The 52,569-nt window shown below is 36.1% G+C and overlaps 2 protein-coding genes across 4 annotated transcripts; both read left to right on the top strand.

The window, feature by feature from the left end:
• Window positions 1-8,833: 8,833 nt before the first annotated feature.
• On the top strand, window positions 8,834-37,187 carry NUA (nuclear pore anchor). Its single transcript, XM_020666121.2, has 6 exons — window positions 8,834-8,955; window positions 17,927-19,398; window positions 27,145-27,459; window positions 28,716-34,594; window positions 35,729-35,786; window positions 36,902-37,187. Exons 1-4 carry the CDS (start codon window positions 8,844-8,846, stop codon window positions 34,548-34,550), a joined length of 7,734 nt encoding a protein of 2,577 aa, XP_020521780.2. The 5' UTR covers window positions 8,834-8,843; the 3' UTR covers window positions 34,551-34,594; window positions 35,729-35,786; window positions 36,902-37,187.
• Window positions 37,188-41,828: 4,641 nt separating this feature from the next.
• Window positions 41,829-48,608, top strand: LOC18432363 (large ribosomal subunit protein eL42). 3 transcript variants are annotated; one of them, XR_016060850.1, is made up of 7 exons: window positions 41,944-42,070; window positions 42,310-42,371; window positions 46,470-46,581; window positions 46,696-46,763; window positions 46,847-46,921; window positions 47,885-47,945; window positions 48,142-48,608. XR_016060850.1 is itself a non-coding variant. In XM_088873977.1 (7 exons), exons 2-6 carry the CDS (start codon window positions 42,369-42,371, stop codon window positions 47,942-47,944), a joined length of 318 nt encoding a protein of 105 aa, XP_088730103.1. In that variant the 5' UTR covers window positions 42,041-42,212; window positions 42,310-42,368; the 3' UTR covers window position 47,945; window positions 48,142-48,608. The 3 variants fall into 3 exon arrangements, 2 of the variants coding, with proteins under 2 accessions (XP_020521800.2, XP_088730103.1); XM_088873977.1 differs by having other exon boundaries at window positions 42,041-42,212; XM_020666141.2 differs by having other exon boundaries at window positions 41,829-42,070; window positions 47,885-48,179.
• The last annotated feature ends 3,961 nt before the right edge of the window (window positions 48,609-52,569 follow it).

Raw genomic sequence — 52,569 nt, 5'->3', positions numbered from 1 at the left:
TCCATATACTTATTCTCTTGGTCCATAACCTAATTGTGTGGATTATTTCGATCTTAAATTCTAGAATCCACCTAAGCAGTGTTAAAAAGTGCGACTCGGGCTGGGGGCTTGGCCCAAGCCTGAGCCAAGTACGCATTTGAGTAAGTCGGCTCGAGTTGGGCCGTGAACGGTGGCAACAAAAAAGTGTTTAAATCTTAAATTTTGGAATCCACCTGAGCAGTGTTAAAAAGTGCGACTCGGGCTGGGGGCTTGGCCCAAGCCCGAACCAAGTATTCAGTTGAGTAAGATGGCCCGAGTTGGGCCGTGAACGGTGGCAACAAAACAATGTTTAAAGAATAAAAAAAATTAAAAAATCCTAAAAAAAGAAAAATATTTAAAGTAAAATTAAACAAAAAATATCCAAACGTGGTTAAAAAAGTAATTAAAAAAGTATTTTGGAAAAACAATTTGTGACTGGGGGTACGTTAGGAATAATCCAAATATAAGGGAAAAATGTAACCGTAAGTATTGGCCAAAACATTTTTCAATCTTTGCCAAAATGATAGAAAACATAAAGGAAAAAGTTTATATAGAGTCGAGGCTGTAAACAATCAAATTAGAGCCCACCTCAAAAATTTCACTAGAAGAGGTTGTTTTGATGTCCAAATATCATCAAATTGATCATCTCGACATCAAGATGCATGGCCATGAAAAAAAAAATGGATTTCAAGATTTGGAAATAGTATATTTTGTAATGTATTTTGGATTGTCAATTTTCAAGAATTTCAAGTTTTCATAGATCTATCGATCTACGCTATTTTTAAAGCTTTAAATTTTATAAATAATTATGAAAATATATTTTAAGGCTATCACAAAGATTTTCAGCATTAAAACTACATTTATCGACACTATTTTGAATGTAGGCTCTAATTTGATTCTTTAGAGCTTAGGTTCTATACGAAACGCACCCAAACATAAAAGGGCATGTTACAAATAAGTGTTTATTTTTTAAATTTTTATAAAAAAAGATATGTTTTTTAAGATCTTCGAGTTGGAAACCCAACCCGGAGATACTCCGACTCACCCGGGTGGTGAACACTACACCTAAGATTCACTCGATGATTTTTTTTTTAAAAAAAATTAATTAGATTTTGGGTTCTTCAACCGGATCTCGCTTTCCAAAGAAATGGACACTCTTACGTTTAATTTTGGACATGATTTTTTTCAAGCACATAAAAGTGAGACTTGAGAAAATACTTTTTGAGGTTAGTCCTAGGTTAAAGAGGTTGCATCAAATGCCCTTGGATTGTTAGACTCGAGAGTCGAGGGGATAAAAAAACAGTATACTCCAAGGGGCGCACTAAATCTTTTGGCAAATTCAAAATGGCTTATAATATATCTCAATCTCTTCCTTCCCTCTCTCATTAAATGGCTACATGGAAGAGTGACTAATTCATGCATATTAAAAAGAAAAACCATACTCAAATAAAAAGACTAATAAATAACTTGTGACCTATTTATAAATAAAAAACAAAAATAATAAAAACCTGTCTAATCTCATAGAAAAAACAGCCAAAGTTTCAATATCTTCATGGATAGCCTGACTCATCATAATTTATGAATATTTCCAATCCCGAGGAAGAAAAATAAATATCCAATTTTATGTTCATTTTTTGAAACGGCCTCCAATTTTAGGTTCATTGCATTGAGATCTCCCAATATTACATAAGTTCATAGAATTTGATTTGGAATCACCGTGACTTTTATATGCATCAATGGCATTGAGATCCAATTTTACATTTCTAAGTAAGTGAATATTGGCCCTTTAAGATTTAGCCAAATAAGAATCACCGAAGCCAGCTTAAAAGTGATGGTTCATGCTTCCCACCATTTTTAACACTTTTTTTTCAATTTAAATATAAAAACACTGCAGAAAACTGGCAAGCTGGTTCTAGTAGTTTCAATCAACGTTTTAAAACCTAGTGATTCTCAATCTGGATTGTTGATCTGGATAGATTTTAGTTGAGATTGAACTATTTTTGAAATGATTGGGTCCCGGTTGGTTCTCTCCTCAAATCCACTTTAGATTTTTTTAAAAAATTTATTTAATATTTTTTTAGATCCCCTTCTAAATCCCCATTTCATAAATTTTTATTTTAATTTTTGAATTTTATTTATTTTTTATGTTCTATAGATCACATATATCCTTACTCCATTTGAATCACCAATCGAACAATGACGACATGGACACGACCCAAGGGATTGACCTGAATTTCGGGCTTAAATCCCGAAATTTGGACTCCCGCCAGTAATGCCCTGGTTAGGGGTATAATTGTCATTAGTGTTGCCAAGGAGTGGCTTTTTTGTCAATTGGGTGGAGAAAGAGGCATTTTTAGCACCATCGTGAATAGTGGGTGTTATGCTTAAAATCCTTTCTCTCTCTCTATTGTCCTCTCACTCTCTCTCTCTCTCTCTTCAGTCCACATTAGCCTGCTTCTTCCCTGACACTGCATCCGTTTTATCTCTGAACTCTGAAGAGAGAAGAGAGATGGATTAATCCAAGGGTCGCTTCAAATAGGTACTCTCTCTCTCTCTCTCTCTCTACTCGGTCGCCTCAAATAGGTATTCTCTCTCTCTCTCTCTCTCTCTCTCTCTGGTTTGAGTCCACATTTGCCTGATGCTTCAGTAAAAATCCTGCCTCCTACTCGCAGGAACCAGAAGAGATCTGTTTGTTCGATGGCTTCTATCTGAACACCGTCTTAAATCGGTATGCTCTCGGTCCCTCTTCCTCTTCGTCTCTCTCTCTCAAGATTGACTGGATATTTACTTGATTTCGCCCCTGTAATAGATCTCATCATCTCTGGAATCGCTAAGTCCTGTGCAAGCACCTTGGGCCTCTCTCTCTTTCTGCAATCTAAACTTTGTATAAAAGATTTAAAACAGCTCTCTCTCCTCTCTCTCCGCATCATTTGAAGCCTCTGCGTTTCTTGCTTTCTCCAAGCATGGCCTGAAACCAATACTTATATCTCTCTCTTGTACTGCATGAATCTCTCTCTCTTCGATTTCCTCTCTCTGTGACTGCCTGAAAATCAATGTCTCTCTGCCTGAAAGTCTCCCTACTAGAGTGCCTAAAAGTTTTACATCATTAGATTAATGAGATGCCCTTCTCTCAGTGAGTACCTGAAAATCAATCTCTTGTTCTCTCTCTTGTTTTATACTTAAAATTCTCTCTCTCTCTGACTGCCTGGAAATCAATCTCGTGTTCTCTCTTGTTTTATACTTAAAATTCTCTCTCTCTCTCTCTCTGACTGCCTGAAGATTTTTACATCATTGATTGTGAAATGCCCTGGTGTGGAAGCAGTGTTTTCCCTTTAAAATTTGAATTATGGAAATATCGAAAATGACTTCTTAGGAAACGACGATACCAACCCCATCATTTTTCCCTTCCTTTTTAAAAGTGCATTTCCTTTGAGAATATCGTGGCGCCTCTTTTCTATTTCTTCATTGCTTAATGACCTAAAGACCCTTAATTGTACCAATGAATAACAATATACTTCCTAATCTACTGGAAGAACAAGATTATCCGGACTGAACATGGTTGCCAGGACTGGACTGGTTAGGTGACTGGTGCGGTGCTTTGGCCTGTTTGGTTTATATTAAAAATTGGGTTTATTAGAGACAATTAAAATTAGTATTTGACCAATTTTGGCAGCGTCCACCAGTCGGTATCGAGTTTGGACAGGCTTGATTGGCTAACATTGATTAGTTGGCCAATTTGGTCTATAGCAATTGGATGAATTTTTTTGTTTTTTTGGGTAATTCGGCAGAGAAGACAGCCCCTATACGATTTTCAATAGATCAAGGAGTTACATTTTGAAGGTGTTATAGTTGGGGGTATCACATGTGGAAATGGATACCACTGAAATTGGGTGTGGGGATGCTACCATAATGACCTTGGCCCTTTTCTTAAAAACAAGAAAATTTGATATTTGACTAGTGCCAATCTGGCCTGTTAATTTGGAGGTCATACCAATTAGAGTGGCCAACTAAGCTTAGACAATTTTTTTTTCGCAATATATTTTATATTTTTCGATAATAATTTTTATATTCTTTTGAAATCGTCCGGACCTAATAAACATATTAGTTTTGACTAGACCAAATCTCTTATCGATATAACTTGTTAAAAGGACAATTGGGCTGATTAACATTACTATGAATATTGCATAATTTAGGGGGTTTCCCAAAATTATGGTCTGAAATATACTTGAATTTATTCGAACAAATTATTTGAGAAATTTTGGGTAGATTTTTTAGCTTAAGTTTTCAAATTTTTTAAGACTTTCCTGCATTCAACAAAATTTGGTGGAAACTCGAACAAATTCCAAACTTAATGTTAGATTGATCTTGGACAAATATCAATAAAAATTAGCCAAAATTTCGTGATTGTGTCATTGGGGTGGTGCGGTTGACTCTTGAAGCTAAATGCATGTCTTGCAACCAAATTTCAATTAAATTTGATGAAATTTCAGTCGAACTTCGCGATTGATTTCGGCTCTCACTAACTTGCAGCGAAATTTCAGTTGTTATTGGGTCATTTGTATTAAGTATTTGGGCTGATACATTTCTTGAAATTTGGATGAAATGCCCTAAAATTCAGTGGAAATATAATGGGTTGCTTGTATTCAAAACAATTTAATTTTAATAAAAAATAATGGGTAGGTAGCTGTCATATTAAATGACTATCTAAATGAGTATGTTGGTTTAGATGTTTTATTGGAGAAGATGTGTATTTCTTTTTTCTTTTTACCTAAAAACTGATGACTTGTTTATTATTATTTTTTTTCCAGGTCTTGTTTCTTGCTGAATTAGTGTAGAAATAATTCATCTTAAAGCAGCCTCATCAGGTACATATAATCTTGTAAAAACTGCTTCTTTTTGCCATATTACTATTTTTTGAGGAAATAATTTCACAAATTACGGTTTAAATGCAAATTTAGTAAGTCTTGGAGAATCTGGACCGTCAAGATTAAAGCTCATTGCTTTTAAATAGCTGGTCCAACGTTCAATGACATCAGAATTTTTTTCCTTTTTATTCTTTATTGAGGAAAAATATCAATTAAGGGGGTCAGAATCCAAAATTATCAAGGCACTCAAGAGATCTCAATTAACATTTAATAGTTTACGTTTTAATTTTATTTCGCCCACATACCTTTCCAAATTTTTTTTGAAAATGTCCAGATTGGTTAAGGGTGGAGAACGGTGAACAAGACGAGCATTTCAGTAATCTGAAATTCTGAATCACTTAAAATGGCAAACCTAATGGCAAAGTTTCAAAGTACTTTCGAAATTATTGAAATTCTTTGCTTTTTAAAGGTTCCAACTCTGTACAGGGATAATTTGAGTATTTTTAAGATATTATACTGAAGTACACGAGTGAAATGACAATTAAAAGGTAAACCTCTAATGAATGTTTTAGAAAATGGATGAGTGGGGTGGATCGTCCACCCTCAATCCCCATCTCGATTGGCTGGATCCGTGATTCAGATCGTTCTCAAATTGTCCAGATCGGTGATCCAAAAAAAAATAAAAAAAATAAAAAATTAATAGTAAAATTTATGGGGCAGGGATGTAGGGTGACCAAGTACCACATTAGATATGCTGAAAAAGAAGAAAGAAAATGAAAAGGGGGATTTTAGGGGGAACTGGGTCTGGACCCATATCATTTCAGAAGCGGTTTGGTCTGTATTGATTTTGCATCCTGATTGACGATCCATATCAGAAATTGCCGGGTTCTAAAACATTGCTCTAATGTAAATTAGGATTGTTTGACGTCTTAATGATTGTATATGGAATGTTGACCCGTTAAATGATATTATTTATTTATCTTTAAATTTCAAATAAGTGGTGTGCAACAAGCACAAATTTTTTAAGTTTACACTTGATTACTTGCATTTCCTATGGAATTAGAATTAACGGATAATAAATTAGGCATATATACGATATATTCACCATTTAAAACTGGATAAGTAGAAGTAGATCAAGGGATTGGGTTGTTGGAATGTGTCTCCTGACATATTCAAAATCCATTTATTTCAGCTGTTGTCCATTTTCAACTTTCTAAATAGTTCAACTGTTACAGATATTTTCATAATTTTTTCTAAAAATTAGGGAGGGAAATTGAAAACTGCCCTTTCAACAAATTCTGAACGATTATAGAGAGGGCTTTTTGAAATTAGGACTAATAAAATGGGTGAAATGTATAGAGTGCGTCTCTCCTAATATTTTGATAAATTTTCAACGATGAATTATATCATATATTTGAAGCTTAGCTTAGGAAATCCATGTGAACTTTAGATATCTTGGACTTTCACTGTGTATTGCCATGTTGAGAATACATGTTAGTCAACTTAACCTGTACATATATGGCCCATGGTGCGATTTCCAAGAGAGAGAGAGACGAATTATTAGGTGGGCCAAAGTTTATTCAATTCTGCTTTCAATACAGAGACAGGGAGAGAGAGCAAACACCCATTTAGAGAGAGAGAGGGATCATTAGATCAAACACACGGAGAGATATGGACCAAGTTTGGGTACTGGCCTTGCTAGAGAGAGGAATTACTATTACATGGGGCCAAGGTTTGGGTATTTCAGGGCGCAAGGGGTCCGGATCGGGTCAACCCAAATATTATTCGGGTCCAAAATACCCGTCAGGCCTGGGTTTACTCGTCGGGTCGTGGGTCCATTACCACCCTCTGACTGAATTTTTTATTTTTATTTTTATTTGTATTTTTTTTACCATCATATACCCTATGACGGTAAGCTTTTTTTTTTTTTGCCATTCATTTGGCTCTCCTAAGCTTGCTGCATTTATTCCGGATCTAGCAGGCATGTGGAGAAAGCGTTTCTCTCATCAATAAACTGATAAGGTGCTCTCTCTCTCCTTGAGATTTGGTGAACTATCCTGCCTACCGCCTGGTTTAGATCCATTTCCAGTTGTGATGATTCATGATTTGAGTCATGTGGCCATTCCTCAAAAAACTTATTTTTATTCGTTTTCAGTTTGACTTCAACCATTATAAAAATAAAGTTGAGAGAGAGAGAGAGAACAAACGCATATTCTAATTCCTAATTCTAGATTTTCATGTACTCCTTTACGTGTGTATTAATTGGAGAGAGGGAGAGCAAACATTATTTGATACATTGCAAACATCCATTTTATGACTGACAGAGCACACATTCATTTCAAATTTGAGAGAGAGATCATTAGATCAAACAGAGCGAGAGCGAGAGCGAGAGCGTGAGCGAGAGAGAGAGAGCAAACACCCATTTAGAGAGAGAGAGAGAGAGAGAGAGAGAGAGAGAGAGAGAGAGGAATCATTAGATCAAACACATAGAGAGACAGCGAGATCAAATACTCATTTTAAACTTGCTTAAGTATGCGCGTAGAGAGAGACCCATTTTAAATTTGCTGAAGTATACGCGTGATGCTCGCTCTTTGCATGATACATTTGAGTGTGCCAAGTGTCCTTAGAACAGGATTAAAATAGGGCGCTCAACTCCGTCATCATGCATTGGCGTTACAATGCCCTTTGCCTTTAAGGGTCTTTCAATCTCAAGAGTCTCCCCCTCTTCTAAATCTACCTGACACACACAATTAAGAAAAGCACCATTTTTTAGACTGAAATCAATGTTGAGTTGTTATATATATTTTTAATATGAGATAAAGAAAAAGGCGCTTTCATATTCCTCTGAACCTCTTGAAACTCTACTCCCAAGAAAACCCATCCCTTCTCTCTTGGGGTACAGCTTGATTTGCACATTGCACAAGATTTGAGCTCCTCCCCCTGTATAAAGTGAACCCCATCTGTTCTCTTGGGGTATTGCTTGATTTTCACATTGCACAAAAATTAAGTTCTTCCCTTTGTATAAAGTGAACCCATCTCTTCACTCTTGGGGCATTGCTTGGTTTTCACATTGCACGAAAGTTAAGTTTTTTCCCCATGTATAAGGTGAACCCATCTCTTCTCTCTCGGGGTATAGCTTGCTGACTTGCACACCTCACAAAAGTTGAGCTCCTCCCCTTGTATAAAGTGAACCATCTCCTCTCTGTTGAGTTATAGCTTGATTTTACCATTGCTCAAAAATTGAGTTCTTCCCCTTGTATAAAGTGAACCTCATCTCTTCTCTCCTGGGGTATAGCTTGATTTGCACACTGCACAAATTTTTGAGCTCTTCCTCTTCCAAGGTGAGTTTCATCCGCAACTGTGGGTGTTTGTGATTTCATCTTAAATTTGTTTCTCTCTTTTTTTGTTGTATTGGTCACTTTCAATGCTTCAGCTGGATTATACACTAGTTGCAAAAGACGTGCTTGGATTCAGCTTGGGATGTCCAAAACTTCTAGCACTATGCATCACATAATTGACTTGAACAACTTACTGAATCAGTGTTTACAAAATTGGATTCGGTCTTCAACTTTCGATGGGTCTGAACCTGAGCCCCCAATTGGACTTGACCAAGTTGGAGTTAAAGCGGGTTATTTTTAGTAAGAAACATTGAAGCGATATAAAAAAATTCAGGGAGTCAGAGCGATTCTTGGGTTTCCAACGTAGAATCACTTGGCTCCCGATCCCGAGTGGGCTTGGACGATTTCAAATGGTCCGTGATTTTTAAATCACTGATTGTGCACTTGGAACTTATAATGTTGCATGATTCCTTTTCCTTTCCTCATCATAAGGTTTTTACCATTCTTTGAGTTTGACATTCCATTGTTTAAAAGATCATAAGTAGTTTTGAATTTCAGAGAGAGTGAGAGAGAGAAATTTATGTGACCCATTTATATCAATTGTTGCAGTGCCCTCTTGAAAATGGCCTCGACCAAACACATGAAGAAGACAACATCCATGCGCTCCCACTCATGGTGGTGGGACAGCCATATTAGCCCCAAGAACTCAAAATGGCTCTCTGAAAATCTTGAAGGTACCACATCTCTCTCGATTACCATTACGTACACATAAGGTCATAGATTAACAGGATAGAGACTTAAGAGAACAATGCTAAGTTGGGGTTATCTACATTGAGGGAGATGATTTTATAAGCTAACAGCACGTTATAGGCTGGACAGCTGAGATCGTAGCTGAAGATAGACTTAATTTACGTCAATAGTTTTCCGTGGATTCAATTTTTTTTGTTTGGAGCACATAGATAATATGTTAATCATCGTCGTCAAAGCCTTTTCCCAATTAACTGGAGTCGGCTACACGAATCCCGATCTGCCATTTGATCTATTAAGGTAAGCAAATAATGTAGGTTCATGATTTATGATAAGTTTTGGCAAAATTTTATGTTAGCTGCCTTCTGAACGCAACTCAGCCCTTTACCCAAGCATGGACGGGTTAAGGAAAATTTTAAGGTCCTCATCTTTCTTAGACCATGTGTGTAAATTTCAGGTCAATCAAACACCTGATTTTCTTAAAACTCTAATTTTGTTAGCACACAAATTCAAGTGGTTTTCTCTTTCTATTTAAATGTTGGTTTTTTAGCCTATAATGTTCTATAGACTGGCTGACCATTTACCGAAATCACAGTACCCTTGGATCCTATGGTGAAAGAGTGAAGTCCCCAAGTTTTGGGAGGGCGATATTTGGTCCGCCTGTAATGGATCAGCTTAACCATCTAATTGTTAGGACACTAAATGGCCATCTCTTTCTGTGAATTGGTTATTGTGGTGGGAAAATTTGGCTAGTGACCAAATGTAATGAAAGATTAGGTTAAACTAGTAGGCTATTTGTTGGATGCTGTGTTATTATAAATAATTTAGGAAAACTCTTGTTAACATTGGCCCTTGTTATCTGGCATTGACCATCAACAGAAATTTGCGAATTGCCAAATTACCTTGCAAATTACCAAATTGCATTTTGAAGTGTCTAAGTTAATGTTTAAACAAACAGACTGGTGAGTCAAACTGTTCACCCACCAGTTCCGAGTAGAACTGGCCAAGTCGGCGACTTGGCTCAGCGAATTCAGCAAAATTTAAGAAGTTTAAAATGCTTAAAATAGGTTTAGGAACTTCAAATCGTTCTGGTAACACTAGTTTTATAATAAAAAATATTTTGTTTTAGATATGATTTCTAGGTGTATTAGGCCGAGTCCCTAGTTGGGAAGAAAATCAGCTTCCTGCCAGTTTCAGTTTGACTCTGTGATTTTTTAAGTACTGGTCCAAATAAAGGAGAAGTTAATTATTGACATAAAAATCAACAGAAGTTGACAGGGTTTGCTATATTATGTTAGCAAATTCAGCTAATATTTGAAAAATTTCCAATATTAGGTCAATTAGTTGCAACACTTGTTTAGATCTTGAGATGATCCAAAACCTTGAAATAACATAAATAGTATTTGGATTCATTGCTCTTTTTAAAGTGACTATTTTTAATCCTATTTTACTCTGTCTCCCACTTGTAAATTTAGGCTCAAGTTAAAGTAGCATTTTTAAAAAATTTAACAAGTCAGCCTTGATATTTCAACTTTGGTACACTTGCTTGAACAATGCACAGTTGAAGGATTTTTAAATCCTTGGTTAATTTTAAATTGGCATAGTTTCTTTCTTTATGTTCAAAGAAGAAGTATTGTAACTTTGAAAAAATAATCAAGGATTTGAATGGGATGTGTAGCATTGGCCAAGTGCCATTGATATTGCTAGTTGGATACACATCCAACAAGACCGTAGTAAAAGTATAGTGTACTTCATATGATTGAACCTATGGTCATGAGTGTTATCACTGGTCAATCAATCAATGGATAGTTATGACATGGTGGTGAGAGGGGGTGGAACCCCCAAGAGAAGGAAATAGCCGAAATGGTATCTCCCACTCCCATTATCACCGCCTATCAATTTCTGGAGGTTGGCAGCACTAGCAACCACAGTTTTTCTATGATCCTAGGGACCATAATGTACTTGTCCCAAGATGGCTCGTTGTGTATTCATGGCCATGTTGCCTCATTTTGAACCCATAAACTTGGCCCAAAGTTCATGGTGATGTATGAAATATCACTATTGAGCAAACAATGGGTTGGACAATGATGGAGGTTTAGACATGCCAGTGGATTTATGACATGTTGGATGGGACTCACTTCCCCTCCATCATCATCCCAACCTTTCAAGGGACAGTGATGGCACCTGTGATTATACCATTTCCATGGTTACACTGCTCACGAGCATACTTCCCTCCGCCTCTGTACAGTTATTGATGGATGAGCATCCACTAGGGGAGCCTAGCGGGCGCCTAAGGCCCTTGGGGTCATCCTAGGTTCATGGCTGCCTTGGGCAGGGGCCTACTAGGTGGGCCCCAAGGTGCATTTTATCCTCCCATTGTTTCTCTCTCTACCATCAAAGCAAGGCCCTGCCATTTCCTCCTTTCCTATTCGTCCGGCAAAGATAGAAACGTGAGAGGAAGAAGGTCTTTTTTTTTCTTTTTCTTTTTGCGAATGGTGCGTGAAAGCTCTCCCCATGCATGGACAAAAAAAAAAGAAAAAAAAAAAGGTGAAGGTAGTGTTGCTGATTTTTTTCCTTTTGTGTCTTGAGCAGATTTTTTTTTTTTTTAGCAAATTTTTTTTTTTCTTCGATGAATGATTGTTATTTCTACAAACATTCATTGCGATGATCGTGGGTTGCAAATCTAACGTTGTTTTTCTTCTAATGGGTATGAGATTGTCTACTGGGATGTATTATTTATTGATGCCTTAAACCTTTAAATGAAAATCATCATTCTTTCATTTTTTCTCCCCTTTTTGAGATAATATATAGTTCCTTTGTTGTTATCATAAATCTACAATTTCATTTTATTTACTGTTGTTTAATCTATTTTAGGATTTTTCATTTTTTTATTATTACTTTTTTGTATTTTTTCTTTCCACAAATTTGGAGTGAGAAATTTTATGCTGGAAACCCTTTTACTGCTGCTTGCTTGCAATTTGGGAATCATCTATTGAGAGAGGTAGAAGAATTGTTGATAAATCTGATCCACATTGACGGTCCATATCACCAGTTGTTGCAAATTTTTATTGATCTCTTTTTTTTTTTTTAACAGACTATCGCCTAGTGAGTTCAAAACTATAAATTAGATTTATTTTATTTGATATGTATTTTTTTTTATTATTCATGGATCAAAAGTTAGAATTAAATATAGAAAGACTCAATGGACAAATTTATAATGTGTGGAAAAGAAGATTGACTTTGATCTTAGAGCATGAGAATTTATTTCATATAATTTCAACTTAAGTTCCTACTGAACCCGATGATGACAACACTAGGGTAGAAAAATCAGCATATACTAATTGAGAAAAAAAAATTAAGAAGAATAGGAACATAATGTTGAGAAACATGGATCGTGAATTATTATTGAGCTCAAATGAATCTTCTGATCCCAAAAATGAACTTCATATCGCTTAGCATTAAGTCTCTTGATCGAAAGCAAGTTATAAAGCATAAAAGGAGTATAAAAAGTATTAGTATACGGGCAAGAAATGCTCATTTGGGAAGGCTAATATATAAGTGTCAATACCCAATACATTAGATTTAGAATTATTGCTCATAGAGATGACATGTTCGCCGGCTTTAAGCTCCTTAAATTTTAATAAATTTTAAAAAGCCCTCTCTAGACTTTGATATGTGCTTACTGGCTCCAGAGTCCACCCACCAATTGTCAATAAGTACATTAGCTATCAAGCAATCAATCGCTACACAAAAGTAGTCATGACCTTTGTCGGTGTTTTTGGTGCTCCCTTGTTTGGGCACTGGGATTTTTAGTGTCGCACCTTCCCACAAATGAAACATGTGCCCTTGGGTCTATTGTGCATAGGCTTCTTGTCTTTATTTTCAAAGTTATGTCTTTTATTATTGTTCTAAGGTTGATAAGATATTCTTTTGTTAGAGGATTCTCCATATTGAGGGTTTTGATATGGGCCATGCGAAGTGTATCAACGCTAGCAAGATTTTGAAGCGTAAGATTCTTGCGGTTTAAAGATAATGTAGTGTAAGATCTTAGCATATTCCCAGGAACTAGACAAACTATTAAGTGTAGTCAAAACTTGTTGATCAGTCAAAAGATGACTCGTACTAATAAGTTGTTTGCCCAGCAAAATCATTTCCCTAACATGTTCAACTACAAATTCATTTTTTTTCATCATGGAAGAATAGTACTCGAGTCAGTGCTTTTAAATTACTCATTGAAGTCACCCCAAATTTGTATTTTCAATTTATCATAAATATCTTTGTATTTTTAAATTCATCGAAGCTCAATAATAATTCATCATCCATGTTTCTCAAAATCACGTTCTTTTTATTTTATTTTTTTCAATTAGCATATGTTATTTTTTCTGTCCTAGTGTTGTCATCACTGGATTTAGTAGGAAATTCTATTGAAATTATATGATTTAAATTTTCATGCTCTAAGATCAAAGCCAATCTTCTTTTCCACACGTTATAATTTTACATATTGGGTCTTTCAATCTTCAATTTTAGATTTTGATTCATGAATAATAAAATAAAATACAAACCAAGTAAAATAAATCTGAGTTCTAATTTCAATCTCATTGGGAGATAGTTTAAACTATTGAGAAAAAATACTCTAAAAAATTTGCAATAAGCGGATCATCTTAATCAACAATTCTTTTACCCTTCTCAGCAGATGAATCCCATATTAATGTAAGTAGCAGTATTGGGGTTTCCAAACAAAAAAAATTCTCTCTAAAGATTTATGGAAAGAAAAACTATAGAAAAATTATTATAATAATAAAAATAGATGATCTTAAAATGAATAATAATCAGCAATAAATAAAATAAAATTACGGATTTTTTATAACAACTCAGAAGAAAACTATATATTATCGTAGAAAGAGGAAAATCAGAATTGAAAGACTGATGATTTTCATTTAAGGGTTTAGGGTATCAATAAATAGTGTATTATAGTAGCCAAATTTTTATCCACTAAAAAAAAAAAAAAAAAGTTGATAAAAAAAAAAAAAAAAAAAAAGGGAAGGGAATCAAAGAAACTTGCCTTTCTCGCTCCTTATCCCGTTCACTATTCTCTCTATTTTGAATGCAGGAGATTTCTCTGATGATCCTTTGCGAAAAATCGCAAAAAAATTAGGAGAAAATTTCTCCTTTGCAATGAATTTAGAGAGAGAGAAGAGAGAGAGGGGAAGGGTGTAGGGGTTTAGCCCTTTTTTTTTTTTGACGGGAGTTATGGATCGGGGCATACATTACAAGTCTAAAGGTGGGTGTTCTAGAATGGATGGAAATGCCCTCGATAGACTTGGATAATTGAGCAATAAATTAGAATATAATAACTTGGGCAGGAAAGAGTGGTAAAAATACAAAAAATACCTCAAAAAATAGCCCCTATATATGTATATATATATATATATATATATTTATTTATTTATTTATTTATTTTATTTTTTATTTTTATTTTTTTTCATAAAAAAAAACAGAAATCCTATGCATATAGATATTTCTAATAAGGGATCGATAAAAAAATAGCCCCAATATTTTTTTTGTTTTTTTCATTAAGAAAATCCTATGCATATAGATCTTTCTAATAAGAGATCAATAAAAAAGGATCAGTGCCCCTGATCAGGCACTCTAAAAATCCATCTGGATCGGTGAATAGGCTATCCGGATTGAGAATCGATTGAATCCGTTTAATTAAGCTTTAAAAAAAATCTAAAAAAATTATTAAATTTCATTACACATGTTGTTTTTTAGGAATCTAGTAAACAATGGGGGTACTGTATTATTAACTTTCATTTTTTTCATCAATTTGTGAATATTGAGATGTTATTTCCCTATATGAACTTATAATAAGTATTAAATTTATATCATACAAAAGAAAAATCATAGAAATATCATGGATAAAGTATACAATCATACATGGACTACAATAAAAAGTGAATTAAATCGATGAAAAAATGGCCACTAAAATCTCGAATTGGCGGAAAACCCTAATCCGTTAAAAAAAACCCAAATTATTACAACCTAACTAACTATAATATTATATACTGAAATTGAATTGTTGGTTTATATTTTATAATTATGTACAAATAACAACAAATCCAAAAAAATAAGAAGATGTGCTATATTTTTTTTTGCTTCTTGTATTACCTTTCATTTTTTTTTTTTACAACAAATATAAGAAAATGATGCTATTAAGGTACCTTTTATTTTAGTTTTTTTATTTTTTGACAATAAATACTTGTTGTAGTTCCTTTTAATACTTGTTATATTACCTTTTGTTTTTTTGACAAGAAAATAAAAAAATATTGTATCACCTTTTTTTTTTTTTTGAAAAATCTTTTGTTTTTTTTTTTCTTTTACCTTATTTTCTTCCTTTTAGATTTATTTTTTTTCTTTTTCTCCATGTACTTTATTTTCTTCTTTTTACATTTTTTTAAAAAAAAAACCTTTTATTTTTTATTTTTTTCTTTTTACTTTATTTTCTTCCTTTTAGGCAACAAAAATAAGTTGGATAGCGCCCAAGGTGCTCGAAGTTGTGACCTTTTACTTTATTTTTTTCCTTTTAGGAAACAAAAATAAGGAAGTTGAGATCTTTTAATTTATTTTTTTCCTTTTAAGAAACAAAAATAAGTTGGAAATAAGTTGGATGGCGCCCATGGGGCTCGAAGTTGAGATGTCTAGGAAGAAATTGTGAGTCATAACCAACTGCACCACGTAATAATATTGTATTTTGAATTGCCGTCTAAATATTATAATGATTTTATGCGCACAATGTGTGAGAATTATCCCACATCGAAGCTTTAATATAAGTCTGCATGGTATAAATGCTTCTGTCAGGCCATCAATAAATGCGTCAATTATTTAGCAGGATTGAGACCCATGCACTACATGTTCCTAACATGTGGCATCAAAAATGCCTGCCCCTCAATTTTAAAAAAATTTTGGATTTTACCCTTGACCATTGAAATCGCTTGTATGACTGTAGCGACTCGCCACCCCTGTAGCAACTCGCCACCCCTGACAGTTGAAATCGCCTGTGTGATTGTAGCGACTCGTCACCCCTGATCGTTGAAATCGCTTGTGTGATTGTAATCGCCTCGCCACCGCTGAAATCGCCTATGTGACTGTAATCGCCTCGCCACCCCTGAAATCGCCCATGTGACTGTAATCGCCTCGCCACCCCTGAAATCGCCTGTGTGACTGTAATCGTCTTGCCTCCCCTGAAATCGCGTGTGTGACTGTAATCACCTCGCCACCCTTGAAATCGCTCGTGTGACTGTAATCGCCTGGCCACCCCTGACTGTTGAAATTGCCCGTGTCACTATAATTGGTCGGTGTCATTGTAGCAACTTGCCATCCTGGCCGTTGAAATCGTCGGTGTCAATGTAGCGACTCGCCACCCTTGACCGTTGAAATCGCCCGTGTGGCTGTAATCATCGGTATCATTTTAGTGACTTTCCACCCCTGACCGTTGAAATCGCCAGTGTAACTGTAGGGACTCGCGAGTTATCGCTACGAATCGCCCCTCAATTTTTTTAAAAAATTGGACTTTACCCTTGGGATTTTACGCTAACCATTGAAATTGCCCGTGTTACTATAGCAACTCGCCGAGTTATCGCTACAAATCGCCCCTCAATTTTAAAATTTTTTCGGACTTTACCCCTGACTGTTGAAATCGCCCGTGTCACTATAGCGACTCGTTGAGTTATCGCTACGAATTGCTCGATTCTCGCGATTTTGTGTAATACGGTGGAATCGGTACGGGGGTACCAATTTCTGTATCGAACCGGGCAAGTACGGTTTGACTCGACGAGTTTTCAAACGAGCTTTCAAACACTGGTTGAAACCATCCGATGACAGGCTACCTTGAGAGTCTTCTTTGGTGAATCTCATTCACCTTGCATCTTTTTTTTTCTTCTTTTTCTATCCTTTTTTTTTTTCTAACATTTGTTTAGGGGTTAACCTCTTTTTGTAGAAAACACATTTGGTTTGTAATTCTCTCATTCATAGTCTATAGGAGTAGAGATCCAAGTATCTTTAATTCCTTAAGTGCAGCTAATTAGGATTGATAAGTTGTCACCAATCTGTTAATCCTATATAATGAGCTGAGCTAAAGATGTCATTAGTTTGTTAATGACTCAAATAATAGGATGTCATCCAAGCATTCTTACAATTTGATAAAAAATATTTAGAAATTAAATAAACTTTGTATATTTATAGAAAAATAATTCTTACAAGAAATCCAAACACACCATTGGATTTTCCCTCTAGTGCAATATCCTATTAAAGCTAAAAAATGGATCCTCCTTTATGGTATTTCCTCATGTTAACTATATGGGATTTCACATATATTACAATATGGCTTTTGTACCATTATTGAAAAAAGTTCATGTGACAAGGGCATAATTGGCCACATTTCCAAAATATACATTTGACATTGTGCGCTATATGTGTGCAAGAGAGGGAGAGAGGAGCAATTTGTTGTTTTGTGTGTTTGAGAAAGAGAGAGATTATGTTATGTATGTGTGCTGTGTTGTGTCTCTTTTGTTCCCCTCTCTTTTTTCAACCATTTTCTCTATTGAACGACTCAGTATAGTTCTTTTGCTGCGTGTATGTTTTTTATTCCTCTTTCTTTTCAACCATTCTCTCAAAATTGAATCAGTCCCTATCTCTTAAAAACAGGGATTTCTGGTTGTGTTATATTCTCTCTCCTCTTGAAGCAATTCTCTCTCTATTTAACCAGTCTCTTTTTATAAATAGTCAATCTCTCTCAATTAGGTTTTATTTGCTGTCAGTGCCTTACACTTTTCAAGACCTTGATACTATTGTCATATCATATGCTTTGTAGTATACTTGCTCCATCACCATCTAACCTATTAATATGGCGGTGATGACCTCTGTTGATCATGTGAATCATAGCATGTTTTCTATTTTTAGTGCCGATGGATCTTAATCTTGCAGAGATGGATCAGAGTGTGAAGCGCATGCTGAAGCTGATTGAGGAGGAAGGTGACTCTTTTGCGAAGAAGGCTGAGATGTACTATGAGAGGCGGCCATTGCTTGTCTCCCATGTCGAGGATTTCTATCGCATGTACCGTTCCTTGGCTGAGCGATACGACCACCTGACTGTAGAGCTCAGAAAGAACATGCCTTCAGTTCTCGAAGAGTCAGGAGACTCTCCAAGCCCTGACTCTTCCTCTACCCATTCTCGGAAGTCCTCAAGGCCGAGGTCTAAGCATAGAGCTGCGGGTTTTGATGTTTTTCTGGGCTCTGATAAGAGTACCACTGACCATTCTCAAAGGGGAAGTGACTCGGGGTCCTCTTCATCAGATTCTGACTCATCGTCGTCAAATTCGGACTCTTCGAATAATAAGGAGTTTTCGGAGAATGGCTCAGATGGGGGGTTGAGGAGGAGGATTTTGGAGCTGGAGGAGGAGCTTAGAGAGGTGAGGGAGAAGCTTAGGGTGGCAGAGGAGGCAAGATTTTTGGGACCGATGGCAGGTGGTGGAGATTCAGTGGAGAGTCTGAGGGCGATTGAGAGGGCTCGGGAGTTGGAGGATAGCAATGGGAAGTTGAGGGAGGAGATTGAGAGGTTGGGGCTAGAGATTGAGAGGGCAAATGAGGAGAGAGAAAGGATTAGGATAAAGGCTCAAGAAGAGAGGGAAGAGCTCAAGGCTAGGTCTAGGTTCGAGAGAGAGGAGTTTGAGGTGAGGGCTAGGGTCGAAAGAGAGGAGCTTGAGGCAAGATCACGAGCAGAGAGAGAGGAGGTCGAGGAGAGGGCTCGGTTAGAGAGAGAAGCATTAGAAGCAAAAGCTCAAAAGGGGATGGAAGCACTGGAGGCAAAGAACCAGAAGGAAATACAAGATCTACTGGCAAAGGCTTCAATGGAGAGGGATGCAGTGGAGGCAAAGTATCAAGAAGAGAGAGATGGCCTGGTGGCAAAAGAACAAGAGGAGAGAGCGAGGCGTGAGACAAAGGCTCAGGCAGAAAGAGAAGAGATCGAGGCTCGGGCTCGGCTAGAGAGAGACGCACTAGAGGCAAAGACGAGGCAGGAGAGAGAAACCCTGTTGGCAAGAACCCAGATAGAGAAAGAAGAGTTTGAAGCAATGGCCAGGGCAGAGAGAGAAGTGCTAGAGGCGAAGGCAAAAGAGGAGAGAGAGGCGCTCGGGGAGAGCGTCAGAGAGGCCGACAAACACTTGCACGAGCTGCACCTCGATCATGCGAGGCTCATGGAAGTGGTGCAGGCAGGTGGAGCCCGTATCGTCGAGCTTGAGGCAAAGGTGATGGAGCTCAGAGAGGAAAAGAGAGAGGCAATTCGGCAGTTGTGTTTCTCTCTCAACCATTTCCGTGATGGGTACCACCAGCTCAGGCAGGTGCTCCATGGCCGGCCAGCTGGAGTCTCAGTTGTCTAGGGGTATTTTTATCTTTTATTTCTGGGTGCTGGGAGAAGTTTGAATCTCCCTTTTGGAAAAATATGAGCGTTCTTAAGAAAGCTTTGGTGAATTTGTGAACTTGGAACTCTCTTGAGTGTTTATTTCAATCCAATGGCACAATACATGGTATGATGGGAAGTGTAAATCTATTGAATACGTATGGCTTTGCTTTTCTAGTATCTGGATTTGGCCAATAATCAGCCCTATAGATCAGGATTTGAAAATGGGAATTGGGCTGACTCGAGTTGATCCAACACTCTTTGTCTAACTTGGGCGGTCCGCTTCCGATATACTTGGTCTAACTTGGGTGGTTTTGAGTCGGCTACAATTACAAAGATCATGATAAGAAACTGAGTTAGACGACATTGGGGATTTTCTATTTGGGAGTTATCCATCTCCCATTTTCGATTCGGATAATGGTCGCATTGGCAATTCATTTTTTATTTTGGGTAGTTTTGGTAAGAATCAAATTTGAGATGTAGCGTTCCTAATCATAATCATTTGTGTCACATCAACAAATTTTTTATTTTCGGTAGTTGGTAAGAATCAAATTTGAGATGTAGTGCTCTTAACTGTTGCTTAAGAATGTCTTAATGATTAGAGTGAGAGAGCTGGTTGTCTTATATATATATATATATATATAAGTATTGTATACAATGAGATCATTTACTTTTGATACAAGGTGGTCACAATTATTTACAACCATCCAATATGAAATTTGATAGCTTGGATGTGTCACAAAGTTTGAGTTTGGCTAATAGAATAATTGCAGCCACCCAATTTCATATCTAATAGTCAAGATTAATGTGACCACCTTGTATCAAAGGTAGATAGCCACATTCTATACTTTCCCTTTTATATGTACGTTGTCGTCATGCAAAGGAGCAAATGAACTTGGCTATTCAAACCATTGTTTGCAAAGTCATTGCTACTCGGTTTTGGGCTCGAGCCTGAATTATCCCGAGTTGGGTGTCCAACTCATGGGTATTAAAAATAAAAATAAATAAATCATAAAAAACCCTAAATAAATGGAAAGTGTTTTAGCCATAAATACTTATTTTTGCATTTTTCCATCTTTTTTTATTTATTTTGAAAATACCCTCTTTATAAGTTGATTTTTAAAAATCTATTTTTTATCATTTTTTTAACCTCATTTTGATGTGTTTTTTTGCCTTATCTTATTTTAAACATATATTTCTTTCTTTTTTAGATTTTTAGATTTTTAGATTTTTATATTTTAATTTTTTTACATTTTTTATCATTTTTTAATCATTTATTTTTTTGTTGCTAGAATACTCGCCATTAATCAAACTTAGTTACTAGGACTCGGTCCGAGTACTCGGTCGGGCATGGGCTGAGTACTCGTCCCAAGCAATGGTTTCCATCATTGGCCCAAATATGCACCAATATTTATCTTTTCTGAAAAAAATATCAGTTATATGCTAAAACAATCTAATCAATCAATTTAGGCATTAGAGGAGTTACTTTGTACGACTTTGGCACTCGGGCATCTCCTCGAGGCCGCTGTTTAAATTGATCACATTCCCTCATATTGATTTAAAAAAAAAAGAAAAATATCTTTTTATTTTTTATTTTTTATTTTTAATTTTTATATCTCATCAAACTCAATAATTGAAAATATTATTTGTAAAAAACAAGACTCAATCTTTTCTATCTTCCAACCCCCTAAACCCTTTTGACCATGTATTATTAACTTCAATAACTTATGAAATGACTCTATCTTTCTTTCTCTAAAACTTCATTTCTCTTTCACATCATTGTCTCTATCTAAAATTCAAACTCCATCTCTCTCTCTCACATCATCGTCTCTCTGTCAAAACTCCATCTCTCTCCCTAAGACTCAAATTTTATCTCTTTCTCTCTCTAAAACTCCTTCTCTCTTTAAAACCCAAACTCCATCTCTCTCTCTCTAAAACTCCATCTCTCTCACACATACATAACAAGGTGTGCTCGTGTTCGAGCTCAAGCTAAACCCCTTGGCTAGTAAACTCACCGAGAAACAAAGAGAGAGAGAGATGAAGTTTGAATAGCGTATCATTTTAGTGTTTATTTGGGGTAAAAAATTTATGGTCAAAAGGGTCTAGGGGATTGTAAGATAGAAAAAATAGAGACCTTTTGCTTATCAGTAACATTTTCAATTTTTGAGTCTCATGAGTTATGAAAGTTAAAAATAGGTGATAAGGAAATATTTTCCCTTAAAAAAATTGGCTCCAACTTAGGTGGACCTAATCAATTGATGCAAATACTTTGCATTAACATTTAAGATATTTTATTTTAAACTTGAATAAAATGAGTATTTATGTTACTTGACTCAAGTCAATGTGACATGAGCTAAATATAAATAAACCTTCTCATACCCAAACTTAGTAATATGAAAATTGCTTTACCATATGTTATACTCAAGATCTTAAAAAATAGATGGCTGACCTAGATTGCGCATCTAGATTTTCGATTCAGTTTAGTGGATCAGTCCAAATTGGCGATCAGGTCTATTGAACCGGTCATTAAAAAAAAAAAAGGTTAAAAAAAGTAAAAATAGGGTAGGGAATAGGGCGTGTCATGGGGGAAACATGCTGGTTCCTGACATTTCACAAGAACGGGTCCGTCCCTAATAATTCCTAATTCAGATCGGCTAGATCTGATCCAAATCGGCATTTTTAAAAAAACATTAGTTATACTTGTCATGGGTTCTTAACCTTGGAACTATTTTGCATAAGTTAAGTAAGATTGAGCAAAATGATAGTTACAATCCTGCCTCTTCAAGGTTTATAATTTCTCTTGGAAAATTCTTGTTTGATGTCCCTAACCCTAAAAATGGAGGGAAGTAATCATCATTTTGCCATAATCTAGTGTCCTGACCAAAATGCCAATTCTTTTCCATTTGTTTTGGCTTAGGAATCTAGAGCTCATTTTTCACAAGAAATCCCAGCTCAGGTTCCTAACCCTGACAAAGTTAGGTTATTTACATTATTTGGCTATGTCCGCTTGAGTGGATCCAGAAATGCCAAATATACTTGTTTGATGTTCCAAATCCAGAATGTAGGGCAACTAGTATATTTAAACATGACTTTTTAAAAATACATCTTATGGAAAATCTTAGAAATTAACTAATTTAATGCTAAACTGGTTAATTTAACCACCTTAATGATTTAAGATGGTATGACTATTTTAATGATAATTCTTGGAGAAGGTTTTTGTTTTTTTGACAAATGTTATTAATTATGATTGCAAATCAACAAAGCAACAATATCAATCGCTCATCACATCATTTAAAAATGCAAAGGACTCCATGGACACACCCCCTTTTGCAAGCCCGTCCGCCAAAACATTCGACTCCCTAAAAACATGCTGAAACGATAAGTGCAACTCTGCTTCTAACTTCACCACTTGTACTCAAACAGAATGTAACAGCCAAAGAACACACTGCTCCTAATTACAACAACTGATCACATTTAAAGAATCTCCCTCCATGATGACCGGCAGCCCCAAGTTTAGACCTTTTAAAATAATCAAACCTCTGAGTAACACACTAAACTTGACACAGTTGGCAGTAGCTACCCCGATAGGACCAACAAAGGCACATCCAATATATCCTGACGAATCACGGATCACTCGTCCAATCCCCGCAGGATCTGGGTTCCCTAAAGAACTTCCATCAAAATTAAGCTTAAGGCAGTCCAAATTCGGACGTATCCAACGACCCCTTGGTCTGCACTTGATTTTCTTGAAATACAGTAAGGATGCAAGATTATTCCGCATATCATATTGAGAAATACCTCTCCCTTCCTCTAACACAAACATCCAACACCAGCTCGTGTGCAAAATGCGTTGTAACACCCCTACCACAAGATAGACTTACACCCTCAAAAGTATGTCTATTTTGCTCTTTCCATAATACCCAGCAAATTGCTCCTTTGATAATATGCCAAAATCTAATCCCCAATTTAGGTAGTCCCAAAGAGGTAAGTTGGGAAATAACACCCAACACACTTTGTGGCATTACCATAGCCATCCCAACCGTCCCAAAAAAGTAGCTCCAAATAAGAGAGGCAAAATGGCAATGAACATGCAAATGTGAGATAGACTCTTCGTCCTCCTTACACATAAGACACACATTTGGCAAATGCTTCCCTCTCTTGATTAGGTTATCCACTATTAGGACTTTATTTTGGCCTGCCAACCACATAAAGCATTGTACTTTGTGAGGAATGGGCCACTTCCAAATTTGTGCTATCTGAGGTAAGGACCACCTAAAACGGTCATGCATTAGCAGGGAATACATGCCTTTCACCGAAAACATCCCATCTTTACTGTGCTCCCAAATAGCCTCATCTTCAATGGAATCACACAAAACCACCAACTATAACCACTGCCATAGACTTGCGATATCTGCAGCAAAACTATCAGAAGCTCTATTGTAGGGAAACTGAATACACCAAGACACCTACTCCCCCAAACTCTAATACAACTCCATTAGCAAAGCATTAGGTGAGGTAGTCTTAGCAAAGAGATTAGGGAAAGACACCTTCAAAGGGTAACCCCCAATCACTTACGGTGCCAAAAAGAAACCTTGGAACCATTCCCTACACACCATCTAATATCTCTCAAACTATAGGACTTGCACAAGAAGATATCCTTCCAAAAACTCGATCTCAAAGCGCTTCCTCGACTACCTCCAATCCATACCCCAAATCTATCACAACCATATTTAGCAATCAAAATATTACACCACAATTGATCCTTGCAAAATAAGCTCTGTCACCACCATTTTGTAATTAAAGCCTCATTCATAAGCCCAACCCTGCGTATCCCCAATCCTCCCTCATTTTTTGGGGTACACACTCTATCCCATCTCAATAAGTGATATTTCCTATTTTCTTCAAAAGAACCCCAAAACTTCTCATCATCTTCTCAACCTTCTTGCAAACTGTTGTGGGCATTTTCAACAAGGACATTTGGTAGATGGGCAAATTGGACAAACAAGATTTAACTAAGGTAACTCTTCCCCCTATAGACAAATATTTCGACTTCCACAACTCTAATTTAAACTGAGCTCTTTGGACAACCTTATCCCACACCGATATAGGCAACCTAGAATCCGAGATGAGTAATCCCAAGTAACATATTGAGAACTTTTCTACTTTGCACCCAAGTACCCTCGCTAGCTCCACCACCATCTCACTGTTACAGTTCACATCCACCATAGAAGTTTTGGTCACATTCACCGTTAAGCCTATACCTACCTCACAACACTTACGAAATCTCCCAAGGAATTCGTTATAGTCATTTTTCACCTCTGAGAAGATCAGAGTATCATTCGCATACTAAAGATGGGAAATAGAGGGACCATCACGACCAACCTGAAATCCAACAAAGTGTCCCGGTTAACCACATTAGATACCATTAAGCTGAAGCATTTCGCATAAATGGTAAATAAAAAAGGGGACAACGGATCTCCTTGATGGAGACCTCTTGACGACTTGAAAAAACCTCTGGGGCAACCATCAATAATAACCGAGAAATGTACGGAGGAAAGACAACCATAGATCCACTTGCACCAATTCACACCAAACCCATAGACAAGGTGTTTGTTCATCCGTATCCAAATCTAATCTCTTTTCAAAAAGTCCATTTAGAGATGGATTTTATTTTTAAAATAACATGTCGAAAATCTTAACTCCCACAATCATAAACACGAAAAGAAAAATTTTTTAGACCTAGAAAAAGTCCACGATTTTGAACACATTCATTGTATTTCATTTGCATGTCATCATATTTGCTCATATTTTAAGATGCAAATAAAAATTTTGTTTAAAGTGAATTTGGATGTCCTTCATGCTAAATGGTTCTTTAAAATAAAATTTGGATGGTTTGGATTTTATTTTATGCTATTTATTTTATTTTATTTTATTTTCATATCATCATATTTGCTCAATCTTTTTGGAATGGAAACACATCTTTTTCTTTCAATTTTTTTTGAGGTAGTCTCATGTGGGAGTATACATTCCATTTATTCCCTCAGGCAAAATTCAACCTAGGAGTAATTTAAAATCCTAAAAATTGGGGATTTAATCTCCTCACCCATAAACTAACTTCAATAAAGAAAAATTCCAAATTGCACTCTATAGACTTGAAAAAAAATTATGTCTCAAGATTGAACAAAGACCATTCAATTTTTTAAAAGGTGCGATCTAAGCATTCGAAAACTCAAAATTCACATTTTTTCTTTTAAAAATTATCATCTAACAATTATTAGGTAGTTCTCAAAATTTTTGAATTGAAAAAAAAAAAACCCAAGTAGAGGGAGGACATGCATAACATGCTCCCATGGGAGCATAATACGCTTGCTCTTATAAAGGCAAGTAATGGCATACGAACTCTAGCAGTGTCATTGGAACTACAATTAATCTCAACCATCTCTCATGATGTGTAGATGGTGGATTTATTATTATTATTATTATTATTATTTATATATATATATATATATATATATATATATATATATATATATATATATATATATATATATATATATATATATATATATATATATATATATATAGAAATGATCCTATAAGACCTTCTCCCACTCATGTGTGTAGGACTTCAAAAGATCACAATTGAATTTGGCACGGATCTATAGAAAAGTCAAATCCCCCATCTATAAGATAAATTTTTTAAAGATTCGTGCTAAATTTAATGGTGATCATTTGGGATCCTACATACATGAGTATAGAAGGGTCTCATAGGATCATTATTATATATATACATGAGTATAGAAGGGCTTCATAGGATCATTATTATATATATATATATATATATATATATATCACAATTATTATTGTCCATCAAATTTTAAATTAGGTGGTTGTAAAAGTGTCATTAACTAGACTCAAAGTTTCAAAAGAAATTTTTCGAATTTTATGACACATCCCAAACTATCTAATTTAAAATCTAAAGGCTAGGAAAAATTGTGACATTGTATAAAATTTTGTACATAAACGTTCGTATTATACAATGGTCTATTGTATACTTTTCCTATATTGAAAATAGTTTATGTAAGTGCGAGGCTCTAAACAATAAAATTAGGGCATATTTCAAAAATTTCATTAAAAGAAATTATTATCAAATTGCTAATGTGGACTTCAAGATACATGGATATAAAAAAAAAAATGGATTTCAAAATTTGAAAATATTACATATTGTAATATATTTTTAAATTTTAGAATTAACTATAAAAATATATTTTAAAACCATCACAAACATTTCCAGCATTGAAACCACATTCTTTTACGCTATTTGAAGGGGCATTTTACTTTGATTGTTTAGAGCCTCGGCTCTATATATTATATCGTGCACTGGTTTACCAGACGTACTGTGCGCCTGGTCCCGTTTTTCCGTTTGATTTTAAAGGGCCAGCTCCTCCGATCAATGCTCACTCTCTCTCTCTCTCTCTCTCTCTTTCCATTTGGCGTTTTTCCAAGTTTCGGCTCATGGCATCGCCTTCCCTCTCTCTGTTTTCGAGGGCTAGGGGTCCATTATCTGTCTTTGTATTCTTTTGAGGACTAGGTTTTCACTCTCTCTCTTCTATCTTTGTTTTTGAGGGCTAGGGTTTCATTGCCATTCCCCACCCATGTTCAGGCTTTGTTGATTTTGTTTGTTTTTCCCACCATTTTCAGAAGAAGTGATCAAATCCGATAAGCCGGGAAAGGAAGAAGGATGCCATTGTTCTTGTCTGATGAGGAGCTCCGCCGTTTGGCAGGTGATGGGATGGCGGTGGCGGAGAGAGCGGATGCTTTCATCCGCGAGTTGCAAGCTGGCTTCCATGCTCAGATGGATGCGGGCGCCAGCAGTGCCGAGGAGAGCTACGCCCTCGTCGAGCAGAAGTTTGTGTCTCTCTCTTCCCGCTCCTCTGAATTGGAAGCCCGCAATGCCCGCCTCACGTCCACCCTTGACGAGCGCACCGCCGAAATAGCAAAGCTTCAGGCTGAAACCCATCAGCTCCAAGTCAAGGCGGTATGCTCTCTCTCTTTCTCTCTCTCTCTCTCTCTCTCTCTCTCTCTCTCTCTCTCTCTCTCTCTCTCTCTGACACAAACACAGACGCATACCATATGTCTATTTCTTCTAGCAGTCTTGTGATTTCTCAGTCCTTCTTCTTGTAGATCTCTTCTGTTATATTTTTATGATGGATAAATGTGCTTTCTTCTTATTGTTATTGTCGTTATCATTGTAATTCATCCATCTCCCTGTACTTATCTGTTTCCATCCCTTCCCCCCTTCTTCTTATTTCTTTTTCCTTGTCCCTCTCTCCCAACTATAGCTAGCAAGTCAGGGGATAACAATATATTGTTCCAAGAAGTTGGAGGCAAAATATGGGGTAAAATAGAGATGTCAAAAATTATGTAAGTTCAAGAATCGTGAAGATTTCGGATTTGGCTCAAAAAATGGTGCAAAAAAAATCGGATATGTAAAGATACCACAAGATAAGGTTATGATTTGCAGGTATTGTATTGATACATTAAAGTAATTGAACAATAGTTTTATGTCTTTGCCTAGTTCCACCAGGGTAATACTTGCCAATTTTTGTTTGTATTTTCATTGAATACATCAATAACTCTTACTCTTCTATCACGCAACACAAACATTGAAACAATAACAACAATACTAAATAAAAGAACTACATTAGCAAATAACAAGAATTTTGACCCTCACTATATGATTGTAGTTAACTAAAACACAAAAACCCAACTAATGATTCAAAAATCTGAATCGCACCCTGAGTCAGCAGGGGTCTGATTCGAATTCCCCCAGCCCGACTTGAGTGATTCTCCAGACGGGCTGCATTTAACCAAAAAAAAAAAGGCTTTGAAAATGAAGGAAGTCGGGCAATTCTGGGTCTTTTGGCCCATAAAATGGCTTTCCTTTTGATTGTGTCCAACTCGGGTAATTCTCCTGTCCGACAGGCAATCTTTAAATCATTGATCCCAACCATCTTCTACGTTCTCGATTGCGATTCTTCTATATCGTCTCTTGTATTTTCTTCATTTGATGTTTGCTCAGTGTCCTCCAGTGTTCCTTCCTACCTTCTCCTCTTCTTCTTGTTCTTGGTCTTCCTCTATCTCTCTCTCTCTTATATTCATCTTGTCTTCGTCAATTTTCTTATGTGTCTCTTCTCTGCCATTTCTGTGTTTGATACTTTCTTATTTCCTAGGATTTGCCAGTTTGTATTTCATTTCATTTGGTTGCTATTTCTTTCTTCATGACCATTGCAGATTAGTAAAGATTCAGAAGTGGAGCGATTGAGTGTTGAAGTTTCCGAGCTTCACCAATCGAAGCGGCAGCTGTTAGAGCTTCTAGAGCAAAAGGATTCGGAGATCAATGAGAAGAATGCTGTGATTAATAGCTACCTTGACAAAATTGTCAAGTTGACGGATACTGTTAGCTTGAAAGAGGCTAAGTTACATGATGGTGAATCAGAGCTGTCACGATCTCGTGCTACTTGTGCTCGCCTTGCCCAGGAGAAAGAGCTTATTGAGAAGCATAATGCCTGGCTGAATGATGAGCTAACATCGAAAGTGAATAGTCTTCTAGAACTACGCAGGTCTCATGCTGAATATGAGGTTGACATGTCTGCTAAACTTGCCGACGTCGAGAAACAACTAAATCAATGTACTGGTTCGCTAAAATGGAACAAAGAAAGAGTGAAGGAGCTGGAAGAAAGGTTGGCAGCTGCACAGGAGGAGTTATGCTCAAGTAAAAATACGGCTGCTGCTAAGGAAGAGCAGTTCTCTGCTGAAATTGTTACTGCTACGAGGCTTGTGGAATTATATAAAGAAAGTAGTGAAGAATGGTCTAAGAAGGCAGGGGAGCTTGAAGGTGTTATAAAGGCTTTGGAGACACATTCGAACCAAGTTGAAGATGACTATAAAGAGAAGCTTGAGAGGCAAACAACTTTAAAAAATGAACTTGAGAAGGAAGCTGCTTCCCTAAAGGAGAAATTGGAGAAGTGTGAACAGGATATTGAGAATGCGAGAAAGGAAAATGAGCTAGACCTTCTTCAGCTTGTCAGTGTACCGGTTAATTCAACTGGAGAAGCAACAGTCACTAGCTTGGAAGGTAGAAAAGGAGTTGAGGGCAACAAAATGATTGTCCCGAAGATGCCATATGGTGTGTCAGGGACAGCTTTAGCGGCTTCTCTTCTCCGTGATGGTTGGAGTTTAGCCAAAATGTACACCAAGTACCAAGAAGCCGTTGATGCATTACGGCATGAGCAACTAGGTAGAAAACAATCCGAAATTATCCTAGAGCGCGTTCTATATGAAATTGAGGAGAAAGCTAAAGTTGTCATGCATGAAAGAGAGGAGAATGGAAAAATGCTTGAAGCGTATACTTCAATGAATGAAAAATTGCAGCAGGCACTTTCTGATCAGGCTGGGTTTGAAAAAACCATAAGGGAATTGAAAGCAGATTTGAAACAGCATGAGCGGGACTCCAGATTTAAAGAAAGGGAGATTGAGGACCTCAAAAGACAAGTGGTAGTTCTTTTGAAGGAATGCCGTGATATTCAGCTTCGTTATGGAGTAGGGAATGGGAATTTTCCTGATGATGCACCAAGTCATGCGGTTGCTGACTTGGAGGTTGATTCTGAAACAGATAAAGTGATTTCTGAGAACCTTTTAACATTTAAGGGTATAAATGGTTTATTGGAGCAGAATGTGAAACTTCGCAGTTTGGTCCGTTCACTTACTGCACAAGTTGAGCAAAACCAAGAAGAGTTAAAGGAGGCATTTCATTTGGAGCTTAGAAATAAAACTGAAGAAGCAGCCTCCAAGGTTGAGGCTGTTTTGAGAAGGTCTGAAGAGCAAGTGCAAATGATTGAATCACTTCATAGTGCAGTGGGAATGTATAAGAGACTATATGAAGAGGAGGTAAAAAATCGTGCTGCATATCCCCCACTTTTAGAAGCAATTCCAGATGACGGAAGAAAGGACCTTTTGCGTCTCTTTGAAGGGTCCCAGGAAGCAACAAAGAAGGCCTATGAACAAGCAGCAGAGCGTGCTAAATCTCTTGAAGAGGAAGTCGCTAAAGCACGAAGTGAGGCAACATTTCTACGTCTCGAGCGTGATAAATTAGCTATGGAAGCAAAATTTGCACGTGAACGGCTTGATAACTTCGTTAAGGACTCTGAGAATCAGAGAAATGAAGCAAATGCCATTCTTGCTAGAAATGTGGAATTCTCTCAAATGATAATTGAATATCAGCGGAAGTTGCGTGAAAGTGCTCAAATTGTACAAGCCTCTGACGAGCTCTCACAGAAGTTGTCAGTGGAGCTGTCTCTTCTGAAGCATGAAAAAGATATTTTGGTGAATGCGGAGAAGCGAGCATCTGAGGAAGTTGTGAGTTTGACCAGGAGGGTGCACCGCTTACAGGCTAGCTTGGACACATTTCAAAGTGCAGAGGAAGTTCGTGAAGAGGCGAGAACCACTGGGAAAAGGAAACTAGAGGAAGAACTGCAACGTGTTCAAAGGGAGTGGGCTGAAGCTAAGCGAGAGCTTCAGGAAGAAAGGGAACATGTTCGGCATCTTACCAATGATCGGGAACGAACACTAAAAGATGCTATGCGACAAGTGGAAGACATGGGTAACAAGTTGACTAATGCATTGCAGAGTGTAGCCGCTGCAGAGGCTAGGGCAGCTGTATCTGAGGCTCGTTGCATTGATCTGCAGGCGAAACTCAAGCATTCTGAAGATAAATTTGCTGTAAAGGGCCCTGGTACAGCATCAGCTGTCTCTCTAACCAATGAGGCATTCACAGATCTGCAAAAAGCAAAAGAAGAAATTCAAAACTTGAAAGATGAAGCAAGATCGTACAAGGATCACATGTTGCAGTTTAAGCACATAGCACAAGTGAATGAAGATGCTTTGAAACAGATAGAAGTTGCTCATCATGAGTACAGTACAGAGGCAGAAAAAATGAAGAGATCATTAGAAGCTGAAATTGGATCTCTGAGAAGAAGGATTTCTGAACTCGAAAGCGATCTTTTATCAAAGGACAGAGATACTGCATTGGTCATTGCTGAAAAAGAGGCATCACTGTCTTCTGCTTTGGCGGAGATTGTGCGACTTAATGAGATGCACTCTGCTAAAATATCTCAAAGTGAGGAACTGGAAATTCGGATATCTTCGCTGAAGGAAGATCTGGAGAAGGAGCATATGCGCTGGCGTACTGCCCAAAACAATTATGAGAGACAGGTTATCCTACAATCTGAGACAATTCAGGAACTCACTAGAACTTCTGAGGTTCTGGCTCTTCTGCAAGATGAAGCGTCACAATTACGCAAGACTGTGGATGCTCTGAGAAGTGAAAATGATATTTTGAAGGCAACATGGACTAGAGAGAAGACAGAGTTGGAGATGTCAAAAGTTGAAGCAGAGAAGAAGTACAAGGAAATTGATGAAGTGAATAAGATCTTGCTCAATCGCCTTGAAGCACTGGACATCAGACTTGCTGAAAGGGAACGCAGTGTTGCTGGACAGTCTCCCGATAAAAAGAATGAGAGTGACCTGCAAAATGTGATTGGCTACTTGCGCCGGTCAAAGGAGATAGCAGAGACAGAGATCTCCTTGCTGAAACAAGAACGGCTTCGGTTACAAACACAGCTTGAAAGTGCTCTAAAGGCTTGTGAGAGAACCCAAAGTGAGTTAAATGCCGAGCATGCTAATTCAAGAACAGCAATTTACACAGATGAAGAATTTAAGTCCCTTGAACTTCAGGTTAGAGAATTAAATTTGCTACGCGAGAGCAACATGCAGCTTCGACAGGAAAATAAGCACAATTTTGATGAGTGTCAGAGACTTCATGAGGTTGCTCAAAAAGCTAATGCAGAGGTAGAACATTTGGGTAGACTCCTAAAGGAAAAGGAAGTTGAGCTGGAAGCATCCCATAAAGAACTTGAGAAGCAGAAGTCAGAGTTGGGCCACTGGGAAAACAGAGTATCTAAATTACTCGAGTCATACAAGAATATTGATGTGGGAAACTATGAAAATCTGAAGGCTGATTTTGAACGAGTCCAGGAAAATCTGGTGGCCAAGGAAGCTGAGCTCGAAGAACTAAAAAAGATTTCTGTGGAGAAAGAGGAGAAGATATTGCAGTTGGAGCTAGAGCTTGAAAGCAGAAAACTGGAATTAACTGAAATGGAGAAAAAGATCCAGGATGCTACTCAAATTGAGGATAAACTCAAAGCAGAAATTGAAAGACTGAAGAAGCTTACAAACAGCTGGAGGAGAAAAGCTGAGGCCGTGATGAAGGAGAAGGAAGAATTGAACAGAGAGAAACAAGCTCTTTCCAAGCAGCTGGAAGACTATAAATCAAGCAAGAGGAGCACAGGGGAGACCCCAAAGCAACATGAAACAATTATTCGTCAAGAGCAGATAGAAAATGAGAAGGACACACGTATACAGACGCTGGAGAAATTGTTTGAGAAGGAGAGGGAGGAGCTTCGCAAAGAGAGGGTAAATCGAAAACATGACAGGAAGATTTTTGAAGGGATCGTTCAGAAGGCTGCTCAGGAAAAGAAGAAATTGGAAGAGGAACTTAAACACATGCATGCAAGAGATAGAGGTACAGAGAATAGTGGGTTGGCAGCAGCTCAACTGTCCTCGGAAACAGAGCTGGATGAGAAAACGGCTGGGTATTTTTTGGCTATAGAGCAGATGGAGGAGGCAGCAGGTCTATCCGTTAGTGACAGTGGCCATGGACAGACATCAGAGCAACCCCTGCCTGTGGATACATTGTCATCTGCTGGAGCAAATGATAAATCCAGCCGGCAAGTTTCTTCTACAACTCCCCTCATTCCACCAACTACAGAGACAACTCCTCCTGCTGCTCTGCCAGTAAAGGGATCAGAGGAACATCAGTTGGTGTCAAAGCCCCCCATGGCTGAAGCCCGGAAATTTTCAAGGAAGATCGTTCGGCCAAAGCTGGAGCGTCCATCTGCTTCATCTCAGCAGCAGCAACAGCATGTTGCTGAGGTAGCAGCAGCAGAGGCTACTTCAGAAATTGACACTAGTGGGCATAAGGGCAATGAGGCAGAGGAAGCAAGACAACCTTCCATTGATAACCTGGAGGTCCCAATGCCAACAACCAGTGGTGCTCGAAAACGTTTGGCTTCTTCTTTGGACTTGAAGGAAGATGAAGCAGCAGTTCTCTCCCATGACCAACAAGAACAACAGTCACTTGATCTGACAAAGAAGTCGAGGACTGATGACCAAACCAGTTTTGTTACCCTTCCTCCTCTTCCTGCTGATGATCAGTTGTTATCTGGGGAATCGGCTCACATTTCTGATGAGCAAGAGAAGCTCATTAAGGAAGAAGATACAGCTGGGCTCAACAGAAAGGAACAAACACCCAACAGTGTCATGAACGAAGTTGAGGCTGAGCCTCCTCATCAGAATCTAGAGGCAGCAAATGAGGCTGAGCCACCATTATCGGAGAACCCTGAGTCACCTGGGAACACTGTTGCAGAGGATGATGATGCATCAAAGAAGACTGACGACCAGGAAACAACATCATCTCCAATGGAGATGGTGGTGGAAGAGAGGGAAGAGGGGGAGCTAGTGGCTGAGGAGGAGGGGGCTATGGATGATGATGCAGTGATGATGCCACTGGAGTCATCATTTTTGGCAGAAGAAGGCGAGGCTGCACCTCAGGTGGAGGCAGAAGTTGAAACTCAAGCTGAGACTGAGGTTGACGCTGGGGTTGAGGCCGAGGAGGCCTCTATGCATGAGGAGCAGCAGCAGCGAGGGCATCATGTGGGTGGTGAACAAGCGGCAGAGGAGGGGAATGACGGCAAATCTAACAACGACAAGGAATCCAAGGCCCTTGAGAGTGGTGCAAGTGGTTTGGCTGAGACTGAGCACAAGGAAGAAACAACAGCAGCTTCTACTACAACAGTAGTTCACCAACCTCGGGAGTTGAGCACACCAGGGGGAAGGACAATGTCAAGGCGTTTGGACAGAGGGTTTTCTTCACCAGCTAGAGGAGTAGGACGTGGCAGAGGTGGAAGGGGCAACAGGAGAAATGTGGGCAGCCAAGGTGGTCGTGGGTGATGTTCTGATGAGGAATCAGAAGACCAGTTGACTTGTTTGTACTGGTGAGGTTTATTTTTTCTTTGTTTTTTTGGTCTCTGAACTCTTTGGTTCCATGACATAAATGGTTTATTTGTCTCTGGTTTTACTCATCCATTTCATGGAATTTTTTGTTTTGGTTTGTAGTTGGTTTGGTGTCTGATTAATGAAAAACTCATGGTATCTGGGGGTTCATTGGCATTGAATGTTTATTGATGGTGTCATGATAGTTTCTTGTCATTGATGATATAATACTTTCTGAGGCTAATCCATGTCATAGTATTATTTCTGAGGCTAATCCATGTCTACAGTGTTTTTTTAAGCATTGATTGTTATTGATTGTATCATGAGAGTTTTTACGTGACATTTGCTTAATATGAATGGAATAAGATTGAATAGGCTTTGATGATTGAAGTAAGGTGTTTGTCATGGACTCTTAAGCCTAGGTTATTTTGAATTCTCTTATTAAAATTGATCTATTATTTTCATCTATCATAAAAATACTGACTTCTTCTGTACTTTGAGATTAAAACTTACATGCAATACTTTCAGGTTTCTGGTAAGGTCCCAAAAAGTTTCTTTTGCTTCAAACTATTGTAGTAAGCTTTGCATTTATATTAACAACGTTGTCGTTGTTATGGTTAGGGTTCCCATTCTTTCCTGTAAATCTTGCTGCTACCACTCTTCTATTCTTCGTATTACTTGTTTGTCATTATAGGTTTTTAGCACCTGAGATTGTTAGCATGCTGAAATTTAAGTGAATTAATACTTAATTGGAGACCATTTTATTAGTTTTAAATGCTATAGTGCTGAAACCAACAGTTCCTCACAGAATGAGGATTGTTTTATTAGGAATGATGAAATCTATCATAATACCTTCCCTCATAGTCATAGCTGTTGCAAACAATCTAAGGATGGTTTGTTTCGTGCAATATGGCTATCGACCTACTGTTTGTTAGATTAATGTGAATGGTTGAGTTGTGCTCATAATAGCTGTGATACTACTAAAAGTTTGAAGAGTTGGTGAATTCTTTTCAAAAATCTGTATAGATCAACCTTCTAAATCTAATGGTTAAGTTATATGAAGAGATTCACCTGAACTAATGTTCTCTTTTGTTCTTTGTTTGTGCTTGTTGCGGTTTTTTTGTTTTTTTGGGAAGAAGCAAAGGCGGGAGTTGATTATCAAGAATTCACCTTTCCTTGAAGGCATATAAAATGGTAAGCGATAAATATTGATTTTGACTCTTTTAAGTCTTTATATCTTGCTTTGATCTTTTATTTACTCGTAAAACTAAAATTGTGCAATGGGATACACTTCCTTGACTTTCATCTAGAAAGACACCTAGCGATGGACATGTGCAAAATGAGGACATCCATCAGACGAATGGAAATTTGTCAAAATACATCTCTAACTGATCATATGTATTTTGATTGGATTTTTGAAATTAAATTAAAAGAAATGTAAAATGCTAAATATTTCATCTCATAGGTGCATTTTGATATACTTGTCTTAGAAAAATGATTCTTCAGTTTTTTGTTTTGTATAATGAGTAAGGTTACGTTGAAACGGTTGCTGTTTAGCTGGAAGGTATCCAATATTCATTCAGTAGAGGGGGCTCATCACCTTATTCAGATATTAATAATGGAGTTTAGGAAAGGAGCAGAGCATCTACTCCACAGCTATAGCAGTTGATGTGCAGTTGGGAATGCCTAATGTTTCAATAGTTAACTGCCTTACAACTGGAATTTCATGGCATTCAGCAATATTAATACTGATTTTTCCGTAGTCTCTCTCTCTCTCTCTCTCTCTCTCTCTCTCTCTCTCTCTATATATATATATATATATATATATATATATATATATATATATATAGCTTTTATGATTTTAACATTCCTTGTGTTATTTGCAGCCAGACCCTGAAATCTATGTATAGGTGCATTTTGATATAATTGTCTTAGAAAAATGATTCTTCAGTTTTTTGTTTTGTATAATGAGTAAGGTTATGTTGAAACGGTTGCTGTTTAGCTGGAAAGTTATCCAATATTCATTCAGTAGAGAGGGCTCGTCACCTTATTCAGATATTAATAATGGAGTATAGGAAAGGAGCAGAACATCTACTCCACAGCTATAGCAGTTGATGTGCAGTTGGGAATGCCTAATGTTTCAATAGTTAACTGCCTAACAACTGGAATTTCATGGCATTCAGTAATATTAATACTGATTTTTCCGTAGTCTCTCTCTCTCTCTCTCTCTCTCTCTCTCTCTCTCTCTCTCTCTATATATATATATATATATAGCTTTATGATTTTAACATTCCTTGTGTTATTTGCAGCCAGACCCTGAAACCTATTTACTCACAATTCAATTCGATCGGAGAGGCGTTTAAAATCAGTTTTGAGCTCATAGGTCTTGTGCGCCTCCTAGGACTGGGGAAAGGTTGGAGTGAGTGAGTTTCGGATTGCACTCTACAAACTCTGTTTTTGCACGAGTGTTTGTGCAATATAAAATACTATCGTTTTGGAAATGGGGAGTTTATCTATGTGTTTCTAAGGGCTCAAAACTTGCCCTATAGTGGATGAATGAAATCTATATAGATAAAATATAAGCATTGGCTTCAATTTTATGTGGTCTTATAATGTGCTCAGATGCTAAATTTTAAGAAGAAATTACTAATCTATTTATGGTGTTATCAAGACCAGACCAGCCAGGTTGTTCTAATTAGTTGGACGTCTGATGGTTTTTTTTTTTTTTTGGCCCCTGTCCCATAACAAAAATTAGGTTTCGTTGGAACCGGTTAAAGTTAATGTTTAACCGATTTTGGTGGCATTGGTTGATCTAACCTAAAGTTTTTAACTGATTAGGTCAGCTAAACAAAATTGGTGATTTTTTAATGTATTTTATATTTTTCAGCTATTATTATTTTTTTCTATTAGAAGTTTGGTTTTTTTTTTTTTCCCTCGAGCGGAAAATATTTTCCTCCTAGATGCATTAGTAGGGTTGAAGAATAATAGGGAGGTTTATGTTTTTTAACTGGATATTTGAATTTTGAAAAATGCATTTGTGTATTGATTTGTTGAGTGCCTCGGGTGATATTCAAGAGCAGTTCAGATGTTTTCCTGGCAGAGGGAACCCATGCAGATCACATGCATAATTTAAAAAATATGCAAAGAGGTCATTTACTTTCAGCATAACGTGGTCACAATCATTTTTGGCTTTTAGGTTTCAAATGGCTTTTAGGTTTAAAAAATGAGGTAGTTGTAAATATGTTATTGATTAGATTCAAATTTCTAAATTTTTTTTTGAATTTTGTCACATACTTTAAGTCATCCAATTTGATATTTGTACGAAAGATAAATGATCTTGTGGTATATAGCTAGTCTATGGGACTGTATACTATGATACCATTTTTTTTTAGGGAAAATTACATACATATATGTTGTAGTCTCTGTTATTACGGCTCTATCGAAGAGTTTACGTTATTACCAACGTATACGTTTTTTTTATGTCAAAACGGAAATTTAAAAACAAGACGATTTTACCTTTTTTTCGGTTGTTGAACAACCGAATTCAAAGTATTTTTGGTTGTTCAACAATCGAAAATACACCAATTTCGGTTCTTGAAGAACCTTAAATTTTCGGTTGTTGAAGAGCCGAAAATTTATTCAAGAACCAAAAAATGCGTTCTCTTGTGGCGTATTTTTTCTACTTTGAACTTATTAGATAAAATCAAAAGGGAACAACTAGTTTGGGCCCCTAAATTTAGAAGAAATTTTAGGGATTATGGGATTAGACGATAAAATCAAAGGGGAACAACTAGTTTGGGCCCCTAAATTTAGGAGAAATTTTAGGGATTATGAGATTAGACGATTAGGAGAAATTTTGTAGTGTATTCTCTTTCTATCTCTTATGGTTATTGGGCCCTTAAATTTAGGATAAATTTTAGGGATTATGAGATTAGACGGTTTGGAGAAATTTTGTAGTGTATTCTCTTTCTACCTCTTTGAAGGCATGGTTATTTGATAAAATCAGGTGGGAACAGTTAGTTTGAGCCCATAAATTTAGGAGAAATCTCAGAGGTTATGAACTTACCCAAAAAAAGACCATAGACGAAGGGAGAGAGAGTTTACAAAAAAACCATTTTACTCGAGATGAACAACCAACAATCCAAAATATTTTGAATTCGGTTGTTCAACAAAGAAAAATGGAAAAGTCGTATTTTTAAAAAAATTTTGTTTTGACATGAAAAAAAACAGGCATCGTAGTAATAACGGAAACTATTCGGTAGAGTCGTAATAACGAAAACTATAACGGATATATACGTAATTTTCCTTTTTTTTAATAAAATGAGCTAACAATCAGTTTTAGCCATTAGATGTGAAATCTAATAGATGAAAGTGTATCATGGCATTTGAGAAATTTTTTTTTGGATTTTGTATCTAAACAATGATATGACCTCAACCATTAGATTTCAAATCTTAACGATTAATAAATAGTGATCGTTTCTATAAGGTTGCAACCTTAAACAATCTAATTAAGGTGCACCTCCAAATTTTTTCATAATATGTAATTTTGGTATAAAAAATTCTTAAGATTATATGAAAATCTATTTTTATATCTAATTATAAAATTTTAAACTCCAAAAATAGTTAAAATCAAGTAGATGTATAAATATATGAAAATCTTGAAAATGGTCAGTCTAGGCAATATATTGCAAGCTGCACTATTTTTGAGATTTAAAATCCTTTTTTTTTTTTAATATTCATACATCTTGATATCAAGATGATCAATTAGAGGGTTTTTTAACATTAAAACAACATTTTCTAATGGATTTTTAAGGTGTATCTATAATTCTACATTTCAGGTTACGAGGTTATATAAACTTTTTTCATATATATATATATATGGAAAATACTATGCAACGCCTATAGGCGAAAATGAACAGTGATTTCACCTACCCCCATCACCGTCCAAAGTTCACGCAGTCACGATTGTCCGGTAGTGTTTCATTTTTCTTTTTTTTTTTTATAAATCGGAATGACCTGAAATTTGGAGCGTGTATTCATAAAAAATAGGGGAATATTTTTAAAAATATAAAAAAAATTATTTTACATGAAAAAAATTGATGTATTTTGGTCAATTTTTTTTATAGATAATTTTTTTTATATATTTTTATTAGATGCACCTCAGTAAGATGTATATACCCTCCAAATTTCAGGTCATTCCAATTTGTAGAAAACAAAATGAAAAATAAAACACTACCCGACAATCGTGACCGTGCGATGAAATTTAGGGAGTGATGAAGATAGGCGAAATCAGTATTCATTTTCACCTATAAGCATTGGGAAGGCTTTTCCTCTATATATATATCTATTATACACTATAACTTGTTGAGAAAATATATATATTACACACTATAACTTGTTGAGAAAATAACATCCTTGTGCTGAATATGGACCCTCCAAGTTTTGGTCAAATATAAATATTTCGGAACTCAAAGTGCAATTTTTTTCATATGGGAGTGGTAATTCTAATTTGATCCCAAAGTTTCACAGTTTTTTTTAAAAAAAACCTCCTAAAGGTATTTAACATGAAGGATCAAATACGCTTTCGTAAAAGTATGATATACATCCTCTGATCCCAATATATGTTCCTAAGGAAACAAATAAACAAATCTTAATTTTAACTAAGAAAATTTTAAAGCATAGATAATTTCCCCTCAACATAAATGCTATAGTTAGAACGAGGCTCAGGTTTAAAGCCAAATTTCTATACCCACCAAAAAGTGTAGTCGCCTAAAATAATAATAATCTATTTTTGCTCTGGATTATGAACTTTGAAATTTGAAAACTGGTGCAAATTTTATGGATACATAAGTACTTGAACGCTTCAAATAAGGAAAATTGTTGTATGCGTATGGGGACGCATTCCTACACTTGCATCCCCTCAAGGCGTAAAATGTACGTCTTAAACATAGATGCAAATGGGTGGTCCCTTCAAAAAATAATTATACTAGTGGTCTAAATATTTTTATAAAATTATTATTTTCAAATTTCTAAATTTATTTATTTATTTTATATATTAATGATCTCCATGTTAGATATTAAGTATTTTTTAAAAAAATAAGTTCAAAATCCATCTCAAAATAGAATTTTAAGAGGGGATTCATTTCTACATATGAGCCCATATGAGTCCCTAGGACTTAGAGAAACCAAGTCCTTCAGATAATGTGTTATAAAGTATATTAATGTTATGTACTTTTTTTTTTTTTTAAAGGGGCATGTTTGATTACTGGAAAGTAAACATTCATTATAAACTATATTTTTTGTTTCATGGAAACTAAAATCTTATCTTTTTTGTTAGAGGAAGTTCAAGGTAACCTGTGTTTTGATAACCTAGTGAAATGTTTTAGAAGCTATGGGTAATTGTGTTTTATAACATACTGCAAGTTATGTATACCTATATTTGATAACTTGTTGGAATGTTAAAGAAGTTCATGGTATCTATATTTGATTGATAACAAGCCAGTTTGAAATGTTCATTTATGACATATAGTCTTCTTCTTTTTTCTTATAAATTATTCTCAAAAAAAAAGAAGACAATATGTCATATATGATACTCGTAATCTTCAACATGTCCAACAAAATGAATATTTAAGATCAATTGTATAAGGAATATGTCGTCCTCTCCCTCTCCATCTCCCAAAACAAACGCCTTTCATAAGGTGGCCTCTAGAGACTGCATGGCAATTAAATGGTGTCATGTTTAATTTTTAAGAACATATTATTTCTAATATAGAGATCATGAATTTGAAAAAAAAATTAAAGAATTTAAATTTTTTAAAGGGTGCGGGTTCTATAAGGTTGTAACCTTAAACAATCCAATTAAGGTGCACCTTAAAATTTTACCATATCATGTAATTTTATTGTAAAAATTTCTTAGTATTATGTTAGAATCTATTTTCATACCTAATTAGAAAATTTTAAAATCCAAAAATGGTTAAAATCAAGTAGATCTATTAATATATGAAAATCTTAAAAATGGATGGTCTAGATAATGTGTTGCTAGATGCACTATTTTCGGGACTCATATTTTTTTTTCAACATTAAAACAACATTTTCGATAGATTTTTGAGGTGCATCCGTGATTCTATATTTTAAGGTTGCAACCTTATTAAAAATTTTCTCATTTTTAAATAATAGTTTAATAAAGAAAACATTTGGTCTAATAGTTTCAATTGTTTTTAAATGAACGGTTCATTTGCATCAATCTTTAAAATCAATCTCGTTATTTTTCTGTGCTATTTTTTAAGGTTCAAAATTATAGATGTTCAACTTGATTAGGTCTCATATCCGTAATTCTTCGTCGAATAGGATACTGCCTGAACGGACGGTCCAGGTTAACAATTCTTCATCGGACGGGGCAGAACGCATTAAATATTGGAGTTAAAAACACAATGGCCTTAGCCCTAGCAGAACCTCGCCGCACTGTGAAACAGCAGCCGGTAATTCTCTCTCTCTGCGTCTCTCCTCTCTGTGCATTTCTATCTCTTCACCTCTCTCTCTCTCTCTCTCTCTCTCTCTCTCTCTCTATATATATATATATCTGTTGGATGGGATTTTCCCTCGTGAAAGGAGAACCTGAAGGTTGATCTTGAGGCATTGATCCCTTCTAAAATATTCATACCCATTCATCTATATGAATCCATGAACCCTGATTTCTTTCTATTTGGTGAATTTTCAGCGAATTTCGTTGTTTTTGTGCCTTAATTTTATTGTGGTGCTGCTTCGCTCTCTGAAAAAATGGTATGCTTCAAAATCCCCTTTTTTTTTGCACATTTTTGCTCGAATACTACCATTTGATTGTTAATTTGAACTCAAAATGGAAATATGATCTCTGCCTCCTTTTATATCCTTCATGTATTTTCCTTTTAGCTGGCGTTTAGGGATAATATCTCTAGTATTGAGCAGGGTTTGGAGTTGGCATTTAATACTCCAGTTTATATCTGTGTACTTATTATTTATTTGAGATTTTTCGGGTATATGGAAATCGAAAATGTGTTAATCGAACTAATAATTATTTATTGTTTGAGAACACACACAGCTGCAATTGTTTTTTGTTCAAGACATGTATTTTATTTTGATATTATTAACTAAAATGGCAAGCTAATTCACAATTGTCACTCTCGCGAATGGGGCGAACTTTAACGTTTGAAAAACAAAGATAAACTTATTTTGATTAATGCACCCTCTATGCGCTGGAACGCGGTGAAAAACTAAATGAAGGAAAGTAGTGGTTGGAAAAATTTCAAGAGGATGATTTAATTGTTAAACATGTTTTCTAGCATTTATGAATGCAAAATTATATAGAATCTAAGGTTAGAGCACCTCCAAGAATCAATATCATGAAGTATTTGCACTGCGGTTGTATTTGAGGATTTCTTTCTTATCATCATCCAATTTTTTTCGTTTGTTTTATTCGCAGTTTGTATCCTATGTTTTCTGTTCGTTTCCCATGATAAAGTGGTATTAGTAAGAAAATATCATTGAGATTTGTGATGATTAATAAATGAAAGGCAATTATCTCTTGTAGTAGGGATCGGACTCTTGACTTGGAGGGTAATCCTATGGAATCCTATTAGGATTTTCTTGACTTGATTGAATGAAGTTTCATCAATTTTTATTTTTCATGTAGCAAACTAAACACAGGCTTAAGTGCATTCTTCTCACCTTCATCCTGAAGTTTGATGAGGTGGAGATAATTAACATTGTTGATCTGTTAGACCAATAGTAGGTGTGTAAAATCCTTGAAAAGGTTGGAGCTAATAGATTTTGTTGAGTTGTGGGGCTAGTAATATTCCCACAAATGCTATGAGGGGATAAGTGTATTTTTTGCAGTGTTTTGGTTGTTGTAAATTTATCGATTCTAGTTGGAAGATAGGCATGAATTGATTGTGGAAATAACCTCTAGATGGAGAAATGATCATATTGCCCGGGGATTTCTTCATTAACTAATGAGGCTCATGGTTTTTGGTAGCTGAAATTGACATTCTCGATTGTGGTGGGTTTATAGGCCATATTCTTTTGCATTTTATCAATGGCTTTTTCTGTAGGATTCTTTATAAAACTTAAGGGTATTAAGCAATGAGGGCCCATGTTTTATTTTAGTTTGTGTCGACAATGGAGGCTTTTGGCAACTGTCCTAAAGAAAATTAAAAATAAAGCTTGCGGTTTGTCTGCGGTGTCAACCTTAAGCAATTAAAGTAATGTGCACCTCTAAATCTTGCCTAAAGATGCAGTTCTCGTGCTGTTAATCTTTATGATGGCCAAAAAATCTACCTAACTATGAAATTTAAAGCTAAAAATTTTATGTAAATCGAGTAGATCTATAAACAATTAAGACTTTTGAAAATGGACCTTCTAGATCATGTGCTACAAGATGCATTAGTTTTAGGATTCATAAATCTTTTTTTTTTTAATATCCCTGTCTTGAGGTTCGGATGATCAAATATAGGGTTTCTCGAAGTCGGAATAACCTTTTTAGGTGGATTTTGAGGTGCATCTTACTTTTTCAGTATATAGCTGACACCTTATATAAACGTTTTGGTCTTATCTCATAAAATAAATGGTGGAAATCTTTAGCAGAATCATCGGACTTTGGGTTTGGAGTTTGAACAAGGATCTTAGGCTTAGAGATGGGGAAAATATATACTATAGATAACATGTCATTCATGAAAGATGTGTTAAGAATCAAGAGATAAAGACGTATGGGGGCTCTCATATATTGTTATGAACTAGAAGAGAACAAGAGAGAGTTTTGATGAAATAAAAAGATAGTCTCTTAAGAGACATTCACTAAAGCTAGAATGAAAAAGAAACGATAGAAGTTTAGGTGGCTAAGAAAAGCACTCAATTTGTAGGATGGGGGGCAGGTAACTGATTGTCCAATGAGAAGACCATGCAGTACCACTCCTACTTTAGCTAAGTGGTCTACTTTGTCATTTGCTTCCCTCAAAATATGGTGGAATGTGACTATACCTTTTTTGGTATGATGAATTATCTTTTCTATCATATCTCTATCTTCCACCAAAATTTTTCCATCTTTGAGTCCATTGACAATGAATTCAGGGAATCCTTTTCAACATTAACATTGAGAAATCCCCCCTCAAGAGTAACATTGAGAGAATCCCCTATCAATAGTAACATTGAGATAATGTCCCTCGGTGAGTAGTTGGCTTAAGAATCCTTAAAATCTTTGCATATATCCCTAGCAATGATCAAGGTGCCCAAAGATCCGCCATCAAAGCAAAGCTTAAGGGCCCAAATTTGAGGGGGCTTCTGATGAATTGCTATAGCCATGAATGTCTCTCCTCTAATAAGATGGCCAATATCCAGTTTTAAAGAGCACTAGGCGGCACCTAGGCGGCTGTGGTGGCCCAAGCCGCCCAATGCCTAGGCGGGCGCTCAGAGCTTGGGTGGCCCAGTTAAAAAAAAAGAAAAGATAGAATTCGATAAGAGATGACCATAATCCATATTTTCATACAATGCTAAAACAATAAAACCATACAAGCATACACTGATAGTCTGATACACACAAAAGTTAGATAGTAGAAACTAGAAGTAAAAACTAAAAATAAGAAAAAGAAAATATACAGAAATTCAGAAAATATACAGTCTAGGACGCATTAGTCAGCAGTCAATACTCAACAGGCAACACTCAACACCAAGAGTCAAGCGTCTTCAACTCTTCATTCTCCAGGTATCTTCATCAGAAGGAATAGGGTAAGCTTCATCATATGCATCAGATTTGAGGCCATCATCATCAGTCATCTCCCTCTTCAGTATTACACTCGTCCTTCTCTTTTTCTTCTGGATCTCCATCTTCCTCGTCCTCTTCTTCAACCTCCCTCTTACTATGTGCACATGGGGCCCTAGGAGTCTTGGCTGCTCTACCTTTTTCTATCTTTTTGTGCTTTCCTTGAGCTCAAATATTGTATAATCTCCTCCCTGGTGGCCTTAGGAACATTTTTACACGGGGCAACATCCCCTTTAATACTGGCAAGGTGTTTTTTGAACCTGTAAATACCCCCATTAGTATCCTTTTCACAGTAATTGCATTTAATACGGTTTTTGTCATTCAGATTTGGGTTATAACCATACTTCCAATCGGGATCACCACTTCTAGAAGAACCGGGAGAAGATATTTCCATAGAACAAGAGTCATTTTCATCCTTTTTTGGTTCTTCTAAATTCAAAAATTGTCTAATCTCATCCTTAATAGTTTTAAGAATCTTTTTACAAGAAGCAACATTCCCTTTAATACCAGCAATATGTTTCTTGAATCGATTAATACCTCCATTGGTATTTTTTTCACAAAAATTACACCTTATACAATTTTTATCATTTGGTTTGGGGTTATGACCATACTTCCAACCCGGATCACTACTTGTTTCCTATAGGTTGCAATATGTATTTACAATTGGACTGTACATGACCTTCCACAAGCCAACAAGAAAAGATCAATATCATATTTTTACTTAAAATAAGTTACAAGTTGAATATGTAACATAATAATTCTTTTTAAAAAAAATCGATTGCCAGTATCTTACTTTTGTTGGTATCTATGTGTTCATATGTCAATGCAATGAATGGGAGTAACTATCGAGGGTGGAGCTTAGATGCCTAAAGTGTTAATATGTAAATCGGCCTTCTTTTATTAGAATTATTGTCAAGCAATACTCTTTCAAGTACAACCAAGTCAGGACTAATTGACTTCAAAATGAGAAGAATTGGGAAACTACCTTGAGCAAATACTAAATCACAATCCTTAGAATTTATTAGAATTGTCATGTTGCTTTATGGTGCTTTTTCGAATATTTAGCTCTATTTTATTTTATTATCCAGGTCAACGTTCCTAAAACGAAGAAAACTTACTGCAAGAACAAGGAATGCAAAAAGCATACCTTGCATAAGGTCACCCAGTACAAAAAAGGGAAGGATAGCCTTGCTGTCCAAGGTGGGTCACTACAACCAACGCCCAAGTACTCGTATGATAAATAGTTGTGCTTTCAACTGTTCTTATATCATGAAACTGCGAAAGAGAAGGCAACTTTATTTGTGAATTCTGCAGGCAAGAGACGATACGACCGCAAGCAGTCAGGTTATGGTGGTCAGACAAAACCCGTTTTCCATAAAAAGGTAGGTTTTAATGATTTTGTGATAGTATTCTACTTAAATGATAAGAGCAATCTGGTTAAAGAGTGTGTATGGGCTATTTTCAGGCAAAAACAACTAAGAAGATTGTGTTGAGGCTGCAGTGTCAATCATGCAAGCATGTCTCTCAACATCCCATCAAGGTGAGCTGCCTGCTTCTTTGTTGGGGAATGCTATGTAGCTCGAACATTGGGAGATGTCGGGACAAATTTCTATGATTTAGTGTTTGTTTTCTGATAGTGACTGAATTTGGTATTTCTTTGCGCTGCCAATAATCTATACACACGTCTTAAAATGCTTAATGGATTTTTCGTCTGAATAATTGTGCTAGGTGTGTATGTATATAACCCAGGGAACACAGACTTCTTTATAGATAATGTTATTCAAACCCTAAAGTACACAGCTATTAATTTATCCTTAGCTAATCATTTAGTTAATAGTTTTCTTTCCTTTTCATTTTGTTTTTCTTTAATAGTTTTGCATTTTGTGGAGCACAAATAGTAATTATAGTACTTCAATTTCGAATATTTGTATAAGATCTTGTTTAGGTTCTTGTATTTTGTTCCATCTCAGGCTGTGTTCCATCACAGTGACAGCCTGACAGATTGTGTTCTTTGGAAATTGTAGAGAGTTTGTTATTTTGGTTCCCACTCATGAAATGTTCAGGGGAAGTAAGAAAGGAACATTTTTCTGAAAATAGGAAAAACAGTTTGAAAAATGTTGTAGTGTTTTTAACAATACCGATTCTAAAAAGTGGAAAACTGGGGGTTTTTTAGTTTGGAATCTCCAGCCTCCCTATGTAGTTTGACTTGGGTGATTCTCTAGTGGGGGCACACCTTTTGAAACACTGGTGCATAGAATATAGTATACACTTAAAATTACACCAAGTGATATCTTCAGTACATATCCAAAATGGACACATGGATGGAGTCCACTATTTGCGTACAGCTAGTATCTGGAACTGGTGTTCGGTATTAGATATTAATCAATTATATCAAGCCAACATTGTGTACCTTCTAAAGCAACAGACTAGGTTTTTGTGCATCACTACTTTATTAGTTTAGTGAAGGCACCAGACTGACTAGCCTATGTTATCTTCTTTGCAGCGATGCAAGCATTTTGAAATCGGTGGGGACAAGAAAGGAAAGGGCACGTCTCTCTTCTAAGGTGGGGTATGCTGTTATCTCAAGATGTTTTTCTATGTTCACATGAGCATTTGTTTTCTCTATCGGATCAACGGATTGTCAAAACGGTTTTAGTTATACATGAGACATCTCAGACTCTTCTTTTGTTTGTTGTCCCACTCAATTTTTTTTCTGGGAAATTTCAACTTCTTAAAAGTTCAATAGCTATATGAATACAGAAGAGTGTGATGGGTACTCAGCCTGGTTCTGAGCCGAAGGGAATCTGTGATTGCTTTTTGGAGCGACTTACTATGATTTGGAATGGAGTATTACTAAATATGAAACCAGTGGGGTCAACAGGCTGGGACAGCCCTAGAGGCCTGGCCACATGCCGCAGGCCCTTTTGGCAGATGGATGGCGTTGGTCCGGCCTTCCTATGATTTGGAATGGCTTTCCAAATATGAAAACTGGGGAAGCAAGGCATACACCTCTAGTGACTGTGTTACACCACCATTATTCCATAGTCCATTCATGGTGATGGTTGGTATATATGATCTGCAGTTTTTGATGATGACCGTTCACCTAAATTTTGTAAATCACCACTAATTGTCATTAAGAATGGATGGTGGATGTACCGTGTACCATTAGCTGGTATATGCTCTACTTTTGCGAAAACTAAATGAAATTGCATGGGGACGTTAGTAAATATGTATCTTTTTAATGGTTCAATTTTTGTAGGGCTGTAGCTATTCAGGGTTTCACCAGCTTGTTTCGTCCTAAATCTTTAAAAAAATCCTCAAAGAGGACTGAGAATTGTGAACGTTGGGTGTTTTGTTTTCACAAGATATTAGCACCAATATAGGAGCTATTGGTGTATTTGAACAACAATTCTCTCTAAACAAGTCACTCTGAGGTATTAATGTTTTAGAACCCTATTGTCACACCATGTCACCTATTGGATATGGGATTGTATATTATGAAGCGTATAAGGAGGTCACAATTATTTTGAACTATCAAATGTGAAATTTGACGTTTCAAAGAGTGTCACATGGTTTAAGAAATTTTGTTTTGGACTTTGTGCCTAGGCAAATGATACATCTTCTGCCATCCGATTTCATATTCAATGGTCAAAAATAATTATGACTTCTTTGTATAAAAGATAAAGGATCTTATTGTATACATTTCTATTAGATATTAGTATTTTACTATTAGGAGATATTAATTTGAATATATTAGATAGTGGCTTTTACAAAGGGATTGTATGCAAGAAGACCATTTACCTTTGATACAAGGTGGTCACAATTACTTATAACCAGATGTGAAATTTGATGTCACAAAGTTTGAAAAAATCTCTTTTGAAGTTTGAGTTTGATCAAAGGGATAATTGCAGCTACTCAATTTCACATCCAATGGTCAAGATGAATGTGAGCACCTTGTACTAAAAGAAAATAGTCTCATTCTATACTTTTCTTTTTCTTTTAAAACTTTCAATATTTCACACAAATTTTTTTTTTTCAAAACCACTTTGTTTCATTGGAGGGTTAAAATTGAAATTGTAGCTTGATGTGTACTTAAATGGACCTTTTGAAGTAGGATGACAAGAACTTTAATGGTAGGGATTGTATATCTTAAGACTCCTTATCGTTAGTATAAGGAGGATAAATTCACCCTTAGTAGTCAGTTGTGAAATGGTCGTCGGTTGTGAAATCTGACGGTTTGGGATTTGTCACAAATGGAAACCTTTCTTTAAACTTTGAATCAGATACTTATAATTATGTTGTTTTGCATCTAATTATGATTGTGATTTCTTTGTATCAAAAGTGTATGGTTTTATTGTATATTTTTTTAAAATAATATCTTATATGTATTTTGATCAAATATTTTCTTGATCCTTTTGAAGATTGACGGTTCTTTTGTCGTAGTAAATAATGTTTTTTATAATAAAATTTGAACTACCATTTGAATGGACCCTCCTATTTAGTAATACAATTGTTAACTTCCTCAAAAAACTACCTTATGAATGGAAAAAGTTCATTTAAAGGTGATGCCCTAAACAATCAAATTAAGGCGCAGTTCAAAAATTTACTCAAAGTAGTAGTATTGATGCTAAAAAATCTTTAAATCGATAATCTGGACTTCAAAACGTACGGACATGATAAAAAATGTATATTTTGTAATGTATTTTATGGGCTTTCAAAGTAGTAGTATCGATGCTCAAAAATCTTTTAAGTCGATAATCTCAACTTCAAAATGTACGGACATGGTAAAAAATGTATTTCAAATCTTGGAAAGTGTATTTCGTAATGTATTTTATGGACTTTCAATTTTCAAGATTTTCATGTGGTAATAGATCCGCCCGATCTATACTATTGCTCATGCGTTAAATATTGTAATTGGACCAGGCTATTCCAAAAATTGTTTGATTGTTTAGGGCCTGAGCCTTATACAAGCCGCACTTTTTTTTAATTAAGGGATGGTATATGATGAGACGTCACGAGCACCACAAGCTGTTTGATATAGGCATCTAGGTCGTGTCTTTTAGTTCCCAAATTTTAGTTCCCAAAATTTTCAATCTATGGTTGCTGAGAAGTGATTTAAAAAATGTTGGATTGGCATGGAATCATCCGATCTGATTCAGGAATCTATCACCTCGTGCCAATTTTATGATTATATAAGAAATTGTTTGGGTCTAGAATAGAGCTGGTGATTTTCTATGGTAAAACAACGTTTTGCTATAGTATAGTAAAAACATTGTTAGCAAACATGCCGATTAACTAATCCAAATTGGTTTTTGGCCAATTCATTATTTTTGCATGTGTTTTATGTCTGAGTAACTGTTTTTTTCGTAAAATAAAACGGCGATCCGAACTGTTGATTCACCAATCTAGATTGATTTTTACGATGTTCGATCTTGATCACCAATCTGATTTTTAAATCAATGGTCACAAATGATTGTGGCTTTTTGTACCAAATATAATCAATCTTATTATATCCATTTTAGTGATTGTGCTAAGAAAACAATATTTGTTAGTACTCTATAGGTGTGGTTTATATTACGCGTGAACCTTTAACAGTCATGCCTCCAAACCATAAACCATACCAGAAGATGCAGTTACAAATGGCTTGAAAAATCTATTTCTCATCCCTAATTATAAACTCTAGAGTTCCAAAAATAGTGTAGATTGAGCCGATGTATAAACATGAAAATGGACAGTCCGCTTAAGGCGTCACAAAATACATTATGTTTACGACTAACAATTATTTTTTGGTATTGATAGATCTTGGCGTTGAGCTGGTCAATTTGAGAGTTTTCTGAAGTTGGAATACTCTTTTTAGTGGGGTTTTTTAGATACACTTTGATTTTGTAGTATGAGGTTGATACTTTTTATAAGCTTTTTCGTTTCATCGTTTGTCGATTAATAAATAAACGAACAAAAAGAGAAAAGCGCGATTGAGGAACAGCCTGCCATCCTTGCAATAAATATAAGCCAAAGGATACAAGAGAGGATACAAGAAAGTAGAGAGAGAGAGAGAGGACACAAGAAAAGTAGAGAGAGAGGAGGAGGTAAAAGGGAAAAGAGGAAGAAGTATGGAACGGACTCTGGTTTTTCTTGCCATTCCACATCTTTACAACTCACTAAGTCCTGAAACATGTCAAAGAAGAGAGAGAAACAATGAAGGACAACTAGGAAGAGACAGAGACCAGTTAGCCAAATAGTTGGCATTCAAAAAAGAAAAGAAATTAAAAAATTGAACAACTAAGCCAAACAAGCACCCATATACAAAGAGTTATTAAGCACAATTAGCATATGATGAGCACAATAAATAACACAGAGAGAGTGGCAAAGCCTAAAATGTCTAATCATAACCCAAATAATGGCGAGTTATTTAGGACGGGATTTGTTTGACGGTTTGGACCTTAAAGCAGTTTCTTCTTGAACAGTCTGGTTTTAAAGAAGAGATAGGTTTTGGTTGGAAATTGGTTAAAATTAATATTTGACTTATTTTTTATAATTGGATTTGTTGGATGTGATTAAAAGATTAAAAAAAAAATTTAAATATATTTATATTTTTGTTTGTTTATTTTTAAAAATCCGATCAAATTCGTTTACAAGTTCTATAATGAGGATGAGAGCAATGTAAAAGAAAAAAACGCCATGACCAAATTAGCATCAATCCAAATCCAAATAAGGATTAGAGAAGAATTAGAGAGAGAGAGCGGCCATGCCCAAATGAGAGAAAGAAGCTAACCTCAAACTAGCATATGATGAGCCACCATTGAGAGAGGAGAGAGTGAAAGAGAGAGAGGTGAGATAGCCCCAATTAGCATATAATAAGCCAATTAAGAGAGAGAGAGAGATAGAAAATGAGAAGTCAATTAAGAGAGAGGGAGATCTAGTGCCCAATATAGCAAATGACAGGCCAATTAAGAGAGAGGGAGAGAGAAAGGTAGGGGGTTATGGAGAGTGAGGGCCTAGGCCCCAATATACAATAAATACAAACCAATTGGGACCTTGGCCCAATTTAGAGAGAGAAAAAAAAAGGAAAAGAGAGGACTTGGCCCCCAATTTAAAGAGAAGGAGAGGACCTCGGCTCCTTGTCAATGGGTTGGTGGATTTTTTTTTGTCAAAAATGATATTATTTTAATTGAGATTTTGATCTTGGAT

The sequence above is a fragment of the Amborella trichopoda genome, chromosome 8 (assembly GCF_054954075.1).
Source record: "Amborella trichopoda isolate Santa Cruz 75 chromosome 8, AtrichopodaSantaCruz75HAP2 v2.0, whole genome shotgun sequence".
In the NCBI taxonomy this organism is placed as follows: domain Eukaryota; kingdom Viridiplantae; phylum Streptophyta; class Magnoliopsida; order Amborellales; family Amborellaceae; genus Amborella; species Amborella trichopoda.
Note: the sequence above shows the minus strand (reverse complement) of the source record. Positions and strands in the feature narration are given on the sequence as shown.

Bases quoted from the DNA above. Each gene is read 5' to 3' on its own strand.
- LOC18432363 (XM_088873977.1), top strand. The intron at 46,582-46,695 runs GTGGGTCACTAC...TGAATTCTGCAG, and splicing joins GGATAGCCTTGCTGTCCAAG to GCAAGAGACGATACGACCGC. The intron at 46,922-47,884 runs GTGAGCTGCCTG...TCTTCTTTGCAG, and splicing joins TCTCTCAACATCCCATCAAG to CGATGCAAGCATTTTGAAAT.
- NUA (XM_020666121.2), top strand. From the start codon at position 8,844: ATGGCCTCGACCAAACACATGAAGAAGACAACATCCATGCGCTCCCAC. The intron at 8,956-17,926 runs GTACCACATCTC...TTCTATTTTTAG, and splicing joins GCTCTCTGAAAATCTTGAAG to TGCCGATGGATCTTAATCTT. The intron at 27,460-28,715 runs GTATGCTCTCTC...TGACCATTGCAG, and splicing joins ATCAGCTCCAAGTCAAGGCG to ATTAGTAAAGATTCAGAAGT.